The 70,735-nt window shown below is 45.7% G+C and overlaps 4 protein-coding genes across 9 annotated transcripts; 3 read left to right on the forward strand and 1 right to left on the reverse strand.

Annotated features, from left to right (window-relative positions):
* Nucleotides 1-31,970: 31,970 nt before the first annotated feature.
* Nucleotides 31,971-36,616, forward strand: LOC136457002 (BTB/POZ and TAZ domain-containing protein 1-like). 3 transcript variants are annotated; one of them, XM_066457037.1, is made up of 5 exons: nt 31,971-32,257; nt 32,405-32,553; nt 34,715-35,036; nt 35,771-36,072; nt 36,173-36,616. In XM_066457037.1, exons 1-5 carry the CDS (start codon nt 32,150-32,152, stop codon nt 36,321-36,323), a joined length of 1,032 nt encoding a protein of 343 aa, XP_066313134.1. In that variant the 5' UTR covers nt 31,971-32,149; the 3' UTR covers nt 36,324-36,616. The 3 variants fall into 3 exon arrangements, with proteins under 3 accessions (XP_066313134.1, XP_066313136.1, XP_066313135.1); XM_066457039.1 differs by lacking the exons at nt 31,971-32,257; nt 32,405-32,553 and adding an exon at nt 34,100-34,587; XM_066457038.1 differs by lacking the exons at nt 31,971-32,257; nt 32,405-32,553 and adding an exon at nt 34,100-34,502.
* Nucleotides 36,617-40,432: 3,816 nt separating this feature from the next.
* On the reverse strand, nt 40,433-44,649 carry LOC136457003 (magnesium transporter MRS2-F). Its single transcript, XM_066457040.1, has 6 exons — nt 44,150-44,649; nt 42,969-43,217; nt 42,521-42,649; nt 42,109-42,251; nt 41,801-41,936; nt 40,433-41,187 (listed from the first exon to the last, which is right to left on the reverse strand). Exons 1-6 carry the CDS (start codon nt 44,516-44,518, stop codon nt 40,885-40,887), a joined length of 1,329 nt encoding a protein of 442 aa, XP_066313137.1. The 5' UTR covers nt 44,519-44,649; the 3' UTR covers nt 40,433-40,884.
* LOC136457004 (uncharacterized) lies at nt 44,568-53,587 on the forward strand. Of its 4 annotated transcripts, none has more exons than XM_066457042.1 (7): nt 44,568-44,695; nt 44,809-45,002; nt 47,096-47,396; nt 51,162-51,248; nt 51,343-51,401; nt 51,625-51,772; nt 51,910-53,587. In XM_066457042.1, exons 2-7 carry the CDS (start codon nt 44,845-44,847, stop codon nt 51,973-51,975), a joined length of 819 nt encoding a protein of 272 aa, XP_066313139.1. In that variant the 5' UTR covers nt 44,568-44,695; nt 44,809-44,844; the 3' UTR covers nt 51,976-53,587. The 4 variants fall into 4 exon arrangements, 2 of the variants coding, with proteins under 2 accessions (XP_066313139.1, XP_066313138.1); XR_010759625.1 differs by lacking the exon at nt 44,568-44,695 and having other exon boundaries at nt 44,727-45,002; nt 51,910-52,416; nt 52,447-53,587; XR_010759626.1 differs by lacking the exon at nt 44,568-44,695 and having other exon boundaries at nt 44,727-45,002; nt 51,910-52,046; nt 52,137-53,587.
* Nucleotides 53,588-54,336: 749 nt separating this feature from the next.
* On the forward strand, nt 54,337-57,193 carry LOC136459649 (proline transporter 1-like). The gene is made up of 8 exons (XM_066459491.1): nt 54,337-54,532; nt 54,622-54,846; nt 55,458-55,552; nt 55,670-55,856; nt 55,981-56,105; nt 56,245-56,460; nt 56,568-56,798; nt 56,896-57,193. Exons 1-8 carry the CDS (start codon nt 54,346-54,348, stop codon nt 57,043-57,045), a joined length of 1,416 nt encoding a protein of 471 aa, XP_066315588.1. The 5' UTR covers nt 54,337-54,345; the 3' UTR covers nt 57,046-57,193.
* Nucleotides 57,194-70,735: the final 13,542 nt, after the last annotated feature.

Consider the following 70,735-nt stretch of genomic DNA (forward strand, 5'->3'; position numbering starts at 1 on the left):
CCCCAGTTGGGATTTCTGTTGGAAGACAGGGCGGGGATTATTGCGATGACGTCCATTGTCACCAAAACCACGATTCCGGTCTCCAGTAACACCCGACCCCAGGCAGGTGCGGGGGTCGGACCTTACTCGGGGGCTATTAAGACTGTCTGCCAGGTTCTTCGCAAGGGGAGCGACCATCTTCTCCATTTCCTCCAGCTCTTCATCCTCGTAGGTGGACGGAAAGCCTTCGCTCATCACCCTCAGGTTTATTTCCTTCTCATAATGGGCGTGGGCGACGGTGAAGGCCTGGGTAATCCCGGCGTGAAAGGCACTCTCCTCAAGTTGGCCCACCCGAGCCGTGATACCTCCGACACGAGCCGCGAGCGGGCTGGTCTCCACCGGCTCCGTCACATTCAGGGCGTCAAGGACCACCCCGACCGCAGTTTGTAGAAGATCATGCTCATCGCTCTCCGCCTGAAGGGCCCTGCGCGTATAGGCAGCCTCTTTCTCCAGCTTGGTGGCGGCGTTCTCGGCACTCAACTTTCCTTTCACCGCGTCATCAAGCTCCGCCCGGAGAGAGCGGACCACCTCGACGTCCTCGTCCACCCTCTGCTGGAGGGCTGTGGCCCTACTCTCGGCCTTCTGCCGGAGGTCCCGCTCCATCTCCAGCTCCTTCAGGATTTCGCCGGCCTTCTCATTGGCCGCGGCGTTCCTCTACAGCAGCTCGTCTCGCTCTTTTGTGAGTTTGGCAATCTCCTCTCCATCCAGTTTAGACCTCGCCGACAGGTCCTCGAACATCCCGTGCGCCTCCTCCGCATCTTGACGCGCCTGAGCCTCCCGCTCCTGGACGATGGCAAGCTGGGCGGCCATGTTTGCTCGCAGCCGGGCCTCCTCGGAGAGGCGATCCCGCTCCGCCTTCTGCTCGTAGAGGAATTGGGATTTTTTCTGGCTACGAGCAACAAGAATCTGAAGAAGAAGACTGATATCAGAAATGCGAGAACCCACAAACATACGAAGAAAGAAAAAAGAAAAAGTCCAGAAAATACCTGAGAGGTAGGGATAACGATCTCACGGAGGGCTCCTCTGGCCTGGTCCAGGGCGTTCAGCATGGTCGAGATCCCGATGTCAAGACCTTCTCGCTCCATACTCTCGGAATGATCATCGAGCGAGAAAAGAGCCGACGTCGGGTCCTGAGCAGCCATCCACTGGAGCGGCGGCTCTCCCCGCGCAGGGGAGCGGCTTCCTCCCGACAAAGGGGCCGGTGGTGGCTCCCTCCTGACCCTGTGCGGCACCACCGCCGTACTCAAGGACCCTCCGGCCGGACCCTCCTCCGTCTGGACCACTTCGGGCGCCACGGGCGGATCCACATGGGCACCTTGCGGCGCGGATTGCACCACGCCCTCGGGTGCCACCCCGACCGCGCTCGGCTGATCCTGGCTCGGCGCAGTCACGATCACCGGCGGCACACGGTCCTCGGCCGGCTCTTCCACGCCCGCCACGAAAGAAGCCGCTCGCTCGATAGCCTCCGCGGGCGTGGGAGCCGCCATGGACGCCGTCGGTTCGGCCAACGCGGCCCCTACATCGGCACCACCCCTGCCCGAAACAGGGGTGACTCCAGGCGACGCCGTCTGTCCCGCTTGAAGGGCGAGACTCTTCTTGGGCGCCAGCCCCAGGGGGTGACCCGTCCGCAAGAACCTACACAAAGGTAATAACCGATTAAGTCAAAATAAAAATGGAAAAAAGATGAACACAGAGGAGTCAGGAGCTTACGTTGATGTCCTCGGCCGGCGGAAGCATTTTGGGGACGGATCCCCAGATCCCTGTCCTGACTCGTCCGGCCGGGACCGTTTCTTGCCTGCCCCCTGCTCTGGGGCAGGAGGGTTCATCTCGTCGGGCGCAGCGCCGGAGTCACTCCCCTCCATCGTCTCGTCGGGCACGGCACCGGAGCCGTCCCCCTCCCTCGCCTCGCGGGGCGCAGCACCGGAGCTGCTCCCCTCCATCACCTCGCAGGGCGCGGCATCAGAGCCGGGCGTGGCCCCGGTACTACCCTCTTCCACGATCGCCTCAGGGTCGGCGGCAGCAGGCCCAGCGTCCCCCGTCCACCGATCTTCGGCCGGCACGCCGTGCGAAGCGGCGGACTCGCCGGCCTCCACCGATCTCATTGATTCACTTCCCTCCGCGTGAAAAGCAAAGGGCCCCTGCACGGGTGGGTGGCCACTTGTCAGCGTTTCCTCATCCGCCAGGACGCCCCAATCCACATCGACGGCTACCTCGTCGTCGCCATCATCATCATCATCATCATCATCATCCTCACTGCTCACGTCCTCTCCCCGATCCCGTGCCTCCTGCTTCAGTCGTTTCGCCTTCTTCATCTCCTCCTTTGCCTTCTTATCCCGCTCGGCCGCGAGTCGATTCGCCGCCGCCACAGCCCTGTCCTTCGGTAGTGGAGCCGGACTATCCTTGAAGACTAGCCCCCTCGGCTAGCCCCAACATCACAAAAGCAAGTATTAAAAAGGGAGATTCAGGAGAAAGAAAAGAGTGCAGGGGAAGAGGGCTTACGAATTCGAAGAACCCAGGCTCCGGCCGCATTGGAGGATGCCCGGGCACCGGATACACGATGTCGAGGACCATGCCGGCAGAATCCTTCGTCGGCTCCGTCGCCTCCTTGACACGCTGCGCCACTTCCGAATAAGGGAGCGCCTCGTCAACGAGCACCATTCCCTCGAACGATATCCCTGGCATCATCCGATGCAGGGGAAGCACGCGCGCCATCAGTGGCGCCACCCTCCTCGCGTGGTAAGCACCGATAATCCCCGACCCCTTTACACCCCGACCCTTCAGAGCATGGAGGGCGGAGAGAAGGTCGGAGATGTGCTTCTTGTCTTTAGTCTGGACGCCCCAGCCCCATGACGCCGGAGCATCCACGATAAGACGTCCGGTGTACTTCGGCAGGGGGGCACTCGCATCATCCCTAACATAAAACCATTGCGAATGCCATCCCTTGTTGGATGTGGCCAGACGCATGTACGGGTAGCCCTTCGATCGGGTATGGCGCAGGTGAATGCTGGCACACCCCATCGGTGCGTCTACTTCTTTCCCCCCAATCTTCCTCTTCGACAGACTAACGCTAAAGAAATGCCGCCACAGATCAAAATGGGGATCGATCCCCAGGAAACCCTCGCACAGGGCAACAAACGCTGCCATATGCTGTATCCCATTGGGAGTTAGATGCTACAGCTCTACCTCATAGTAATCTAATAGCCCCCGAAGGAATCTATGCGCGGGTACCCCGAATCCCCGCTCATGGAAGAGGGCAAAAGAGACGACATACCCTTCAGGCGGCACCGGCTCGCCCTCATCGCCAGGAAGCAACCACTCCTGGACGGCGGATTGTGGGCGGAGAAGGCCACGGCGAACGAGGCCCTCCAGACGCCGGGAGGAGATGCTTGATCTGCCCCACAACTCCATTGAGGCAGTAGGGGGGAAGGGCAGGCGCGAGCTTAACGGCGGCTGGAACACGAACGCAGGCCGGTCGACGGTAGCGATGCGGGCGTGAGGAGCTGGGAAGATTGGCGGCGGATGTCTCAGAACGCAAAGGAAGGGGAGCGAAATACGGAACCCTGGGGGCGAACCCCGTGGTTTTATAGGGGGCGACGGACACGAGAAGGGCAACCGTCCGCCTCGATCTCCGGGCCTGCCACGCGCGCCCCCGCGTCGCGTCACGGGACACGCGCCCGCAGTCCCTATCTCCTTATCCCAAAAATCTCGGCGGACGGTTCGCCTTCCCCAAACAAATCCGGACTCTCTACCACCGGGGAAGCGCAGGCCACAAAGGCCAGTTCCTTTCTCTTTGGCCCACCTAGAGCCCAGAAACTCGCCGGCCGGCCCAACTAAGAAGGAATCCGCGAACAATCCGCCATCAAGGGCAGAAGCGCCAGTTGGGACAGCTCCGAATCAGTCCCTAGCGAACGGGACGCCATGACCCACTCGGAGAAACACCCAGTTGATGCAAAACTAAGTCCTTCAGCCTTACCCACGAAGGGGCCGATACAACCCCCCGGGCGACTCTACTCAAGTCACCCGGGGGCTCGGGGGCTACACCCATCGGGTGCGCTCGCGCACACCCTCCGGCAATTTAGCTTCGGCGAAATCAAAAAACACCCTCCAGGCGGTTCTGCCCGAATCACCTAGAGTCTCGGGGGCTACTGTCGGGGACCTAATACCGGGGTACCCGAGAAGGTGGAACCGATAGCCACCGAACGTAAAAAACTTCTGGACGCATAAGGGCGCCATGTCATCCTTTGTTCGAATAACAGAAGTTCGGTTCCGCCTCGCCCGACACCCTTGGGACGGGCTCGGTCTCGCCCGAGGACCGAGGGATAAGCTCCGTCTCGCCCGACGCCTTGAGGACGGGCTCGGTCTCGCCCGAGGGCTGAGGGATGAGTTCCGTCTCGCCCGATCCCGGAGGGGTGGGGTCAGCCTCACCCGACGCCTTTATGGGATAACCCTGCCTCGCCCCAAAGGTTCAAGGCTAATCTCCGTCTCGCCCAACGCCTATAGGGCGGGCTCGGTCTCGCCCGAGGGCTAAGGGATAGATTCCACCTCGCCCGATCCCGGAGGGATAGGGTTAGTCTCGCCCAAGAGATAGGGACTAGCCTCCGTCTCATCCGACGGCCCAGAACGAACCTCGCCCTGATCGATATCTGTCCCTCATAACGATGGGTACAGGACAAGACAAGACGTTCGGGTCAACCATGGCTCCAACGACCATACCCTGCACCCTGACAAGAAAAGAACTGCCAGGGAACAACAGGACTGACGCTTTAGACCCTTCCGGGCGCCGCAGAGCCCAAAAGGCATTACAGGCGCGTGCACCTCACTCTGTAGAGTTGTAGGCGCCGCCTTCAGCTCTGGGACGCGGAACCCAACGAAGATATACGACAACCGCTACACTCCAAGAACGGATTTGCTATCTCCACGAACGACGGATACTCCATCACCGCGCTGTGGACCCGAGGAAGCGGGGGGGGCCCTCTTCCCGACCCCTCAGGTCCTCCAAGTCAGAGAGCCTTGGCCACGGCGCTACACCGGACCCCGACCCCGAATTCTCCCAACAGGAATCATGGGAACCAGAAGGCGTGTGGAGCAAGGCTGGGGGAGGCCCCTAAGTCAAAACCACGGTACTACAGCCCATACCCTGGGGGCAGCATGCTGTGACTGATCTGACATCTTACAGAGATATTGACGACATCTTAAGCACTTATCTTCCTTCACACTCATCAGAAGGAAGGACCGGACCAGGTAGACATGAGCCACAAGGTAAGCAGAGTACGCATCCTAGAGCTCTCACCCTTGTAAAGCCAGCCCCTTCATCTATAAAAGGGGAGGCATATCCTCCATCAAACAGACGGCAAAAAATAGGACCAAACAATAGAACGCACTTACATACATTCAAGCAGCTACGAAGCTCTTGACCACCTCTCAGCCCTTCGATCAAGAGACTTGGGACCAGTCCCTCTCTCGGCAGTTTGTATCCCTTACTACAGACCGATCACGGTGCTAATAACACAAGCAGCAACAAACTGGACGTAGGGACGTTCCGCCCGAACCAGTATAAATTCTGTGTCCTTTAGCACACCATCCGAGCCTAACGCGCATTACTATAAATTTACTTGCCGGTGCTTGTACGAAACACCGACAAGTTCAATCTATGGCTTTAAGTCACTTCCACTAATGATTTGATCCTCAATACAATATGACTCCTCATAGTTCGATTAGTTCCTCGACTCAATGCAAGTACTCTCTTCTTCACCTTAGCCATGGTACCTCAGTCCTCAAGCCATCGCTTGCCTTTCACCTTCGCTTAGTCCTTCAAAGCCCTTTTCTTGCTATCTTCACCCTATCGAGCCATACTCAAATCACATCATATCAAGCATCCATTGAAAAACCATTTCTTTAATATTATGATCCTCGCTTGAATATCTTCTAGATATGAATGTTGAGATCAATCAAGCTTCAGTTGGATTCACATAGATTGAGATAGATGAATCAACATCAATATGGTCAAGCCAATTCATGATTTCTTATGTCCTCTTCATTTTGGCTTGACACTCCTAACACTCACTTCAATATCTATCTTCATACTTCTAGCTTGATCAAAGCAATGCAAACTGATTTTCCAAATCTTTATCCATACAAGCAAACTAACATAGAGACTGACTTATATCCAATATGAGTTGTGTCCTTTGTCATTTAAACATTTGCTTGGTATTTCTTCACTTATGCATTCTTGACTCATTCTTCAATCCTTGATCAAAGCTAATCCGCTATCAAACTATTCTTGTTCATGCAAAGCAAGCCATTATTGAGACCAATTCAAAATCATCAACTCATATCTCATTTACCATTTGCCAAATATGCTTGATTTCTCATAATACTATGATATCCCATAATATAGAAGCCATTTCATCAACTCTATTTGCATTGTTGTCTTTTTCTTGAACTATACTATTTCCATGATCTTCTAACCCAACAATACACAATTTTTGCCTTGATTTGAACATTATGTGAAATATCATCAAGTTTGCCTTCTTATTGAACCTATATACACTTCTCATTCCATAATCCACAAGGGTATGCAATAAACTCAATTTTCTATTCAACACTTAGCAAACTTGTTAAACCTTTAATGGTATTGTCATTCAATTCACCAAAACCCACTAAAGGGCTAGATGCACTTACACCTCTCCCATATACTTCTTGCTCTTTCTATGGTTGGACTTGTCCTCCTTCTTGTCCTTCTTATACTTGATGTCTTTGATCTTATATGGACACTTGGCAATGAAATGATCGGTGCTACCATAATTGTAGCATGTCCTCTTCTTCTTGTTTGGAATCTTTCTCTTCACTACCTTGTATCCTTGGTTCTTTAGCCCCTTTTGAAACCTCTTCATAAAGAGAGCAACATCATCAACCTTCTCATAATGTTTATCATCATTTTCATCTTCACTTGAGAATGATGTAGTCTCTACTTGCTCTTGGACTTGCTTGCTTGCTTTAGGCTTGCTTGTTGATCTTGGACTTGCTTGTAGAGCCTTGCTTGCTTGATTTGTTGGCCTTGAGAGCTACATCCTTGATCTTTATGCCTTCTAGCTTTGCTTGCAACTCACCAAGCTTCTTCCTCTTATTTGTTTCTTCTCTTTGCATGTCAAAGTTCAAGATCCTCCCAAGTACATCATTTGGTGTGAAGTACTCAAACTTCTTCTTGTCCCTAATTATAGTCACTACGGTCTCGTTTCTAGGTGAATAAGCTTCCAACATAATTTTGACTACCTTGTGATCATCTAGCTCATCACCACCATAGCCTCTAATATTCCCCACCATTGTCATCAACCTATCAAACATCTCTTGTGGTCCTTCTCCATCCAAGATTACAAACCAGTTGAGCTTGGCCATCAACAAATCAATTCTTGCCTTTCTGACTTTGTCAACCCCTTCATGTGCAAGGTGCAATGTATCCCATATTTGCTTGGCAACATCAACACCAATCACTCTGTTGTACTCATCACCATCCAAAGCACAAAGCAACACACTTGTGGCTTGACCATTGACGTGAATAATTCTCATTTCTTCTAGTGTTGGATTCTTGGGATCAACTGGTGGCTCAAATTCATTGTAAACAACCTCCCAAATACCAGGGTGAAGACCTATAAGATAGGCTCTAATCAAGTGCTTCCACTTGGCAAAGTTAGTCCCATCAAAATAAGATGGCTTGCCCATGGGCACATTGATAAAAGACCTCCTATCATGGTTAGTCATAGGCATAGAAGAATAGGTAAAGGATACAGTGGCATATTTATTGTTATCGGCTTTGCCCTTTCCTTTCTTCTCCTTCTTGCCCCCCTTTGACACTTAGTAGGACTCATCATCATCTCCATCTTCAAAACTACTTGATATGTCACTTGATGTATTTGTTGCCTTCTCTTCTTCTTTCTAGCTTCTCTTCTTTTTCTTCTTGCTTCTCTCTTGAGCTTTCTTTCTTCTTTTCTTTGCTTGTTGTCTTCAAGCCTTTGTTGCTCCTTCTTATTCTTTTCTCTTGCTTCTCTCTTTGTCTTTCTAGCTGCCTTCCTTTTCTTCTTTCTTCATCATTTAGAGTTTCTCGACATCGGTAGCCTCAAGTTGTGGGAGCGTGGTGTTGCTCGCTGTAGAGGCACTGAGCTTGCTGCTATTAGTCTCGACAAGCCTAGGTCCTCTAGATCGACATCTATGGGCTTCACACCACTGGTACCACCTCTGGGCTCCATACCTCACACAGTAAAGTGCTCATAAGGTAACCTGCTCTGATACAACTTGTTGGATCTCTAATTTGCCTAGAGGAGGTGGATAGGCCTATCTAAACAAAACTTGAACTTTTGTCAAATTCAACCCGTGGCACTGCCGCTCTGCGGCACTGCCAGCTCAGAACAGCAGCACTATCACACCTATAGGCAACTTCAAGGAACAATTCAAAATATGTTAATGGAAACTTAGATCGAGGAAATTACTGAGCTTCCTGCAAGTATATGGAACATAGATCAATAGCAAGAAGTGATAGGAACACCACACATAAGTAGATCAGCCTCAAACCCTAGAAACCACCCCAAAAACAATATGAAATGCAAGTAAAGTAAATTGAGCACAAGGTGAGACAAGAATTTATCCTGTGGTTCAGCTTGCCACCAAGGCTTGCCTAAGTCCATGTTGTTGAGGTTAGCCACTAAGGCTTTGGGCTTTGCAACCCTTCCTCATTCTCAAGTCAAGAGGGTTAACTCTTGAGATGAGGGGTAAGTTTACTAGCTTCAAGAGATGGTTACAAACCTCCCAGGGCTGCCACACGAGTTGGCAAGCTCTACGGGCGACGCTCTAGCCGGCTAGGAGTCAAGCTCCAAGAGTTACAAACGCAACTGCCAACAAAAACATGAACCATGTGCTCTTTAGAGTTGGGGAATCAAAGGGTCTGCTCTCTAATTGAGTTTGGGAACTTTTTCTCTCAAGGATTGATGGGGAAATCAATGGAGAAGCTTGGGAGCTCAAGGTCACCAATGGAGAAGAGAGAAGATCACTTTTCTATTCTTCCATGAACTAAACAGTCGGGGAGAAGGAGAGAGCCGTTGGAGGGGAAAGAGAAAGGTATAAATACCCCCAACCCCCAATGGTCACTTAAGTCGTGGCAATGCTATGGCTTAAGTGCAGTAGTGCCGCTCAGTGGTAGTGCCTCTCTCTAGGTGTAGCACTGCCACACCAGGCAAGACAACAAGGGTAAGAGTGAAGTGCTGGCTGTCTTGGCTAAGTAACTATTGACGGTAGTTAACACTCATCACAAACCATCAATATACCTTGCATAACTGGCTAAAATAGATAACCAACATAAACCTAGTGTTTACACCAAAATTTAGAGAGAAAAACATGGAAGCTCAAAACTTCCAAGATCATGCCAATCAAGGAATCAATTGCATAAGGATCGATATCAGCCGATTCAGATACGACTCTATGAAAGGTCCTTGTGTGGTTTTGGTAATTGAGTGACAACCCTAGGTGGACTAATTGTTTTTATATGAGATACACAGGTGATTAGTCCATAAATACATGTGTGTGAGCAACATATGCCATGAAGGTGAAAATGGTTTGAAGATGTTGCAAAGCTCACACATGTGATGATGAAGGAGCTTATTGCACATAAGACATGATATTGAGTTTGTGATCAAAGTGAAGAAGATCAAGACAAGACTTGGCTTGATGGACCGGTTGCAAGCGTGAAGGGCAAGTCGGAGGCTTTGGAGCGATGGACCACATGGCGGTGAAGCTTGAGCAAAACTTGGTGCCGATGGATGAAGGAAACGGTGAAAAGCAAGTGAAGTCAAGATCGATGAACCAATATGATCACGTGATGATATGAAGTGGATCATATCATGGTTGATCATGTTGGTGCATATGTTGCATCGACATTGGAGGAGATGGAATGGAATGCGCATGATGGTGCACACTTGGTGGTGTTGGCACATTTGCAAAGGAGAAGAAGTTAGAGTTGTTGTGAATCAACTTAGAGAAGAGAAAAAGGCTTTTTGGTGTACTCCGAACTATAGGATGGTCCTTGGATTAGAATACTTCTTTGATCCATTATGATTTTGGATCAAGTATGCATATGGGATGTGTAGCCCTCTGAGTAAGCTTTCCAAAATGACCAAGATCATCGAAATCGGAGTTCAGAGCTAAGAGTTATAGCCGTTTTAGCGCTGAAAGGTCTATGACCAGGACTCTGTGACCTACGTGTCCGGTCAGCACCTGCGAGTCCGGTCACAGTGTCCAGGTCAGTGTTTTTAGCGTGTCCAGAAGTGACCAGGACGCACGGAGAGTCTAGTCAGTGATGACCTGAACGCGTCCTGATCGCTAAAAAATATCTCTGGAACCTCCCTATAAGTGACCGAACACTGGGAGAGTCGCGTCCGGTCGTTATGACTTGCGTGTCCGGTCAGTGCGCATTTCGCCCAGTGAAGGAGTCATGGCTATTTTAGCCCTTGGGGCTATAAAAGGAGTGTGTGGCTGGCCTTGGGCTGGTCACTGAGCACCCTCACACCTATGTGGCTTGTGTAGGAGTGCTTGGATGCCCTCTAACTCACTTGTGCTTGCAAGAGTGCGAATCAATTGTGAGTGGGTGTGATTCTAGTGCGTTGCATTGTGAGATTGTATTGAGTGGCACTAGGTGATCGAGTTGCAAGCCGGTGGTGCTTGTTACTCTTGGAGGTTGCCACCTCCTAGATGGCTTGGTGGTGGTCTCCGTCGAAGCCTATAAGAAGCTTATGTGGTGCTCCAGAGAAGAGCTTTGTGAGGGGCATTGTGCTCGCCCCATGAAAGCCGCGAAGAGCAACTCTAGTTGATCGTGTCATTGAGCTACCCTCACTTTCGGGGTAGTTCTTGCGGTGCCCGACATATGGGCTTGGTAGGTGATGCTAATTAGCCGTCGAACCACCAAGTGAGCGGTCGACACAATGGGGACGTAGCGTGTTGGCAAGCACATGAACCTCAGAAGAAAATTACCGTGTCAATTTTGTTCTTCCCGTTGGTTTGCAATCCCCTTACATAAGCTTATGATTACTTTTATATACATTGTGCTTGTGTAGTTGCTCTTGTAATTAGTTAGCGTGTGTAGCTCACTAGTTACCTTCTTGCTTGTGTAGCATAGACGTAGCTCTCTTACATGGCTAATTTGGTTTGTGTAACCTTGTTAGTCACTTTGCTTAGTTTGTGTAGCTAAGTATTTGTGCTCTCTAATTTGGCATTGGTTGCCTTGTTATTGAGTATTGCTAGTGAGCTTAGTTGGCTTTATGCTTTTGCTTACTAGCATGTGTAGGAGCTCCCTCATTGCTTAAATACTAGTGGCATAGGTTTGTGTGACCTTGCTCCTAGAATTGGTTAGGTGAGCTCTAGTTAGCCCGACACCATTGTTGCTTAATTAGGATCTTTGCAAGGTGCTAGAGAATATAGATAGAGGAGTGTAGTCTTGGCTAGACCGATAGTTTTAATTCCACACTTATTTCGGTTAGTCGACACGATTAAGTTTTAGAAACAACTATTCACCCCCCTCTAGTTCGCCATCTCGACCCTACAAGTGGTATCAGAGCTAGGTCTCTTATTTGTGGTCTTCACCTACCCGAAAGGATGGCGGCTTATGGGCTAGATGTTGATTGTCCACATATTTTTGATGGCACACACTTTACATGATGGAAAAGTTGGATGATATGCAATTTTAAGTTTATTTGCCCTCAAATGTGGTGGATGTTAGATGTAGGCTTTTCTCATGTGTTGAATGAAGATAATCTAACTCAAGTACAAGAGAAATGCCTAGATCTTGACATCCAAGCTACTAACATCATGTATAGATCCTTGCATGATAACATCTTTGGAGAGATCATTGACATGAAGACCGCCCATGAGATTTGGAGTTATCTCAATGAGAAGTATGGGACGGTCTCCGATGATGATGATGAGCCCAAGAAGGAGGCGCATGAGTGTGTCGAGCATGATCACAATGTGGTGATTGAGAAAGATTGCTCCACCTCATGGTCAAGTGAAGATGATAATGATCATATCACAAGATCACTTGACAAGATTGATGATGATGCCACAAGTGATGCCAATGATGATGCTACTCCATTACACTTGATGGTGATAATAATGGATCATGCTCAGGGGTATGAGAGTGATGTTTCTATAAGCTCTCCAACTACATCACATTGCTTCATGTCACAAGGTGACACTAAGGTATCTAATGCAAATGTGATTGATCTTGATTCATATGAGGAGCTTCTAGATAGATATGGTTGTATGATCAAAGCTTTAGAAAAAGAGATGGCTAAAACCAAGAAATTGAAAATTGAAAACTCTTTTCTAAAGAACACATGTGAACAACAAAAGCATCTACTTTATGTTACTACTTGTTCACATGAGGAGCTAAAATTGGCTCATGAGAAACTTAGTGTTGCTCATGATAACTTGGTACAAGACCATGCTTTTCTCACTAAGGAGATTTCTAATGGAGAAACTAAAACTAGTGAGAGCTCATCACATGGGTCAATTGATCAATCACATATTGTTGCTAACCCTTGTGATGTAGGCAAGAAGTATGTATCCACCTCTTGTGATGATTTATTAGAAATGTCATGTTCTTCATAAATAGATGCTTGTTCTACTTCTATGTCTTGTGAGACTAACCTTTTGAAGGAGAACAATGAGCTCAAAATAAAGTGAAGAAATTGAGCAACAAGTTAGAGAGGTGCTACAACACAAAAGTCACCTTTGAGCACTATGTTGAAGACTCAAAGAAACTATGGTGACAAGTGTGTCCTTGGCTTCAAGAAGAAGATGACAAAGGATAAAATAAAGAGAGAGAGAGAGATGAAGAAGCTACAACAAAGAAAGCTCTCTCATGCCATGTGCTACCGGTGTCATGAAGCTGGGACACCTTGCAAATGGTTGCCCTAACCTTGAGAAGCTTAAGAAGATAAAAGAAGAAGATAGGCTCAAGCATGTGAAGTGCTTCAAGTGCCGCACTTGGGGTCACCTTACCTCAATATGCCTAACCAAGCAATTGGTGAAGCAACTACAAGAGCCTCAACCTAAAGCCACAAGTTGAGCAAGAGAAGACACCCCAAGAGCAAATCAAGATCAACCATGAAGATGGTGGTGATTTGATGATAAAGAAGAAGAAAACTAGAAGGGATGGAAAAGCAAGAGAAAGAGCATTGCGTCCAAGGATGAATCAAGATGCAAAGCAAATGAGCAAGAACAAATAAGAGAAAATGGAGAAGATTGCTCACATGAGATGCTATAGTTGTGACACATTGGGCCACCTAGCTTTGGGTTATCCAAACAAGCTTGAGAAGAAGGCTCAAGCAAACAAAGAGAAGCAAGGCAATGAGAAGCACAACATGAGCAAGGAAGAAAAGGCTCAAGCAAAGAGAAAGTGCTACTCATGCCGAGAAAGGGAACACATGGCACATTCATGTCCCCTAGGTAACACTCATAAGCCTATTTCAATTGATGATGATTGTATGCTTAGGAAGGATGATAATGGTACATCTATGGTTGCTATTGCAAAATATCCCGCTACTCATACTAAGGCATTGCCTAAGTATGTTGATCTTAACTTGAGAGGACCCAAAATTATTTGGGTACCATCAAAAAGTGGATGAATGTGTGTAGGTACCATGGCATTAGAGGCTTGATTCAATTGTTTTCATATTAATCACCATATGTTGAATCAAGCATTGAAGCTTAATGCAATTCTATCCCAATGCCAAGCCAAGAATTAGTGAAGTCAAAATATGCTTCAACATACAAGTGTCATGATCAAGTTGTGGTGATTTATTGGATTATTTGATGGCTTGCAAAAATACTTGAGTTAAAGCCTGCAAATTGGATGATCATGAGCTAACCAAGGTATATATCTTGTTGATCATTTTATTTGGGTGCATATGAGTTGATTGAATTGGATAAATTTGCAATGTTGCTTGCTATAAGATGTTTGAATGGATAAATTGATTAGTAATCAAGTTTGGATTAATTTGTGATGGATAAGTTCATATAATGACATATAGTAAGTGTATTGAATGGATTTATGTCTTGTGAAAGTATTCAAACAAGTTGATTTCAAGTTTGATTCACATTTGAAGTATAGCTCAAGTGATTGAAATATGTCCTATATTGTAAATTCTGAGCTAGCTGTGATCTTAGCCATGTTTCAGTGATTAAAACTTATTAGATTGGCATAAAAATTGGTGTACATGCTCTAGACTTATGGTACAAGATGCTGTACAAATTTTATGAGAATTGGATAAGAGATGCTTCAGTTTTGGAGTGAATCTTGTCAGCTATAGTGCAGCAGTTTTTAGCATATAGCAGTGATGAAAGAATTGAAATCTGGTAGCAATCTAGAAGTCAAATGAAGCTCAAATTTTTACAGCTGCTAGATAACTTAGTTAAGAACATCTCCACCAAATTTCGTGGCATTTGGATTTGTACTTTGGGACATATGCATTTTTCTTTGAAGAGTACAAAATCTGCTAGAAAAGTGACAAATGTTGGATTAATCTAGAGTCACTTTGATTGAAAGGTCCTCGAGTTGGAAACATGTTTATAAGTAATTGAGGCACCTAAGTTTGGTATTAAGATGATCTTTAAGCATGACAATCAAAGAGTATAAGGCCATTTGATTGTGGAGTGTACTCTGCACACATTCGGTACTCAAATTGAAAGATCAAGATCAAACTTAAGATGAAGATGAAGTTTAAGTTCTAGTGACTATTGAAAATCATTTGGTAGAAAGAAAATGACTTAAACAGGAAGAAAGAAAAGGACTTAAATAAGGAATCAAGGTTACTCATCAAGTTAAGTCCATCACTTCATCACTTGGATCAATCAATCTAGTCATTTCAAGTGAGTATCAAGAATGGTTCTTGGTGAGAGGTCACTTCTCCCTAGTGTAGGGGCTTGCCACCTATGAGTAGATAAACCAAGTGTGATACTTGGAAGGCTAACATAGAAGTGGTGATCCAAGAAACATTTAAGATGCTCAGTTGAAGCAATCAAAAGGATTGATCAAGAAAAGCAAGCAACATCCAAAAGAGAGCTAATCATGATATTTCAAGTGGTATTCTCACGTTGATGCTCTCATGCAAGCATTAATCAAAAGATGAAGCAAGCCAACCACAACAAGAAAGTGCACTTAATCATAAGTGGTATTCATTTCATGTGGATGAAGAATGGAATTCAAAATGGTATCTATTGGTCTTCATCAAGCTTATAATTGGACTTCACATTGCTATTAGAGTAATGAATTGGAATCTATGTGACTATCCCCTACTCCAACATAGTAAAGGTATCATTATAATGTGCATGATCATTCCATCCCTTACTAGTATGCGGTTAGTGCATATAGTACATGTTTCATAGGATCATGCATAACAAATGAAATGTTTAAATTCATAGCCTACCACTATTGCTTGAATGATAAATTGATCTAGTGGTTAGTATATGAATTTGTTCATGAGCTAGTAAACCCAATTACTTGACTTAATTTGGATTGCTAACAAGTGACAAGTACAACATTGGCAAGATAATCCCTTGCAAGAGGTGTGAAGAAGCTTGTCATTGGTTCAAACCGGACTTGGAAGCTTAAGCAAATCAATTTAGTTCAAGTCAACCATAGAAGCTCATGATAGTGATAAGAGTACAAGCACAAGACAACAATATAAATGGATATCTAGTTTGTTTGTTACAAGTGGTATCTAGACTCAAGTATTTCATCAAGAATCTACAAGTGATGTTTAGATCAACTCACAAGTGATATCCTATAAGTAGGTACTCATGAAGATAGCAAATGTTCAAGAAATGATTTTTATTGATAAATTCAACAAGTGGTTCTATACTAGAAGATTCTTTCAAGTAGTATCACATCTATACATGGTATCAATCATGCAAGACGATGGTTCCATAAGTGATCCTCAGCTTTAAGTGATCATCAAATGAAGAGTGCATCCCTCACCTACAAGAGCTCAAGTGTATCAAATGGATGACCCATGCTATCACATAGGGGAAGGGTCACACAAATCGATATCAAGATCAAAGATCCTATGTGTGGTATCTCAAGAAGCCCTACACAAGATACAAGTGGTACAAGTTACAAGTGGTATCTACAAGTGGTGTCATTCCAACAATCAAGTGATGTCCATAAAAAAAGCAAGATTCAAGTCTCAACCATCTACCCCAAATACATACCTTTGCATCAATGATAAGCACATCCTTTTATGGAAATTGATGATAAAGGGGGAGAGATTGTACAAAGATATGAAAGCTTTAAGATTGAGATTGTACAAGGGGGAGAGATAAGATATGAAAGCTTTGGGAGAGATTGGTTGGACATGGACAAGGACAAAGAGGAAGCAACATTGAAGAAAAGAGATGGATCAAAATTCTTGGACAAGAGAAGCAACAAATAGGGGGAGCAAGCTCATGAACTTTGATTGATTGCATTTGATATGTGCATATTCATATGCTTGCTTGCATTGCATAAGTTCTTAAATTCAATATGCATGCTTGTGTGAGGTATGCTAGTTGTAGAATTTGATTGATGAAATGAAAACTAGCATGCATAGGATGATAGCTAGACACTTAGTATGTTTTTCAAGTAATGCTAGTAACTTGGTTTTAATGTTGATCTCACAAGGTTTCTAGTGATTTTATTTCCAAGTGATATCTAGCTAACCATGATGCTAAGGATGAACTTAAAGGTGCAACTCCGATTGGTATCATGCTTCAAAGGTTTACTCTATACACCTTAGCATCATTTAGTAGTAATTACTCTCCCACAATTTCAATCTATACATATGTGCGAGCTTCAAAACAAACACTCTAGCACATATGCAGGGGGAGCTAATACTACCATTTCGGGTTTGTGGTACTTGTCCAAAAATCATTTACACGTGATAAAATTGCTTGGGAAAGCAACATGAATTCAAAAGAGCTTAATTTCCATATCTTTGTAGAGTTGTCATCAATTACCAAAAATGGGGAGATTGAAAGGTCCTTGTGTAGTTTTGGTAATTGAGTGACAACCCTAGGTGGACTAATTGTGTTTATGTGAGATACATAGGTGATTAGTCCACAAGTACATGTGTGTGAGCAACACATGCCGTGGAGGTGAAAATGGTTTGGAGATATTGCAAAGCTCACACATGTGATGATGAAGGAGCTTATTGCATATGAGACATGACATTGAGTCATATGATCAAAGTGGAGAAGATCAAGACAAGACTTGGCTTGATGGACTAGTTGTAAGCGTGAAAGGCAAGTTGGAGGCTTTGGAGTGATGGACCGTGTGGCGGTGAAGCTTGAGCAAAACTTGGCGCCGATGGACGAAGGCAGCAGTGAAAATCAAGTGAAGTCAAGATCGATGAACTGATATGATCATGTGATGATATGAAGTGGATCATATCATGGTTGATCATGTTGGTGCATGTGTTGCATCGACATTGAAGGAGATGGAATGGAATGCGCAAGGCAAAGGTGTAACCTAGGGCATTTCATTTCACCGATCATAGGTGTGTAGAGAAGTTGATGAATGGGTTTAGAATAGATGGCCGTACTATCAAGAGGGGCAAACTTGTTTGCATATCAGTCATCAAGTGCCAGTCGAGTGATCTGACTTTGCATCATCGCTAGGATTGAGTGGCGTGGCAAGTTGAGTGACTAATCCTTTGGAAAATGTTTGTGAAAAGCTAACACATATACACATGGTGGTGCACACTTGGTGGTGTTGGCACATTTGCAAAGGAGAAGAAGTTAGAGTTGTTGTGAATCAACTTAGAGAAGAGAAAAAGGCTTTTCGGTGTACTCTGAACTATAGGATGGTCCTTGGATTGGAATACTGCTTTGATCCATTGTGATTTGGATCAAGTATACATGTGGGATGTGTAGCCCTCTGAGTAAGCTTTCCAAAATGTCCAAGATCATCGAAATCGGAGTTCAGAGCTAAGAGTTATAGCCATTTTAGCGCTAAAAGGTCTATGACCGAACTCTGCGACCTGCGCGTTCGGTCAGCACCTGCGAGTCCGGTCACAGCGTCCGATTAGTATTTTTAGCGTGTCCAGAAGTGACCGGACGCACAGAGAGTCTGGTCAGTGATGACCGGACACGTCCGGTCGCTGAAAAACATCCCTGGAACCTCCCTGTAAGTGACCGGGCGCTGGGAGAGTCGCGTTTGGTTGTTATGACCAGCGCGTCCGGTCAGTGCGCGTTTTGTCCAGTGAAGGGGTAACGGTTATTTTAGCCCTTGAGGCTATAAAAGGAGTGTGTGGCCAGCCTTGGGCTGGTCGCTGAGCACCCTCACGCCTATGTGGCTTGTGTCGGAGTGCTTGGATGCCCTCTAACTCACTTGTGCTTGCAAGAGTGTGAATCGATTGCGAGTGGGTGTGATTCTAGTGCGTTGCATTGTGAGATTATATCGAGTGGCACTAGGTGATCAAGTTGCAAGCTGGTGGTGCTTGTTACTCTTGGAGGTTGCCACCTCCTAGATGGCTTGGTGGTGGTCTCCGTCGAAGCCCGCAAGAAGCTTGTGTGGTGCTTCAGAGAAGAGCTTTGTGAGGGGCATTGTGCTCGCCCCACGGGAGCCGCGAAGAGCAACTCTAGTTGAGCGTGTCATTGAGCTTACCCTCACTTTCGGGATAGGTTCTTGTGGTGCCCGACGTACGGGCTTGGTGGGTGATGCCAATTAGCCACCGAACCACCAAGTGAGCAGTCGACATAACTAGGGACGTAGCATGTTGGCAAGCACATGAACCTCAGGAGAAAATCACCGTGTCAACCTTATTCTTCCCGTTGGTTTGCAATCCCCTTACACAAGCTTGTGATTACTTTTATATATATTGTGCTTGTGTAGTTGCTCTTATAATTAGTTAGCTTGTGTAGCTCACTAGTTACCTTCTTGCTTGTGTAGCATAGAGGTAGCTCCCTTGCTTGGCTAATTTGATTTGTGTAACCTTGTTAGTCACTTTGCTTAGTTTGTGTAGCTAAGTATTTGCGCTCTATAATTTGGCATTGGTTGCCTTGTTATTGAGCATTGCTAGTGAGCTTAGTTGGCTTTGTGCTTTTGCTTACTAGCATGTGTAGGAGCTCCCTCATTGCTTAAAATACTAGTGGCATAGGTTTGTGTGACCTTGCTCCTAGAATTGGTTAGGTGAGCTCTAGTTAGCTCGACACCTTTGTTGCTTAATTATGATCTTTGCAATGTGCTAGAGAATATAGATAGAGAAGTGTAGTCTTGGCTAGACCGATAGTTTTAATTCTGCACTTGTTTCGGTTAGCCGACGCGATTAAGTTTTAGAAACAGCTATTCACCCCCCCCCTCTAGTCGCCATCTTGACCCTACACTCTGGAATTGGATCTCTTTGGATGACGTCAGCAGATAGCGATGATGAGCTATGGTTGACGCCAGGAAACTACATATCGGACTCTATAAAAAGAGAAAGATTGGGGTCTAAGTTATCTTAAATTAGGAATGTTTTCTTCTATGTCGAAGATTGTAATAAGTCATGCTCGAGTAGGATTCATGTTTAGGCTTCGGGTATAAATATCAAACCCCGACTATTATAAAGGACACACAATCAATCAAATACAAGTTACTTTTTTTGGCTCCGGCCACCCCTTAGGAGTAGGAGTAGAGTAGATCTCGGCGAGTTCTTCAGCAAGTATGGCTACACCGATCCGGTCAACCTCCACTGTTTGTTTGTAAGTACCGTCATGGCTTATACTTCTATTCGTACGGCTGCATCGATCCAGTCGACCTCCACTGCGACTCAGGTATAAGCTAGTTATCGACTCTTGTTTAGTTTAAGTAAGGTTGCATCAATCCGGTCGACCTCCACTGCTCAAACTAGATTAAGGTCAAGTTATCGGCTCTATCTAAGGGTGGCGTTCCTTCGGATAGATTCATTAAGTTACAGATATTGCTTATTGCTTCCATTATTTATTTAATTACAGCAATATCACTTCGCCCGATTGGGATTGATCTAGATCGGCCTTATATCCTATCTAACTCATCGTTTGTTAATCTAAATTGATTTAATTTGTATCTTAAATGATGAGTTATGTTTTATTGGTCGTTTTATGTCAATCTTGATCATGCATAGTGTGTGGTTAAGGCATGTTTTATCTTGAATATATCTGTTGGCTAACGAAAACCGTTTCATGGCCCGTTATCATGGCCTGTATGATTCTACCTCACCCCACTGTTAGCACCGTAGAGTGGGGATCGTTACTTGGTAGATTTGCTCTTAATAGGGCATGACCTTAACTGTGTGCTATGCCTGAATCGACTGTTTTAGCCGATATCGAGTGCTTTCACATATGCAGTTCACGTTACAAGACCGTTGAAGTAAAGATAAGTTGAAAGATGTGTTAGCCCCATGATCTTATTATTGTATTATGGCCTGCATGATTCTGCCTTATGCCCCACTGATATTAGTAATGAGTTAGGGTCGTCAAATCTATTGTTGTTTCTACGGCCTGCATGATTCTGCCTCATACCTCACTGGTCATAGCGATAGACAAGATCTAATATGTTCATTAGATTTATCTTTATTAAATGGTTAAATGATGATGAGCCGCTTATTCTATATAAAAAGGGATTCAGTTACTTGCAGTCATTGGCTTAGCATAAATTAATTACTGTTGACATCCTTTTGTCATTAACTAATGTTTGTCTAAATAACAAGATCTATCCTGAGCAATAACCGATTTACCTTCCATAAATCCATGAGCTTTAATTGATTTATTCTTATGAGTATACTGGAATCGACTATTTAGTCAATTTCTTTCCATATCGGCTCTCAGAGCCGTACATTCGGGACTATCTAGCAACACCGGCATGTTCCGCCTTAAATTACTGATTAGCTTTCTCTCCTTGTCAATTACAGGGTCAAATTGACTGGCATGTCTCGGGAGGAGTGCGTAGGATCGACCATCCCTGCGCTGAAGCTAGGCGAATCTCCAGCTCCATCGAGCGGACCCTTTCGGCTTGCTCATGTGCCCTCGGCATGGGACGAAATTTCATGCCGACACCTAGTGGTTTAAACTGGCAAATTCCACGAGTATTGGTGAATCTATGTTTTCAGTAGGATTTAATCAGAAAACTATCAAGGGAGACCTATTCATCAAAGGAAATCATGGAATTCTGCCATGGGAACAACGTGGGAAGGTTCCAGAAGACTCTAGGAGGCTCTCCACCGAAGTAGGGCTCGACCCACTGACATGTGGGGTCGGCCGTCCCCACCTAGAGGCCGCCCGGCCCCTATGGGCCCCACCTATCATCCTTTTTGTTATGTCGGTTCTCCACCGCCTCCTAGAATGCATCTCCGTCGTTGCTTAAGTCAGTTTGATCCAAGGGCTCATGTTGGACCCTCAGGGCTATATAATATAGCCCTTGCCTCTCCCCCAGGCATAAGCCTCATTTGATCCTGAGAGCTGAGAAGCTAGAAACTCTAATTCATATGTCCACTAGGATCAGGGCTAGCAATCAAGAGAAGATTAGTCCTCGATAGGATCTAGTCTTGTATTAGAGATAGAGAGATAGAGTGAGAGAGAAGAGTTTTGGAGGAGTCCCGGCCTATCGATGCTCTCTCTACGGATTGTACCCTGGTGGAATCAACTTATTTTGGAGCTTGCTTCTCATATTTCTTTGGTAACCGACTTCTAATTCAAGTAAGCATCTTGTTCATATTATTCTTCAGGTTTACAACTCTCTTTTGAGTACTTTAATCCTTGTAGCTCCTAGGTTAAAGTAGTATTCATAGTGTAAGCATGGTGCTTAGACTCGGTTACTCGTAGATGTACCTATTTTATGGATCAGTGGGAGCTCACGAGGGTGACTCTTATAGCCTCATTGAATCCTCTATAGTCCACCTCCTATTAGTAGGCCTAATAGAACTTTGTTACTATAGGAAACATACTCTGCTTGTGTTTTCTCTAGTAATATCCCTAGAATTGAATAATAGAAGATAAAACTTACCGAAGTTAGAACTAGAAGACCTTAGCAGTCTCCTCTACACTCCTATTATCTAGCCTTGATTGTGAAGTTGGGTTAAGTTAGAATTAGTTACTCTCACCTCCATTCCTTTGGGTTCGATATAAAACTGGGTTACTCTCAGTGAAGTGCTACAATAGTATAATATTTGTGCGCTTGCAGATTATTCTATGTGCATTAATTTATACCAACAAGCATTTCTGGTGCCATTGCCGGGGAAATGGTTGCTGAGTTAACTTTGAGTCTAGCTTAACCTTGTATTATACTTTTATCCTTTTATCTTTTCTTTCCTTTTTACCATCGATCTAGAATCCACCCCTATCTACCAATATGGTGCACCCATGGGCACAAGCCTATAGCCACAAGAATCTTCAAAGCCTATCCTAACACCTAGCCATGAGCTGTGCCCGCGGTTAATCAACATGGTTCAGGATCAACCCTTTTCAGGCAAAGTTGATGAAAACCCATATTCTCACTTAAATGAGTTTGAGAAAACCTGTGCATGCCTATGCATTGAGGGCATGTCAGATGAAACCTTATGATGAAAGATCTTTCCCTTCTCTTTGATGGGAAAAGCTAAACGTAGGTACAATCTCATCATTGAGAGTAGACAAGGACATTAGGAAGCCCTGTGCTCTAGATTTTGCATGCAATTCTTTCCCATCTCCAGGGTAGTCAGACTTCGTTTAGAGGTTTAATATTTTAGACAAAAGAAAAAAGAATCTCTAGGCATGGCATGGGAATGTTTTAATACTCTCATTAAAACTAGCCCTAACCTTGCCATTCAAGACCATATTCTTCTTCAACACTTTTATATGGGTCTTAATAGGAAAACCTCGAGATGTCTTAACACGACCTCAGGAAGCTCGTTCTTGCATGTCTTCGCCAATACGGGGAGAAGCATTCTTACTAAAATCTTAGAGGATGACCCCAAAGAAGTAGAAGAGAAGCCATTAGAGGAAGAATCCTAGACAGCTGAATCTAAATCCATAGAAAACCCATCACCAACTTCAGCTATCTTAGATCCTGAACCACCGGAAAATGAAGAAAACTCCAATTTTAGATTTTATGCTTGAATTCAAGGATAAACTTTTTGATGAATATGGAAATACCTCAAATTATCATACTATGAGGAGACCCTAGAAGTCTAGGAAATCATCATCTCATGAAGAATCTTTAGACCCTTCTGAGAAAGCTTTCCTTAAAAAGACTACGAAAGAGCTAGTGTCTATTATAAGCAATGAATGGCTAGAAGAATCAGAGCTTTCCTCTGATGTGATTTGCTTAGATTCACCTTCTATATTCATTCATTGCTAAATTAATAGAGCTCCTTTCAATGCTCTTTACAATCCAGTTGTGGGTGTTAATATCATGTCTGCATCTTTTGCTCATGATTTATTGAAACACATGCCATTAATCCCAACAACAAAGTTATTGAAAGGTCTTTTAGGACACATTCTCCCAAGTTTGGGAATACTTTATGTCCTTCCTATCCAGGTAAAAGGAACTAAAGTTCAACTGAGCTTCTATATCTTTGATATTATAGAGTTCGGCCTGTTGATAGGACAACCAATTAAAAGACTTATCCAAGAAGGACAAACGGGGAAGTTGAATATAAGACTTGAGAAAAACTTCAAGCTCTCTATACCCATTACTCATTCTCTAAATGCGGAGAGTGAGCCAATTCTAGAGGAAGACCCCATGGAAGAGGTTAAGGCTATATCTCTTGATCACTTGATCGAACCCAACCTTAAAGATGATTTTCAGTTCTTCATCGAGGCGGAAGACGAAAATCCTATAGATCCTAAACCTCTAGATGAATTACTGGAACCACCTAAGCCTACCATTGAGCGTAAACCCCTACCTTATGGTCTTAGATATGCTTTTCTCAATAATAATTAGGATTCTCCTGTGATCATAAGTGATAAACTCTCTCAGGAAGAATTCCTACGCTTGCTAACTGTCTTAGAAAAGCATCGTTCTACCTTTGGCTACTCGCTCCAAGACCTTAAGGGTATCAGCACTATTCTTTGCACCCATCGCATCCCTACAGATCCTAACTCTATACCTTCTAGGGAGCCCCAACATAGGCTTAATAATGCAATGAGAGAGGTTGTTAAGAAAGAGGTTTTAAAACTCTTGCACGCCCAGATTATCTATCCTGTGCCGCATAGTGAGTGGGTAAGCCCTGTTCAAGTTATGCCTAAAAAGGAGGCATGACTGTTGTCAAAAATAAAAAGAATGAATTAATCCTCTAAAGAACCGTCACTAGATGGCGGATGTGCATAGATTACCGAAAACTTAATAAGGCAATAAAGAAGGATCACTTTCTGTTGCCTTTCATTGATGAAATGTTAGAGCGACTAGCGAACCACTCTTTTTTCTATTTCCTTGATGGGTATTCAGGTTATCACCAGATTCTGATACATCCAGATTACCAAAGCACAACCACCTTTACATGTCCATATGGAACTTATGCTTATCGTAGAATGGTTTTGGATTATGTAATGCTCTAGTTCTTTTCAAAGATGCATGATGTCTATATTTTCTGATATGATTGAAGAAATCATGAAAGTTTTCATGGATGACTTTTCTGTTTATGAAAAAACTTTTGATGATTGTCTTAAAATTTTAGACAAGGTTTTGCAAAGATGTGAAGAAAAGCACTTAGTCCTTAATTGGGAAAAATGTCATTTCATGGTTAGAGAAGGCATATAGTTCTTGGGCACTTGATGTCTGAACGAGGGATTGAGGTAGATAGAGCTAAAATTGAAGTAATTGAACAGTTACCTCCTCCCATAAATATCAAAGGGATTTGTAGTTTTCTTGGTCATGCTGGTTTTTACCAGTCGCTTTATAAAAGATTTTTCACATATTGCTAGACCACTAACAAATCTTTTGGCTAAGGATGTTCCCTTTGAATTTGATGATGCGTGCTTGAAATCTTTTAATATTATTAAGAAAGCACTTATCTCTATACCAATCATTCAACCCCCTGATTGGTCGCTACCTTTTAAAATTATGTGTGATGCTAGTGATTATGCTGTGGGGGCAATTTTGGGACAAACTAAAGATAAAAAGCATCATGCAATTGCTTATGCTAGCAAAACTTTGATAGGACCTCAACTTAATTATGCAACAACTGAAAAAGAACTTCTAGCTGTTGTTTTTGTTATTGATAAGTTTAGATCTTACTTAATAAGAGCTAAGGTGATTGTTTACACTGATCATGCTGCTTTAAAATACTTGCTTACTAAGAAAGATGCTAAACCCAGATTGATAAGATGGATTTTATTACTCCAAGAATTTGATTTAGAAATAAAAGATAAAAAGCGAGTAGAAAATTCTATTGCCAATCACTTGTCTAGAATGCAGTTTCAGAATTCGTAGGAACTGTCCATCAATGATTCGCTGTGAGACGACATGCTCTTCAAAGTCATGAAATCTGACCCTTGGTACACAAATATTGTAAATTTTATGGTTGCAGGTTATGTACCACCAGGGGAGAGCAAAAGGAAGCTCATTTATGAAAGTCATCTCCACATATGGGATGAACCATACCTCTTCGGAGTCTGCTCTGATGGTCTACTCCGAATATGTGTATCGTCAAAGGAAGGCATCAAGATTATCGAAAGATATCACTCATCACCATATGGAGGACATTATGGGGCATTCCGCACTCATTCAAAGATTTGGTAGAGTGGATTCTTTTGGTCAACCTATGTATTAAGACATGAAGAACTTCATCAGGAGATGTGGAGCATGTCAGAGGCATGGGAATATCAATTTAAGAGATGCCATGTCACTCACCAACAACCTCTAGATCGAGCTCTTCGATGTCTAGGGAATTGACTACATGGGACCGTTCCCAAAGTTAAAAGGCTATGAGTATATCTTGGTGGCAGCTGACTATGTCTCCAAATGGGTCGAAGCCATGCCTATAGAGCTACTAATGCAAAGAAGTCCAAGAAGATGTTTGAAGAAACAATATTTCCAAGATTCAGGAGTTCCTAAGGATGGTGATTAGTGATGGAGGCACTCACTTCACTGACAAGAACTTTCATAACTACTTGTAGAGACATGGGATCCATCACAATGTTGCTACTCTGTATCACCCTAAGATAAGTGGCCAAGCAAAGACATCAAATAAACAAATCAAGAATATTCTATAAAAGACAGTCAACGAGATGGGGACTGCATGGAAGGATAGACTACCTGATGCACTATGGGCCTACAGAACGGCCTATAAAACACCATTGGGGATGTCACCATATCAATTGGTTTATGGAAAGACCTACCATCTACCTGTGGAGCTAGAATTCAAAGCTCACTGGGCCATCAAGTGATGGAACATAGACTTTGAAGCCGTAGGAACCAAGAGGAAGATGCAACTCTCTGAGTTGGATGAATGGCGTGAAAAAGCATACCATAACGCCAAGATTTACAAGGAGAGAACAAAAAGATGGCATGACAAGAGGATCAAGAAGGAGTTCACCTTAGGAGATAAGGTATTACTTTTAAATTCCAAGGTTAAATTATGGGCATGGAAAACTTTGGAGCAAATGGAAGGACCATTCAAGGTGATAAGCACTTTGTCTCATGGAGCCGTAACACTTCAAAATGATGAAGGTATGTTATTTAAGGTAAATGGCCATCTCTCAAGATCTTTCTAGAACCTAAAAACTACCTGAGGATTTGGATGAGGTAGATTTCTAGATTTTACCATAAATTACATCACTGCCATCCTTCGTAACAAATTGTAATATGAAAATATACTTTTTGGGATTAGATAAGAGTTAGAAACCACCATGAGAAAAATCACCTTGAGACCCCAACATGTGGGGCTGGTCGGCCCCACCTAGAGGCCACCTGGCCCACTGTCAGTGCCTCTCGTGTTCCGTCAACTCTCTCGTGTCTTCTAGATCCTTCCTCTTCGTAATACTATAGTTTTTCGATGCATTCTGTTTTCCCTGGTTATGACACCTCATATGGATAGATCTTGAGCCCCACTGCAAGTTGAACCCCCCTATATAAATGAGCCCCTGCCTAGTCTCCATAGCCATCCCATCAAAGCTTTCTCCTCCAACAGCAACGAAGCTCCCCTCCTCTCCTAGTTCCCATGGCCGACAAGCAGATCATCCCCTTCGGGACCAACCCAAGGAAGCCACTTCCTATAGATGAGTCTTTAGCCATTATACCTATAGGAGAACCTCTCCCCCTAGCCATTGTTCCTCCCAAGCATGTAGCTCCGGTTCCTCTAAGAAGAAGCTATGAGCAGTCCTACTATGCCCAAGTTCATCAACCGGCACTCCCTTCATCACATGAGCGTCTGCTCCTGAAGGACAAGTCGTAGCAGATGAAGGGCCCGACTATTCAAGTGTAGAAGGACATCAAGCTCCATCCCTCAAGGCCTAATGAGACACTGATGAGTGTGAAGACCAACAAGTTCGAGGATGTCACATGTGCCAAGTATACTACGGCCACACCCCGAGTTGCTTTTGATGGAGTCCGAGCTGCACCAGGGCAAATCAAGATCATTCCACCGAATGAGACACCGAAGAGGTCTGCCCCAGCTCCACTAGAGAGTCCCCGCGCACCTGCTTCCCGCGCCCGCCTACATACGGCTTGGCCACTCGACTGCACGTGAGGAGTCCCCACTCGTGCCCCCACCGCTTCTCGCGCGCATGCACGCGGCCAGCATCTACAGCAGGTGGCTACGCTAGCATCCAAAAGAGGGGGAGGAGGAGACACCGAGGCGAAGGTGAGGCAGCAGAAAAGTGAGGATAGAGATGCAACATCCGATCTACTTTTGAAACATCCGGATGCAACACTTGCAACATACGTCTTGAGGCAGATGAAACACATGAAACATGCATATGAAACACTAGTTCCAACACCAGATCTACTTTTCAAACATCCAAATAAAACACTTGCAACATACGTATGAAATAGTTGAAACACTCGAAACATGCGTATGAAACACTTGCAAAAAAACACCTAAAAACACTTCATATGTGTGAAAACATATGCAATATCCAGATGAAACACTTGCAAACATACGTCTGGAAAACGAGATGAAACATGTGTAACATAAACTTAAAACATACGTGTATAGCCACTGTAATATTCTGATCTACTTTTGCAACATCAAGATGAAACACTTGCAACATCGAGATGACACATCTAAAATACTTGAAACATACTCTTGCAACTTTGCTGGGATGAATGTAGGCACGCCGGTGTGGAGGTCGACGGCGGCGCATGGACCTCGTTGTGCGGCAGCGGCACGGGCAACTCGCCGGCGGGTACATCGTCACATGAATCTCATCCCCCTCGCCTCCTTGCTGGAGCATGCATCGTAGAGGCTCGCCGGCTCAGTGGAGGCTGCCGCGGTTTGCCAGCTCGGTGGAGACGGTCGCGGACGAGCGGGCCGGCCTGCGGCGAGGAGGCAGCGCGGTGGAGCGGGCGAGGCAGACTAGGCCTGGTGGGGAATGCGGCGCAGAGGAGGCAGCGCGGGGGAGGCTGTAGGGGATGGGGTGGGCGGATGGGCACGACGATGCTGGGAGGAAACAACGCAGCGAGCATCGGAGCGCGCGGACAGGATGAGCGGATAGGGTCGTTAGGCGAGCGACGCATGCGTGAGTGAGTGAAGGGAGGCATTCGTCCGTCCGGCGTCTTAATTATATTATTATCGTATCAATTATGGACACATATTCATTCAAAAAACTTTTAAATTTGCGTGTTTTCACTCTGCGTCGCAATTTATTTATTATATATAAAAACGTAAATCCGATTGGATTTTAGTTGGTTGGTACCGGAGGCTGAAGGCAAGCATATTACCCGGTGGTATCCAGGTCAGGTCAGGTCATATCTGCATCTTCTAGCTAGTACGGACATTTTCTAATCCCATGTGGGGATTATATTACAAAAGTGTTTTTGGTTCTGACGAAAGATTACAAGTGTTAGGTGCCCATCAACTTGCCACCTGCCTGTGAGATCGAAACTGTGGCAAGATGAGTCTCATGCATGAGGCATGAGCACGGAGCGCCCCATTGTCTCAGACACTAGCGCAGTCGCTGTTGCTGGTACGTCCTGTAGCGCACTGTGTGGACGACGGAAGAGGCGGAGTGGTGCAGGCAGAGGCAGGGGCCGGAATGCCTCCTCCAAGGGGCAAACACACGTGACACGGCGTGTGATACTGTGATGCGAAACGGCAAGTGACAGGGAAACCCATGCCGCCATGCCCTGCCCGGTCGGTAAACGCAGTGATCAGATATCTGGAGAGAGATCGATCGATTTCAGGTGATAGTGATGCCACCGATCCAGTGATGCGTGCAATTAGTCCCCAAACAAGACACGTAGATGGAAAGCGTCAGAACGCAGGAAAGAGTTCTTCATCTGAACCTCGTCGACGTTGCATTGACTTTCAGGCTTTGGTTTGCAAATTAAGCCTGCGCAATTCAGACAGATTCTTGGAGACAGGCCAGGTCGCAAGGGGACGATAGCTCCTAGCTGCCGACTTGGCGTATTTAGGGCTACAGAATGAATGGTGCTTGCTTCGCCAAAATGAAAGCAGTATATTCCACGGCGCTTTTTCCACGATCGACATGCTCGCTCGATCTCCGTTCTTTTGACTCCTGGCACATCTGAAGAACCAAAAGGCAAAAAGCGGCCTGTTCGCCTTGCTCGTAAACGATCGTAAATTTTTAGCCGGGAACAGTGTTTTTCTCTCACACCAAACCAGCCAGCAGTAAATAATTCACGATCGTTTACGGCCTCCCGAACAGACTGATAATCGGCAGTGCTCGTAAATCCGGCCCCTTTCGAGCTATTGTTTTCAACTCTGCGTCCATTGATATTTGCAAGTGACGCAAACAGACAACGCTCCAAGGTCAGTGGGGTAGCAGTAAAGAGATAAGAGCCTCGCAGATCCGAGACCAGGCGCCACGTCCGACATACATGCATGTGGCTCAGCCAAACTCCGGCGGCAGGTAAACTAATCGCCGCCACGTCGGACGGTTTAATCCAACTGCTAGAGTGCTAGGCCCGCCGCTCGTAGTGGCTGAGGCTGAGCTGTTACCTGGCTGTGTTTTTTGGGCCCGGGCTGGCCCCAGCGGCGGATCCAGGAAATATTTAGGGGGCTGAACAACACGACTGCTCCATCTTAAGTCTCAACCCCTCCACTATAGAACTTTGCCTAAAAAATCATGGGGTTCCACAGGGGTTCCACTGCTCCGACATGGATAGGGGGCTCGAGCCCCCCCCCCCCCCCCCCTCCCCCCCGCCGCACCGTTGGATCCGCCCCTGGCTGACCCATACCGTCATACGGATGAGGCCCTGCATGGGGGCCACGGGCGCACCACGTTGGCCCGCAGGAAGCAACATGTGGCGCTTCCTCATTCCAGGATCCGTTTTGGCCTCTGCCTCCTCGTGCTCGCGCCCCCTCGACCTCACTTGTTCCATCATATGGTCGTCTTGCCTTGCGCGATCCACCCTCCATTACTTGAAAATTTCGATTTGGGGCATAGGGAAACTTGGTTCCTGTGTGAATATACTTTTTTTGCTAACAAAAAGGCTGCAGCTTTGCCACTTAATTTGATTTTTTTACTATTTATCTATTGACAGATTTACGTGCGTTGGATTACGCTTTAAGATACATGTTTTTATTGTAGCTTTAATGTGTCGAACTGTACCATGAACATGTTATAACTCTGCATTGGCCTTTTGCTCCCTTGCTTGACTGCTTCCACTTCGTCTCCCTAATTTCTCTTTCTGCTATAGCCTATGGCTCTTCATTTCTATTTAGAAATCTCCATCTCTTCCTATCCCTCGCATTGGCGCAGGGACAGCAGCTGCGCTCGTGTTCATCGGCTGTGTGTTCTCCTAGTCGATTGAGGTTGATTGTTCATTTTCTCATGCCTTCTCGCTCACACGTGCATTCTTCCTATCCCCTAAATTTGCTTGGTCAAAGAACTAACAGATTTTTACAACACAAATGTGTCGACAGATGGATAAACAATCCTTTGAGAGAAAAAGGAAGTTTTGGTACGAAGACAAAATACCTTCCAGCGACACAACTACGCGGATGATAGTTCAGGGCAGCCCCAACGCGGACATATGTTCGTCAGCCTATTCGGCTGGGCTAAAACGATCGTATACGATCGTAGATTATTACTGCTGGCTGATTTGGTGTGAGAGAAAAATATTATTCTGGCTGGAAATTTATGATCGTTTATGACCAGCGAACATGCCGCATGTTAGGCTGGGTAAAAAACTATTCTCTACATAGTCAGGATACTAGACTCTCATCGCTAAAAAAACGCTGCCTCTTTTTCTCTGCAACATGCACGTCGCTTTCAACTCCTCTCTCCGCCCTTCTCGGAGTGTATCTCTCTTACAGAAACCGTATGCGTGAGACTAAGCCAACGACGCCTCTGCAGGCTGCTCTGTGCATTTGCAAAGCCACTACCACACATGACATGGAGGCAGTGTGGTTATGTGGACGTTGTGGCATATATCCACCGTGGTGCGTTGAGGAAGGCCTCGTAGGCGAAACACGTTCCTTTGTGATCCTTTATGCATACATACTTTTTTGGAAAATATTTCATGCATACATACTGCTGGTCATTTTTAACAGCGGGAAAGGAAGGAAGTGACGAGCAGCAGGAAAAGCATGTGCAAAGACCAACCCGCGAAGCCTGAGGAGGTGGCAACTGGCGGAGGCCATTTGTGACAATCGCATTTCCCCCGCGGGGCCTATATGCTGCTGGAAGTCTGGAAACGTGGGACGGTCCACGGTCTGGGCCAGCGCCCAGCGCGGAGCTCTCCCCTCTGCCGCCCAGGACCCCAGCCGTCTCTCTCTATAAAAGCGTTCAAACGCCCGCGGCAATTGGCCTGGCCACCCAGACCCAGAGCACGCAAGCAGCTGCGACGTCTCCCTCCCCCGCACCGGGCCCGTGTCCACAGATATTTTACTCGGAAAATCAAATCCCCCCGCAGCTTTCTTTCCCTTCCGTCGCGCGCGATTCATTCGTTCGCCTGTCCACGCCGGACGAGGAGATGTGCGTGGCACCGCGACTCGGCTACCGCGCCGGCGCCGGCGCCGCTGACGTCGACGTGGTCACCACCGGCGGCCGCCGGAGGATCCCCGCGCATTCCTCTGTTCTGGTAAGCGTCCGAAACGATCCACATCGTCCGTTCCCTCCGACGACCGGTTCTTCTATCTTGGCGCATTGCCCTGTTCGCCCGCAAACGATCTTGGGTCGTCGCTCGTCTGATGAGAGTTGTGTTCGTCTTGGTTTCCGCGCGCGCTAGGCCTCGGCGTCGCCGGTGCTCGGCAGCATCCTGGAGCGGCGCCTCCAGAAGGACAGGGAGAGCGGCAAGCCCGGCAGGTCCGTCGTCCGGATCCGCGGCGTCACCGACGACGCCGCGGCCGCCTTCGTCCGCCTCCTCTACGCCGGCAGGTAACGTCCGTACACACACACACCGTGTCTTCTCCCTTCAATTCCTTCCTGCTTCCCCATGGGATTGCATGACCTGCTATGCTGTTCCTAGTCTTATTTTTCGCACACGTCCTTTACTTGCGAGGCTGGGCAAACTAGCGAAAACACGATTATTAGCAAGGACTAATTTTGAGTTATTATAGACGCACGAGGAGGGAAACATGGCGCATGCGTACTCCACGTTAGCAACCCAGAATGATCATCAACCTTTATTCTTAGACATCAACAAGAAGCGTTTTTGTATATTATATTAATCTATATTGGAGTACTTTTTATTCTTTATTTATTTCGAGGTGATTTGTTTCCAACGTTCTAGGAATAGTAAGTCCATGTGCTAGCTTGAACAATCAATTTGAAAACTAGCTAGCTAGCAAATTCTACCAAACCGATCGAGCTCTCCCTAGAAAAACCTTGCACCCAAATTAAACATTTCCCAGATACTATATATCTATATATAAAATACGAATCAAAACGCATTTGAACAGTTGAGCACTTGTCGGTTCAACGAATCAGTCCGTGAATCTACTTGTCGTTAATGGCAGATCCCGGCCTTGATATTTTTTGCTGCACCATCCAATCACTGAGCCGGGTCCGCTCGCAAATGGGACTGATTAGATTGGGTTGGGTTGCTTCATCACCATTTGTCAGTGTCACGTCCCAGGTCGGCGGCAGCCACGTCGCCCGCCGAACCCCTCTGGTAAACCAGAGCCACACAGATACCCCGCGCCGATCTGCCAAACGCCCAAACCCCGCGGCGAGCGCCGGAAATCGCCGAAAAAAATCTCGTGGCTTTCCCGGCGGCGAATAGGACGGCCAGTGGGGGTAAAAAAGCCAAAAGGATAAACTAAGGCTATCTCCAAAATAACACCTAAAATATATGACTCGTTTATTCTTTGGATAAACGTTACAGGCAAAAAGTTCAATACATATTCGACATCTTCTCCAACAATAAGGCTATCCGCACTCGTCCACCTCTATTTCCATCTCTAAAAATGAATATTTTATCCTAGTCATCGAGATTCCTCTACTCCATACCCTTTCTTTCCCCCATACCCATTCTCCCGCATCCATATTATCTCTATCGCATACTCTATACCAACTACTCTATATTTTTTCCCCTCCCTCCCCTTTCTCTCTCCCTAACTCTCTCTCTCTCTCAGCGCACTACAGTGCTTTAGCGCGCCCGCGCGCAGCCGCTGGAAATAGCGGCGGCCTGTGCAGCCGGTACGCTACTGGCTGCTTTGCAGACGCGCGCTGCGGCGCGCGGCACGCTATCGCGCACGTGCAGGTCCTTTACAGCTTGCGTGCGGATAGCCTAAGACCCAAAAGAAAATCTTTTCTGTCAAATGAGTTTCCATGAGAAGGATGTCCCATATTTGAGTTATGCCTATTAGACAACCAAAATAGGTCTCCCGTATAGATACTCTGTTGGAGACTAATTTTGAAGGTTTTTAGCTGATATATTTAGATTTGGTGTCTATGTAGGTTTGAAGGACGGTGCTAAAGCGAGGGGAAAAGTGCTGCCTTTTTTATGTATTTGCCTGGTTGGTATGGGCACTGTGGGTTGTAGACTTGTGGGTGGGTAACGCCTGCCGGGTTGCACCTGGACGACGGCTGGAGCTGGACCCTCCCCGGGCCGACGTGCGCGTCATCGCGTAGCGCAGCGACTGGCTCGGGGCGACCGGACGAGCCGTTGCTGTCGCTGTCGCGGGCACGGCCGGCACGGGCACACACCGGCGGACCACCGCCCGCGGTTGCTATCATCGTGGCGTTGCTTGCCGGAAATTCTTATTTGGCCTACGTGGCCACATGTGGATTCCGAGAAAGGGACCGCCCGAGCGATCGCAGCCTCGCCTTGGGCGAATGTTCTTGTGGAGCCTGCCGAAGATTCTTCTACCACACTACTACAAGTACTATATGATTCGTTAGCTAGAAGTACTATATGATTCTTGGACCACACTACTACGTGTTCTTGTGGCTCACAGGAATTGTCAGGTTCTAAACAAAAACAGTGTCTGGACTGCTATGCTTATTTTAAATTTTGTTAATGACGAACGAAGTGCGAACGATCATGTGCGAGCGCGGTGCTTAACTAACACGGCAACAAAAACCATCTCGGCAGGTGCGGCGACGGCGGCGAGGAGGAGGATGGTGACATGGAGAAGCACGCGGTGCAGGTGCTGGTGCTGGCGCACGCGTACCAGGTGCCGTGGCTGAAGCGGGCGTGCGAGGGCGCCATCGGCGCGCGGCTCACCGCAGATTCGGTGGTGGACGTGCTGCAGCTGGCCGACCTCTGCGACGCGCCGCGCCTGCACCTGCGCTGCGCCAGGCTGCTGGCCAAGGAGTTCGCCGCCGTGGAGCGCACCGAGGCCTGGCGCTTCCTGCAGGAGAACGACCCCTGGCAGGAGCTCCACGTCCTGCAGCGCCTGCACGAGGCCGACATGGTACGTTTTTTTCCTCGTCCTTCTCCTTCTCCTGCACGAGGCCCCGTTCGCGGGCCACGATCGATGTAAATCTGACACATGTTTGCAGCCTTGCACGCACGCACCAAATGGAAGTCCGAGCGCACTGCAAGGAAATTAACACATGTATGCATGATGACGCACGCCCGCCTGTCACGCCGTGCGCCGTGCGCCGTGCGCCAGTGGGGTGGGGAGCATGCTTTCTTTAGCGTCAAGCTTTGTTCCAGGAAATAGTGGACATGGTCGGACCTCCGTGTCGCGTTCGTGCGCGTAGGACATGACGCGAGTGTTTTTTTCTATGTGGTTGGTGCGTCTGCGTAGGGCGGTTCAGGCCGGCCTGTCCACGCCGAATGGTCGGCGAATGTTCACATCTCTCCGACCTATTACCTTTCCGCCTCTGTTTTATTTTTAAACGTTTTCATCTGGGTGGACAAATCGTGACCTGGAACACAGTTTCCAGGGCAGGTCATGTTTAGGACTCCAGACCAAGTAACCTTTATGCCTTGGTTTGACAAAAGATAGCGGAATCTTGGCGGCTACTCGATCAGTTCCATCTTCCAACAGCCTTCAACCGTAGGATTTCAAAAGTCGCACGGAGAATCTTTCATTCATCATGTTTACGTTTGTTGGACAGTTCCACGATGCACGATTTTTTTGTACCGACCAACCTCGTGAGCTAAGCACTGACCGATGTGCGCTGGGTTCTGGACTTGCAGCGGCGGCGCAAGTGGCGGCGGAAGCGCGCGGAGCAGCGCGTGTACGTGGAGCTGAGCGAGGCCATGGACTGCCTGGACCACATCTGCACGGAGGGCTGCACGGAGGTCGCCCCGGCGGGGCGGGCGCCGGCGCCGGCGCCGTGCGCGCGCTACGCCACGTGCCGGGGCCTGCAGCTGCTCATCCGCCACTTCTCCCAGTGCCACCGCAAGAGCTGCGTGCGGTGCCAGCGCATGTGGCAGCTGCTCCACCTCCACTCCGCGCTCTGCGACCGCCCCGACCGCTGCAACACCCCGCTCTGCATGTAAGCGCCGCGATCGACACGGCTCTCACCAGTGTTGCTTCGTTGCAAGCCATCCATTACGTGAGCTCGCGCCTGACAATGTTGTGGTTGTGCCGTGCAGGAGGTTTAAGCAGAAGGAGCAGGAGAAGGCGGCAGCCAAGGCCGGCGATGATGGCGACAAGTGGGGGCTTCTAGTGAAGAAGGTGAAGGCTGCCAGGGTCTTCTCTTCTCTAGCCAACAGGAAGCAGACGAGCACCTCCACCCAGTGCTGAGCAAACGCAGCAGCAGCCTGGGATGGTTAAGGTTAGTTAGATTAGGAGCGTGAGAGGTTGGAGTGAGCAGTTTTTTTTTTTGTCCGTTTTCAGATGTCAGATCTCTTTTGAGCTATGTACATGCCTACTATGTCACCCTGTGATCTACTCGTACGTTGGTAGAATTCTTTTAGCGCGGTCGGAGTCAGTGAGCCGAAAGTCGATGTAAAAACTGCATGTACCATATATAGTAGTGAAATATGAGATAAATAAATATATGCCCTGTTCGATTGGCTGATAAGCCATGACTGAAATTACTATTGGCTGATTTATTGTGAGAGAAAAATATTACTATTGCTGATTTATTGTGAGAGAAAAATATTGTTCGTTGACTGAAAAAACACGGTATATAAGCCAAGCGAACGGGCCACCCTGACAAACCGATCAATACAAAATGACTTGAACGCAGAATGAACGCCAGCATCCTCTTTTTTTTTGGTTCCAATCACGGTTTCATGATCCAACTTGCTCTTGATAAAGATTTGATCTACTAAGCTTTCGTTAAGCATAGAAAAGTTCAGGTGGAGTTTATTTAGTGGCACAAGTTGGAGACATCATAATAAAAAGGGCCGTCAGCAAACGAACAAGCAAATTGGCTATGGCGCTATGATTATGAAAGCTGCTTGAATCACCGGAAAGCCCAAAAAAGAGTGCGAAACAAAGAAAGATAGCTTTTTTTTTTTCAAAAAAGGAAGAGAAAGAAAGATACTGCTGCGCAAGGCAAGGATCAAGACTACAGGGAGCAGAAAATAGCACTACATTATTAACTTAGAACGGCACAACAGAGAAAGCAGCCAACATGCTGGATATGTATGCCTGGAACATGAATAAATATAACACGAGGTCACTTAAACAGCACCAAACATTCTGCTTTCCAATCAAGGGTTTCTTCAAGTGAACAATGAAATCACAGTAGAAAACAACACCTTATAACCAGATCAAAAAAATCTGAGAGTTGAGTTGTGCTGTTCTGAAATAACAAAATGAATGGCAGCAAACCCTTTTGTCCCAAGCTGGAGCAGGTTCTTGCAGTTCTGCTAAGTTACAACAATTCAACTTGAGCATACCCACTTGCATTCAACAATGTTATAGCATCTCTCAATTTATTGGAGGTGTTGAGCATACATCAGTCAAGATATCACTTGGAAAATACAGCAGAGGAAATATGATAAAGGAACTGCCTGAAACCATTGGCCAAATGATAATCATGATTCATTCTCTTTAGCTTGGGCCAGTAACTCTGCCTGCATTCTCTTTATCTCCAGCTCCCTTTCCATCCTCTCTTTCTGAAAGAATAAAACCACTATCAGCTGCTTCCATAAAAAAAAAACCCTGAGTATAATAAACTATAGACGCTGATAGTACATGTATTTGCACAAATGGGCCATGGTGGTTTTGGTGGTCAGGTCTTTGAGTGATGAACTGATGATGGTGTTCTTGGTGGGAACAGAACATACAGCAAGTGATTCTGTCTGTGTTTGAGTCTAGCACCTACAAAGGTACATAATGCTGTCATGTCTTAACACCGTCTTTGAAGAACAGGGATCCAAAAAGGACTAAACATGCCTACAGAAAGAAAAGCTGTGCGCCAGAGAAACACAGCCACAACTTTCCATCTCTCAGAATGAACCTTTGGGTACAATGGAGACAAAAATTTAATCATAGTATCGAAGTGTCATCGTGTGAACACACACAATTATTATCACACATGATGTGTTTTCAAACAGCTCACAAGTTTCCCTGGCAATGTACCTCTCAATCTAAATGGCTTTCAAACTGCAATCCAGACACTCAGGATTCAGAACAAACCATAATTATACAACCTTACAGCATGAATAATGATGCCACTGGATATCCAGTGCCTATACCCACACCCACACCCATACCCATGTTGCTTGGGGAGGGTATGGATTATCTAGTAAAGTATGGATATCGGGAGGGTATACCCGTTACGCCCGCTGCTCCAACTCGTCTGCGCCGCCCCCGCAAAAATCCCAATCTCAGAAGATGTTCAGGAGGTGCTGGAGGCGGAGTCTCGAGCAACTGAGAGGCTATGCTTGATCACGGCCATCAACGGGCACTGCCGCAGTTCCATCGTCGTCTCCTCCCATGTGCCTTCGAAGCTGTTCTTCGCTGGAGGGAGCAGCGTCTGTAGAGAGGAGGCGTTCTTGTCGCCGCCAGGAGCTAGCGGGGGTCATCGTGATGGTGAGCAGTCCCACATCTCCGGTGACTACGACCATCCCGTTCTCCCGTCGCGGGGCAAGTTCATCATCAGCCAGGGATTGTCGTTGGTGCAAGAGCAGGAGCTGGAGACAGCACCCCTAGCTGTCACTCTGAACAACGGCCCCTTCCCAGTTTCCCACCGGTGGCGATGGTAATGACAGGACAGAGGATCCGGTGCCATCGCAGCAGCCGGGGTCTCTTCCGTGCAGAGATCGGTCGGTGAACAACAGGTAGAAACAGGCATACCCATACCCATTTGGCTATCCATGGGGATGGATAAAATAATCGAACAGGTACGGGTAAATTCTGGATTCGGGTACAGTTAATCCACAGTTGTGGCCAACGGTATCACTAAGCATGAGACAGCTAATGCAATTAAGATTAACTTTCAATCCACATTTTATTGGAGCCATGGAACACTAGAACTATTTGGTAGGTGTAGACCTGACTTGATAATGGAAGCAACACTACAGCTGCAAAAATTGGGTGCCATAGTTGCAAATTCATTAAAAGTCAAAACCCTCAAAGGTGACATATGCTGTTTCTTTCCTACAGTACATCCATTCTATTGCTTGAAATGGGCTGCTTCCAGATGTCTTCCATTTGCATATTCTTCTATCACACTCTAATAGTCTAATGTTCTGGTGCTAAATTTTCCACTAGTGGTGTCTGTGAGAAAATGTAACGTCTGAGTTCGTTTCATTCCATGTCTGTGCACAACTTTATATGATCTGTTCCTAGTCTAGCCGCCTAGGACACGAATTGGCGTCTCAAAAAAAAAAATGCAGAGACAGAGAGTGCCGGTAGGGAGGGCAGCACAGCAACTGAAGAGAGCCTATGCTTCAAGACATCGCACACATAATTTCAGGATAAGCCAGAAACTCTTCCTAAACCCACAGTTCATCAGGCCATGTCGGATCTAGCATATGCATTCGAAGATTCATGTGGCTCGAGCAACTGCTAATCAAAGGGCATAGACAAACCGGATCTAACAAGCTAAGGCGATAATGGAATCTACAAGCTGCACCCGCAGACTCAACAAGGAATGGATTTGAATTCACAAGGATTGATAAGGGAAAGAGATTGCGCCAGAGAAGCGGCATCGCACAGTACCTTTTCGTCCTGGTGAAGGGCGATCCAGACGTGGACTCTGTCCATGGACTGCCAGAAGAGGAACGCCCCGAAGGTCATCGCGAAGTAGGTCGCCACCCGCACCATCTTCTTCCCCCTTCTCCGATCTGTCTGGTTGCGCCAGACTCTCCGTCTCCGCCGCGGATTTGGGGATTTTGCGATGGCTACGGCGTCTTCACACGAAGGTACCTCCAACTCCAATGGACGACGGGGGATTCTCTTTCGGCCTTAGAGGAGTGGTCTGGGCCGGGCCTTCATTCCCTTCTGGGTCTAAAATCTTCTGTGACTATGAGTGCTACAGAGCACTGACTAGTTGTGAGTCTCACCGAATCAATTTCAGAAGAATGAGTTCATGCATGTTTGACATACCACGTAGCTGAGTTCGTGAAGCTAAAGTAAAGAAAGAGCGGATCGACCTGGAGATCCGGCCAAAACAGAAACTTCGTTGCAAGAAGCTGATGCATAGACCCGGGCATCACCCTAAACCCTACTTTCAAGGAAGAAAGAATTCTTTAGTGAGGTTTTTTTTTTTTTTGACAGAGGGAGCAATAAACCGTTCTAAATTATAAGTTGACTCGACTTCTTTGGTACATCAAATTTGCTATGTATATCTAACAGCAAAGTCAAAGCCACTTGTAATTTGGAACCGATGGAGTATATCACAAGAACGGTACACCCAAAACTTTGAAACTTTTGATACCCCCATTCTGAATAAGTGAGTATGGCTGTTGCAGCTTTATGACAAGATCTTGCTGCAGACAAGATAGACTTGTTGCAGTTTTATGATATACTTCATTACAAGTTACAGTTACAACAGTTACAGAAATTATTACAATAGCAAGTGCAAAAACCGCACCTAGCGTGGTAAACAGGTGCAAAAGTACTGAGTTGCCATGACAGGAGAGGGGCAACATATTGTACAGTAGTTTTCTTTCACACATTACCTGCTACTAGTGGGGCAACATATTGTACAGTAGTTTTCTTTCACACACATTACCTGCTACTAGTGGTACACAAGATATTTCATCCCTTTCTATGTTAAGGCATAGTCCAATGAGACGTATTTTCTGGCAGCAGTATGATCGAGCTGCATGCCAATCTTCATTTTGGAGATTTTTGTCAACCCAGCATTGGGTGCAGTCGACTTTTATGCTTCCACAGTTCGACATCATTGCAGTAATCCACTTCTCTTCCCCCAACCCATGGCTATGATGTATAAAATCACGCAGCCAGCAACGGTCCCGAAAGTAGTTTCCCAAAATTTCCTGTTTGCTGCTCGAGTTTCCTCCTCAGTAGCTGGATTGTAAAGTGATATGCCAATATTCATACCAAAAAGACCAACTACAGCCACTCCAGCAGTAATGACAACAGTAGCAGTTGAGAGCATAACCCCCATCTGCAGCAGCTGATTCTGCTTGTCGTCCAGCATTATATTGATATAATCTTCTGTGTCATCAACGTACTCCCTCAACTTCAATCATAGAGAGGACATTAAAGTATCAGAGACATGCGAATAAGACATCTTATGAATGTGAAGCACCATACACTAGTGTCCTAGTGTCACTGATAGCACATGGAATGTCAAAAGAAAAGGCAACAAAAAGCCATGGGTAATTAGGTGCAGAATAAACTAAGCCATTGCCACAGCACAGGATTCCCTGGCTTAAGTTATCTAATTTTACAAGAAATTGCTAATTCTATGATGTCTTAGTTAGCTTGTTTAGATAAATGGATGTCATTACTAAACCAAACAGAAATAGCATGTTGTTTATTAAAGAAATGGTAAAATAAGTATATACAACAATAATTAATGACAGGGAATGCTCAACCAAACCAACCAGACACTTTGCCAACATTTAAAGGTGCAATATCTTTTCACAGTAGTGAGACAAAACTTACAACTCTTAACGTTTGTTTTACTTGTGGAAGCATCATCTCAACACAAATCAAATACTTCAACCATTAGGTTAGCAATTCTGGTTAAAGTGATATCGCACTTCAAGAAAACATCTGCTGTTACCAATAGTAGCCCCTAAACACAATGGTATTGGCAGCAATGTGAATAAGAGGGCAAGTGAAATTACATGTGATAGCTTGTTAAGTGTGCCATCAATTTGCACAAAGTAAGCCTCTAGAAGCATCTCCAGTTCTTCAATATTAGGCTTATAACCAATAAAGCTACCATTGCTTCCATCTGGCTCACTTCTATATTCTTCATCCCTACACACACACACACACAAAAGAGGATAAAATACATTAAAAAATTGGTATGTGCAAATTTGCAAGAAGATGCATATAAACCACTTTAGGTTATCAATGAATATAAGAAAAGGTGTATTGCTTGTTCTGTTCTTTCAAAGAAAAATAAAAAATATCTTACTATGATACTTGCCTATCCTCTTCTGTCTGAGATGGATCATCAACCTCCACTCTAGATGAAGCCTCACTGAGTTCTTGTTGAGTAAGCTTCTCTGTCAAGTACATTTCAGCCATATCCATTTCATCATCCAGTAAATGCTCAAGCTCATCCCTCACCTTGTAGAACATAATGTTTTCACAAGAGAAAACTGTATTAGTAAAGTAAGTTTCTTGCAAGGAAATTAAAATGGGCACCACCTTGTACATGACAGAACTAACACTAAACAACAGAATATGTTTGATGGTATGTACACACCAGAAACCCCTCATTTACCTCAGCATAAAAGAAACATATATAGGATAATACAATCAGCAACAAAGACCGACATTGACAAATCTGAAAGAAGGATTGACAAGAAGTAGATCAATGAATTTCAACCGACTACCTTCTGTACTCGACCAGATATCGCAACCAGACGGCTCTTGATTTGCCTAACCCGTTCAAGGTTTAATGTGCTGATCTTCGATGTCAGCTCATCCAATGCTGGATATGCCTCTTGCTCCAGAGTAGAAGTCTATAGAAGAGAATAAAAAAGAAGGGATGTTAGTCAACACTCAACACGAGAATCTGTAAGGAACCTATGTTTGGTTTATTTGCGAGAACAACTTAGCTATCTTAAACGCACTATAGAAAACATTATAAAATAAATAAAGGCCAGAAGCTATCCAAACAAGTCATCTTCTACAAAGTGACAATGATGTAGTTCCTGCATGGCCCGTATAATGAATGAAGCTAGCTAAAGCATGGAATGCAGCTTGTGAGAGATATGAGCTCAATTGTGGTCAGATAACCAGTATATAACCAGACAAAGAATTCCAGATGCAAGCACGTACTTCCTCTTCCAAAGATCTGCAGGCTGACTCAAGGCAAACTTCGAGAGCTCGAAATTCGAAAGGCAAAACCTTGGTATTTCCATCTTTTGCAATAGCTAAATTGGGCATACTGTTGCTGCTAGTCATTTCAGGCACAACAGCGGTAGTCTTCTTAGTCATCTCCACTTCATGTCCTTTGGATGAACTTGGTACAGGAAATGGTGAAGCAACCGCAGATGATTCACCTTCCATGTCAGTGAGCTCAGCTGCCTAATAGATAAAGGGGAAAACCGATTAGTGATATATCCTCAATCACCATTTGCTATAACATTTAGTGATCAAAATATAGCAATCCAATACGATTCTTTTATCCTTATGCCTAAATATCACCATTTTAGTCCACTTTGGAAATTGCATGAACTCTCTCTGCCATGATATATCCCCTGATTGCAGTATCTTACACATAACACTAAGTGATCAAAACATAGAAATATTAGATGTTATTTTTATCTTTCTTCCAAAGTATCACCATTCTGTCCACTTTGAAAAACTATATCTACCCACTGCGTAATCCACAACAGGCCCGGAGCATATGCGGTATTGTGAAACTTCAAAACAGACTCTCCAGTACAGTGCCCTGCACAAATACTAAGAAATTTCGCACCATAATTCCTCCTCCCACCTTACCAAATTTTAAGTCTGTTTTATCTTTATCCTAAGTCAAACTTCTCTACCTTTGACCAAGTATAGAAAAATGCACAAACACCTACAACATCTAACAAGTTTAATTGGATACACCATGAAATATATTTTGTCAGAGTTAGCAAAGTTCGACTTAGAACAAACTAAAACAACTTGAAACGGAGAGGGTACTCCCTCCGCCCAAAAAGAATGCAATTCTCCTTTTCGAGCTGATCAAATTTATACAAAAATATTAACATTTATAATACCAAATAAGTATCGTTAGATTAATCATTGAATAATTCGCAAAAAAAACATTGAATATATTTTCATATAGCAAATCTGTTTGGAGATATAAATGTTATATCATTTTCTATAAATTTAGTCAAACTTAAGAAATTTTGACTTAGTTCAAACTTAGAATTGGATTCTTCTGGGGACAGAGGACATAATTCCTAAGACTGAAAAGAAAAAAAAAATGCCTAACAGATATTTAATAACCAAGTAGTAAAAGACATTACCTGATCCGAGGAAGATGCGAGGACGCGGCTCTGGAGGTCGCGGACGAAGCGCGCGAAGGCGGGATCCTTGCTGTTTGGAAGCAGCACCTCCGCGGCAGTGATCAGGGCTTTGACGCGCTCCAGGTTGACGACGATGGCGCGCTCGCGGCCCAGGATCGTGGACGGGTACGAGAGTAACGGGTCGAGCACCCTGAGATCGCGCGCAGGAAGCCCCGTACGCGCCATCACCGCGTGCTTCCCGGCTTCCTCTACCCGCGCCGGGCCCGACGCCGGCACCACCATCCACTCCCGGCTCGCCGCAGCAGCGGCGGCCCCCGCCTTCCGCCTCCCCACGCCACCGCCGCCCGTCCCCGCCCCGTGCGGCCTCATCGTTTACCCCTTGCAATTAGGGCTCTGGTCGGGATCGCGGCGGCGGCGGGGAATCCGGAACGCTGCGGCGGTGCGCTCGTGGCGGGTTAGGTGCTTTCGGCTGGGAGGAGATGCTGGTGTTTGCGTGAAAAGAACTGACCCGAGGGGCTTTTCGGAAAATTCACCAAATCAAATGCAGTACGGACACTGGCGCGGCCCAATCTGACAAAACCCATGAGGCCTGACTAGTTGGGCCTGAATCGTTCTTCCTTAAAAAAAGGGACGACTCACTTCTTCCTCCTTTAAAACAGGATCTCCGCTCATGATGGAAAGAAGCGTCCAGAAAAATGAAGCGCGGCGCGCCGCCACCTGCTCCCTCGACGGCAATAAGAACCCACGAAGCAGCGAGAGATGAAGGGCAATCGAGGCCAAGGCTAAGAGAGTTGGACGGAGGTAGGCGAGAAAGGACGAGGGATTTGGAGATCGACGGATCTGAGATGCCAAGGTGTGTTTTGTTCTCCTTTTGTTTTTTCCTCATCTTTAGTCTTCTATTCTTCGTCACTCTCCTCTTTAGTTCTGGAAAGAGTAACAACATCTATGACTATAAAATAAGCACGCTATAAAAATATATTCTATGATATATCTAACAATACTAATTCGATATCATAAATCTTGATGGTTTTTTCTAGGAAATCCGATCTAACCAATTTCTTTGAAATTGTTGTATGATTCATGTGAAATTTCAATGTTCCAAATAGGCCGTAATCTCTCTAAAACTTTTAGGGTATAGGTGTAAATTTAATGGAAGGAGGCCCTCCTATGGTATGTTCTTAGATCTAGCGAGATTGGGCTTTCCATTGAGATTTTGAAAATTCTGGATTTGAGAAAAAGGGCAAGGATAGAGGGTTTGAGGACTTTAGGTCGAGATTGTTAGGCCACGTTTGAATTGGGCAAGGATTTTTGAGAATTAAGTACTCTTCCGTTCCAAATTATGCGTTTTGACTTTTCTACCTACATTGATCTTACCTATATCTAGTGTATATTTAAGTGCATAGCAAAATCTACGTAACTAGAAAAGGCAAAATGTCTTACAATTTGGAATGGAGGGACTATTTCCTATAATTTGAGTTCGATTTTGGGATTTTGAGAATATATGTGCATTGGAATCTGCGGCGAAGCTAGAGTAATTAGAATTAGAGGGGATGCACATACCTTGTGTCGGCATGGTGCATACATGGTGAAAAATTAATTATAACCACTAATTTTGGATTGTTGTGTGGGTTCATCTACACCCCCTTTCTACCGTATATAGCTTTCCCCCTTGATGGAATGCTCGAAGGGCGGGTCCTGGTGCAAGCGGTAGAGTCTTACTGCCTGAGACCGAAAGGTCTCGGGTTCGAGTCGCGGTCTCCTCGCATTGCACAGGCGAGGGTAAGGCTTGCCACTAACACTCTTCTCCAGACCCCGCACAAAGCGGGAGCTCTCTGCACTGGGTACGCCCCTTAATGGAATGCTCCAAAACCTAGGGGTTCTTTTTAATCTGATTCTTAGAATCTGCCAATATCCAAATCGGGCCTTAGGGATTTGTGGTTTTGGCTATTTGCATTTTAGGGCTTATTTGGATAAACCTTCTCAAGGGATCAGGAGGGAATTGGGAGGGGTGACGAAATAAATATCCATTCATTCCATTCCAGTCTCTATGGGCAAGGACAATTTGCTCTAAATAGGTTAGCTTAGTAGGCTAGCCTGAGGCCTGTAGCAGTTGGCTTGACATGAGGATGACCCACACATTGAGTCGTGCTTGGGCCAAGGGGACGACATGGCGTGCCAGCATGGGCACAACCCCATTAACTAATGGCCTCTTAAGGGCCAGATGTCACCCTCAGCCAGTCGACCCCTACATATATATGTGGCTATTACTGGCACCGTAACCCTAGTACCCCAGTCCCTGTTTCCCAACCTCGTAGCTACGCATGCCCGTCACAGAGGGGCGCACCATGCGACTGTCGTCATCTTCTTAGCCATTGACCGCCACCCTAGCTATTCTCCTTCAAACTCCCTGCTACGTCTCATCTTCAACAAAACCCTAACTTCTTCTCCCATTAGCCCAAGTAGCAAGCATGTTGGGGTGAAGGTCGGAGGGCCTATCATGGATGACAGTTCAAGGAGATGGAAGATGTATTTGATCTCGGTATGCATGGATTATAGATTTGTGATCTTTGCATGCATTTTTCGTTCATTTGTATTTGTAATTTTTTGAGCCAAGTTTTGTGATTTTATTCATTCTTGATATGTGGGTTCGGCTATTGGGTTGGCATAGCCCGTCGACTTGTTGGGCAAGTCAGGTCGGGACGACACGGTTGACAATGCCTAGTGTCGTGCCTGGGCTGAGCCCATGGGTTGGCACGACACAACATGATTGTTAATAGGGCCATATCTGCCTAAGTCGAGGTGGGTTGTGCCTAATTGGCTCGTGTTGTGTCCGGCTAGGCCGATCGTTTCGCCATTCATAGCTACAATACCATTCAAACTGTGGATGTTCTCATTGATGATGTGAAATCGCATCGTCTTGTTAACTTTTGGTCTTGGCTTGTGCAGTCTCTTACAATATAGGAAAATGTCAAGGAAATCTTTCGAGGGAAATGATTCTAATGTCAATCGTTTGGAGCACTACAAAAATGTTCTAGCTAAATTATTGCCAGAGAAGGGTGACTCTTTTTGTAAAGGAGTTAGTAACGAAGCTCAAGGCACTTATACTCAATCTAAAGAGGGCCATGTTTGCAATAGAGCCTTACCATTATTTGCGGAACAAATCAGTGGCCTATCAAAGAATGATAAGGAGGGAATAAAATACACACTTCATGAGATTATTACAATCCTCAACGATGATCTTGATGAGGTATAAACTTGTCATTGTTGGCTTATTATATCCATCATACTTTATGAATTTGGTTAGTTTTTCACAAAATCCTTGAGGTACCTTCTTGAAAAGTGTCCTTATTCTTTTCTCATATATGACAATAAATGGGCAAAAGTTGATCATCAGGAGTTGGGTCTCTTTCTCATAATCAATTGCTAAACATGCAAAACTAGAAATTTGGTGAATGGTATTTAAAGAAAGTTATCTTCCATAGAACTTAATTCTATGGGAACATCATCGGGTTCTAAGGTTCCTATTGGGGTTACGTTGACTTGGTCTCTACCGTGGCTTTGGTGCTTGGCCTCAATTCTGGCTTTGATGTTCTTTCATGCCTTGAGTACCTTCTATTCTACAATCCTTGTTTTCATATTCTCTGTTTTGGCATCATGGCTAGGGTTTTAAGTGATGTCAATGACAACAAAGCAGATGGATAGGGTATAGGTGATACAATGTTGAATTAAAAAGAAGTCTATTTGAGCCATGGTGGAGCACCCGTGCCAAATTAGTTGGATCGCAAACACGGGCCACGTCGAAAGGTCAATGCTATTGAAGTAGGCCTTAGTTTAGAGGGTTTTTCATTGTGGACTATTTTGATGACGATGTTATTGTTCCTAGGGTGTGAGTGTTCTCAAACGCTTTATTTAATTCACAACAACTTTTGTTCTTGCTACCATAGACCTGGTGGATAGCATTGAACACTTCATTTTTGTCTTAACAAAAAAATAGACTTGGGAGGTAAGACAGCCCCATGCATTGCATTAAGAAGAAAACCTCACGCGGGACAAAAAAAACCCCGAATCCCTGCCCACCCATATGCAGCGACATTGTAGCCCATGTGAGAACAACCGGAGCTAGGCCTTAAACTTGTGCTTGTCGTGTGACTGATGAGGGGATTTTTTTTAAATCCTAGCCTAAAAATTTGCTCCAATGGTGAGTCGAACCTAGGACTCGAAGAGTGCTACTCAAGTCACGTAACCAACTTAGCTAGAGGCCCTTTTGCTTTTTTGTCTTAATACATAATGTCGTGTAATGGAAATGTGAGAATGAACTCGTAGTGTATCCACTTTAGGTGGTTCTTATGCTATGCTATGTCTATAGCCAAGTGCATTTATAGAATTTTCATTGTTGTGTCATTTTGAGTGGTCTACATTCTCCAATCATATCACTAATTCAACATGCTCGGTACTTCGAGACGTGAAGATGTGGATCATCAAAGGTATGTTTACATTATGAATGTTTAATGTAGTGTGTTTAAATTTCCTCTTTGTCTTGGTAATTTTCGTTGGCATTAGCATTAGCATAACACAAATACATTTTCCATTAATCCCACACCCTCCCGACCCTACCAAACAGTAACTCTTGTTACGCCAACTAGTCCAATCCAGTTCAGGCCAAGTCTCATGTGCTTGGAAGTTGTAATGCCAAATTCATGAAGTTAGTCTTCAATTGATAGCTGCATTTAAGACAAATATGCAATGCATGGATGGCTCCGCCTGAACAAAAGAATGGTGACTTGAAAGGGACATGATAAATCATGGGAAGTTCATGTATTTTTGCATTGCTTGTATCACATCTCAAGCTTTGGTATCACCTAGATGATTGATAAGGTCATCAATGCTAGGTAGTAGAATTTGCTACCAATCCCTGTCAAGGTGACAAGTGTCCTTAGGTTTAGTTAAGTAGTCATGCTTACTTATTGATGTGATCCTTAGATCATTAGGGTAAGAATTGCTAGGAAGATAACCGAGTAATTTTTTAGGGGGACTACATTGGAGGGGGAGATTTTTTTTTCTTCTTTGCATGCTTTCCTCAATTGGTTGTCGTGCCTCCCAAAAACCTTATTTAATCATCTCTAGCTAACCCTATCTCTGTAACTACTCCTTCCATCCTAAAATATAGGGCCTGCACGTATTTCAAAATTCAAACTTTGTTATCTTTGACTAACAATTAGCCTAAGCATACCATGTGGGACTCCACCGCTTAGAGCAAGAGCAATGTGGTGTGGTATTGTATTGGAGCAAGTTTATTTTTTTGGTGAAGAGCTAGACCGTTGGTGCCACATTTCAGTTGTGGAGTATTGGGCCATGGTCCTAAGGTTGAAAACGGACAGGTTAAATCCGTCATGTCTCGTTTTGTTTTCAACATTTATCCTGCATGTTTTCTATTTGTGGAAAAATATAAAAATGTTATAGGAAGCGGGAGATGTGTCTCCTGTCTATTTTTGCCGGGTCTTGTGTTTAGGCATGATAGACCCATATTCATCATGTATTTACAAAATCTAGGATAAGTTTGAGGAATTCTTATTCTAGCAACCTTTCTAAAAAGAACATTTAGGTTTTCATGACAAATATTAGCTTAAGAATTTAGAAGTCCTCCTGAGGGGCCCTCAAGAATACTTGTAAGGTGCTTTATATGCCACATAGGCCCATTAAGCTTATCATGATCCTAGTTTAAGTTTCCGGTTCCTGTCCGAATTTGTTTGTTCCCACATATCCCATTTTCGTTCCCATTCTCGGCTATCCTGGTCCCGGTTTCGTTTTCGGTGATCAAATGTGGAAACAAAAATGGTTAAGGGGTTCCATCTGTTTTCGTCTGCTTTGATCCCTGCACACAAGATGACCATCATGTTCATGTGTGTGTTGGAAGGATGGACGTCCACGTCCAAAGCTGAGACTCCAAAACACGTACTTGGTAAGGAACCGCAGGGCTGAGTGGTGCATGAACTACATCATTTGCCACAAGGGCTGCAAGCGCAGCCCCATCATCAGTCCCCCCGCCAGTCAGAACGACGTGGGTGAGCAATGGTCCGACAATATAAAGCAGCGATGAAGCCAAATCCACTGGCAGGGGCAGGTATCTTCTCTTGGCCTCTCACCTCATGAGGAATCCATGTGCTGCTGCCCTAATACACTCTGCCGCCCGATGTTCCTGATCCATCTTCTCCTCAACAAGAACTTGGAAGCAGACAATCAACATAATCATGTGATCAATCCCCTTGGAGACGCAACATACTCAATGTGAGCGTTGGAATTATCGGCAGTAGAAGCCATGGAATCAGATTGAAACTAGAGCTACCTGATACTAGATGTTATGATTGTTAGATCATTAGGGTAACCATTGCCAGGAAGATGACCGGGCAAAGTCGGATTGGAAGGGTACTAATGAAGATGAGCTCATCACTTGAGGATGGGGCCGCGGGTGCTCTTGTAACCAAACATTCAAGTGTCTTTCAACAGGTGTAGTAGTCTATTCTGGAACCAACTGTTGTGCTTGGTAGACCATGCGCCACATTTTATTTTGGCCTATACAACAGAAAAAAAAACATAAAAAAGGGTAGACCCAGTGCTGAAGGCTCCCCACATGAGTGGGGTCTGGGGAAGGGAAAAACCGAGGCAAGCCTTCCCCCCGCAAATCTGCGGAGAGGCTGCTTCGAACCCACGACCTGGTGACTCAGTGAGACAGCTCTCACCATTGCACCAGGCCTGCCCTTCTATGAAAAAAAACATGACATAGCTTTTATGTTTTTTCTAGCACAGAATATCTTCATCTTAGCTATATTTTCAGAGACCAAATGTCTTTTGTGACAATGCATAGGATGCAGGAGAGTTTCTTACTTCTGTGATCTTCACATTTGATAATCCTGCAGTTAGGCAACCAGATTTATTTGGTACTCTGCTAGGTCAAATTATGTATCAAGTTAGCCGACCGTGGAAACTTGGTTCACTTTATCTTTTCTGCTTGCAGGTTGATCAAGATATTCATGGAATGCAAGAATGTGGTGAAACATGTCAAGAGGATATGAAGAAGTTATCTGCTGGTTTGTTGGGAAAGGTATGCATAGTTTGATGCTTGGATAGTCTTTCTAGCAATAATACGTCAAACTACATTGTAAGAGTTCTAAAGTGCGGTATTTCTCTCTTTTCAGCTTGGTAAAATGGCGCAAGGTGTTGATGACTTGCTAAATACAGCAGCATCCAAATGCAGGTTCCATACTCTTGTCATATGAAATGAACTATGTGCTTATTTATGTCACTTTTAAGAATTTGAGATCCTACGGTCTGAAGACTACAATAGCATAATTGAGTATTCACATAGTCACATTTCACTGAGCTGCATATCATTTTTCCTCCCCTGCAGAATTACAAATCAATTGTTTCTAGTATCTGACAATACATCATCCTTTTGTTGAATTGTTGCATATCGGAAGACCTATGAGTACTGAGGAGAAGATTGAACTCGGGAAGCGCATCCGAAAGCTCCCAGAGGAGGCACTTAATCGTGTCGCAGAGATAATCACGGCTAGGAAACTGGCGAATCATAAATCTGATCAAATAACCTTGAAGTTGGGAGAATTGGTATGTTCCTAATATTTATCATTTTAAATAAACGCTATTATGACTCGTGCGTTGAAAACATAATCAGTTTCCAAGTAATGCAAACTTTGTCGCCTCACCATATTGGCACTGACCATCACCTGTTTTTGTTTGGTTAGGATGATGCAACTTTATGGAGGCTGTATAACCATGTGGAGTATGTGCTAAAAGAAAACAGGATATGATTCTTCGTATATATGCTCCATGTCCATTGCATCCATATTCAACCGCATGGATTGCTAGTTGAATGTCCAGTGTAAGTAAGACCCACCCACAACTTGGAGAAACACCTGCAAGCTCGTTGTGAACTTGGGCTCAGTACATCGGAATCCCTATTGTTTTGCAGCATTCGTCTAGGTAACCATGAGTACACTCAGCTTATCGGCAGTAGCAACATCTGTATGTCTGCACGAGTATTGGTGCTGTCAGTGAGGGATTTAGTATTCACTACAGCATCTTGAATAGTGTGTACCGGGTAAAAAAAAACATCGCCGAGTTGGAGAAACTTGTGTGGCAACGCCCCCAGGGCAGTGGTGGCAATTTGGCCCCCATGCCAGGCTGTAAATTTTACAAGCTCCGCCAGGTGTTTCAGAAATGGGGATTGTTGCGTCATCCTCGCGTGAAAGGTGAATTTCTTCCATGATGGCCTGGTCAAGGTGAATTTCTTCCATGATGGCCTGGTCCATTGTCTGTTAAGCCTTGGCGTCTGAGAATATAGAAGTTTAAAAGCTTTCTTCTGTTACCATTACATACACCACACTAGCCAACTGTGATGGTGGATGGTCAATCAATCAAATCCACGTCCTCCTTTGTGACATAAAGTAAATTTATCAAAGTTATCACCATGTTTCCCCCCTTTGCCTTTTCAAAAGACGGTGTGTGTGCTTTGCACCAAGATAATGGGATGATCAGAATGAGAGTAACAGGATATCTAATGATGGCTTCCAAGCATATTTTAGTGCTGCAATGGTGTGCACCACATGAATGTTATGTTCATTGCCGTTATCATGAAATTAGGTCCATTATATTAGCTTTGCTTTTAGAGATCAGTCGAATTTCACGAATGACTAGCACTGCTGACATTCAGGAGCTAATGAGAAAATTAGGTCCACTTTCTTTTTCAATATAGTTCATTTTTTAGTCAATTTTAGCCAAAACGTTGGGTGTATACCTGAAACTAACTCGGTACTATAAATTTGAACCGGAGCCATGCGCCCGACTGTTGGACTGGTGTACTGAGAAAATAAGAATAGCTCAAATTCTTAGTGATAGAAATATAGAATCGTGTGGAAACACTTTGAGGCAGAAATCAAGGGTGTGTTTGGTTGTTCGAATGAGATCTCGTAGAGCTATGTCGTATATGCTGGATGAGTGGAGATGAGTGGATGAGTGGAGACAGGTGACCCTAAAAAGAAGCGTGTTTGGTTGGTTGTATTGTATCTGTGGATGCAATTACTCCGTGAAGATGTTTGGCTTGTATGAGTGGACACGTAGACTATTGATATGAGACTAATGTGTGGGCTAGCGTCCTGTACCCTGCATCTGCCTAGGCAGGCTCCGAGTGAAGGTCGAAATGACCTTCTCTGTGGAGCCAGGAACCGTATATTTGTATGAGTAGTCATTGTAAACAGTAAAAGCAAGTAACCAAACAAACAAACTTCTTTGTGAGTTAACATGCACAAGCGAAACCAAGACATGGAAGAAGGAAAGCAGTTTTTTGGTGTGTACATGTTAGGCAGGTACTATCTTCACCGTCCAACACCGCATCGAGATGTGTGCAATCCAAATCTCAGCATGTGTTATCTGCACCGTTCAAATGTGCTTTGTGATTCGTGCTGCTTGCACTCTCCCCACTGCTGAACACTCTCTGTCCATTGTTTCACACACTTATTTGGATTGCACACATCTCGATGCGGTGTTGGATGGTGAAGATAGTACCTACCTAACATGTACACACCAAAAAAAAAAAACTGCTTTCGTGGAAGAAGCCAACAACCAAACACGCCCCAACTGACGTGCCTGACCGCCTCCCCACCGGTTTCAGTTACTCCTCGCCCGTGCCCGAAAGCCGGCACCACATCACGCCGCTATCTCATGCAACCTTTTTTTCTGGCGCTCAGCTAACGGACACGGAAAAGGAGGAGACGGCCGACGCGCGGAGAGCGAGCAAGTTGGCACCGAGGACTACGACACTACTCTTACGTAACAGCAGCACGCACGACGACGTTCCAGCACTGATGAGGCGCCGGCGCGGCAGTGGAGGTGGATACCGACCGGAGGCGAGGACGAAATCGCAACCGATACACTAGCCCTTCTCTGCTATGTCGTCTATGGGAGCTCTAGTGCCTCAACTTTCGAAACCAAAGGCATTGGTGCTGAAATATCAGCTTTTTCTTTTCTTTTCTAGCTTGGATAGCTTATCAGTGGAAATAATCCTTTTTTAGGGGAAATAGGGCTTTATTTTATTTGTTGTATACCCGGGGACGAATCGGCATCGTGGCTTTCGCATCTTCGTTCGTTGCCTGCCCATATATGCATCGCCGTATCGGCTATAAATGCAGTGTGTTAGGCCATGTCCCTCCGGGGCCGTGCAAGCTGCTAGCTTAGCTCATTTGGAACAAGCAGGTGACAAGAGAAGAGGAGCAATGGCTGGTTCTTCAATGGACACCGAAGCTGCAGGCCACGAGCTCAAGCACGGCGGCGGCTACAGCATCCCGGCTACTGCTCATGCGGTGGACACAGGTATGAACCAAACGAAACATGCATGCTAGCTGTTCTGAATTTTCTGATCCGGTTCAGATCATTTGTATTTGTATGGTTGTCGCCTGCAGACTCGTGGCAGCAGGTGGGGCTGCTGATGGTGATCGGCTTCAACTGCGCCTACGTGCTCAGCTTCTCCAACCTCATGATGGTGCCCCTGGGCTGGGCATGGGGCATCGCCTGCCTGCTGCTCGTCGGCGCCGCCGCATGGTACGCCAACTGGCTCCTCGCCGGCCTCCATTTCGTCGACGGCCAGAGGTTCATCCGCTACAGGGACCTCATGGGCTTCGTATTCGGTACGCACATAACTAATTTGTACATCATAGACAGGGAGGGAATATTGCAAGTTACTCACTCTATTTCTGATTGTACGTCTGTGTTTTGTACTAAGTAAAACTTCTCCATTTCGAGCAGTTTGATTTAACGAAACTACTTTGATGTGCCACGTATAGGTATACTCGTCGAAGTTAGAGGCTGTTTGGTTTCTGCAGGAAAGTTTTAGTCCCTGTCCCATTGGATGTTTGACACATGCATGGAGTATTAAATATAGACGAAAAAAATAACTAATTGCACAGATTGTGACTAATTTGCGAGACGAATTTTTTAAACCTAATTAGTCCATGATTTGACAATGTGGTGCTACAGTAAATATATGCTAATGAATGGTTAATTAGGCTTAATAAATTCGTCTCGTAAATTAGCCTCCATCTGTGTAATTAGTTTTATAATTAACTCATATTTAGTTTTCCTAAATAGCATCCGAACGTTCGATGTGACATGGACTAAAATTTAGTCCGTGAAACAAACACCCCTTAGACTAGTTTGATGTAGGACAAAACTAAAACCACAAATTTTAGAAGAGCGGAAGTACCTCATGTGTTTGTTTTTTCTATGCTTTGTTCTGAAGGGAGGAACATGTACTACATCACTTGGTTCCTGCAGTTCACCACTCTGCTTCTGTGCAATATGGGCTTCATTTTACTAGGCGCAAGAGCACTCAAGGTACAAACCATAATATCTGTACCAGTGTATTCAGATATACACATACTCAGTATGTATAAATAAATACATATAGGCAGCCAGCTTAACCCCTCAGTACTACTCGTGGTTATTAACCAGGCAATCAACACGGAGTTTACCCACACCCCTGCCAGGCTGCAGTGGTTCATCACCGCGACGGGATTCATCTACTTCGCCTTCGCCTACTTCGTGCCGACGATTTCTGCCATGAGGAACTGGCTCGCCACGTCGGCCGTGCTGACATTAGCTTACGACGTCGCTCTGCTGGCTATCCTCATCAGAGATGGTGACCGCGCGCCGTTAATATCTTCCATCTATCCTATCTCTGTTGTTTCCATCTCGTTCTGCGCTTGAATCTATTTGAGTACTGGGAGAAGAAATTACCAGCTTTTGCTGTCGTTTCTCGTTAGGGAAATCGAACAAGCAGAAGGACTACAACGTCCATGGGACCCAAGCCGAGAAGGTGTTCAACGCGTTGGGCGCCGTCGCTGCCATCCTCGTCTGCAATACGTCCGGGCTGCTCCCGGAGATACAGGTCCCTGTTGATCTCTTCTATTGATGTCTACTCGCTCGAAGCTTGTTGCTGACGCGGCCGAGCTCGGCGGCAACGTGCTTGCCGGAGCAGCCGGACGACGACTCACGACGCTTTACATGTTTTGGTCTCGCGGTTTCAGTCGACGGTGCGGGAGCCGACGGTGCGCGGCATGAGGCGGGCGCTGCTGCTGCAGTACACCGCCGGCGCCGCGGGGTACTACGGCATCAGCGTGGCGGGGTACTGGGCATACGGGTCGGCGGTGTCGGAGTACCTCCCCAACGAGCTCGGCGGGCCAAGGTGGGCCGCAGTCCTCATCAACGCCACCGCCTTCCTGCAGAGCATTGTCTCCCAACACGTACGCACGCTGGCTTCTTCAATTTCACGTGCGCCGCCGGCCGCACGGGCCGGCAACATAGACGACGTACGATAGCGCTAACAAAGCCGGTGGACGTACGTGTGCAGCTGTTCACGGTGCCGATCCACGAGGCGATGGACACGCGGCTGCAGCGGCTGGACGAGGGCATGTTCTCCCGCTACAACCTCACGCGCCGCCTCTGCGCGCGGGGGCTCGTCTTCGGCTTCAACGTCTTCGTCACCGCGCTGTTCCCGTTCATGGGGGACTTCGTCAACCTCGTCGGCTCCTTCGCGCTCGTCCCGCTCACCTTCACGTTCCCCAGCATGGCCATCCTCAAGGTAATTAACAACCTGCTCTGCTGGCTCGTTGCTGCAAGATATGCATGCTGAACGGGATGCATGAGTGATTAGTTTGATGGCACCGCACGTGTTGCAGATCAAAGGCAAGAGCGGTGGGAGATGTAACAGACTTTGGCATTGGGGGATCATCGTTTTCTCCTCGGTTCTCTGCATCGCTACCACTGCCGCCGCTGTTCGTTTGATCTTCACCAATGCTAGGATCTACCACTTCTTCGCCGATATGTAGCGAGGAGTAGTACAAAAACACGATGAGAGGTGATTTGCCACTTCTCAAATTTGTGTTTGGTTGAGGAATGGAAGGGTACGGCCACCTCATGTTTGACAAGGACATGCATGATTAATACAGTAAGCATCATGGAGTCATCCTATCAAAATTCAGAAATGAGCTTCATGGACAGCCTCCTCAAACCAAACATCTCTATTCCCGTGAAAGCTAAAGGCAACTCATGAGGTGTTCTTTTAGACACCACATGTGATTCCACATGCTTATTTCTTGCAAGTACTAAGAACAATGTTAGAGTTGTAAACATGCATATAACATCTCTAGCCTTAAGGCCATGTGTCGACCGATTGTGTTATAGTGGTATGCTTGACCCTAGCTAGTCTTGGGCTCTCAGACTCATGCCTATATATATGTATGATAGACATATAGGATCATTAGGAGCATAGATCTAGCCGGTAGAATGGTTCTATTCGGGATAAAAGACGTAGCGCATCTTAATACATGTAGAACTAGAGAGACAGAGAGGGAAGGAAGAGAGGTGAGATGTCACTGGTCATCGGAGGGTTGGTCGGCGGTGGCGCAGCGTCGTAGTCAAATGCCGTGCAGTGGAGGCGTGGTCCAGTGGCGATGCAGAGGCGACGGTGAGGTCGGTGGCGGCTTCCCATCGCTGGCAGCACCGTCTCTTGATCGGTTAGCGTTTCTCTGTGGGTAGGTTACGGCGGCTCAGGTCAATCTCGTTCTTAGAGCCCTGGCCCCCACCTCCCTTTATGGTGCTGTGCGACGGGGGCCCACCAACCACTCTATGGTTGGACACCCCCGATCAGGGCGTTGATCCAAGGGCCTAATTGGGCCAATTAGTGGAGATCAAACTAACATTCTCTCCCCTTGATCTCACCTTATTCCTTAAACTTAACTACTTACTTTATCTTTGTTCCCATTTCATCACAGATCAGTGCATTGAGCGTGCCTCATCGTCATGGTCTGTTGCCATTAGATTAAACAGTTACAATGCACCTCTCTGTTTTGAAACAGATACTCAACTAGGCTCTTATTATCCAGAAATCATAGGCTTTCCCATAAACCCATGTCGACTGTGTGTTCTCTGAACGCACTGGGTAGTTAGTCTTTGGTAAGCGGATCCGCAAGTACTTACTCGGTACTTATGTGCTCAATACTTTCAAAATGATTCTGGATTTTCTCCTTTACAACATATATCTTAGTGTCAATGTGTTTGGCAGCACACTTGACTTGTTGTCTTAGGAGTTAACTTACTTTAAATGATTATTGTTGTTATCTACCATTATTAAATCCGGGTACAATTCCCTTAATCGTTTGTTGCCTATTCCTTAAGCCTCATGATAAGCTATACTATAGTATGCATCACTGATGACACCATAACTGTTTCTTTGGAGCTTTTCCACAATAATACTCTAACTGCGAGTGTTAGCAACTGCTGTGGATTTCACTACACATCTCGCCAATACTTAACTTTTATACCCTCAACAAATTGAGAGTTCTTATTCTTTCTTACTCAGCATGAGGCCTATAATACTTTGCAAAAATGCAAGACATTCTCAACTCAATTCCAGTGGTCTATATCTGAACTGGACTTCTGCCAAAATATCCCGGATACATAAACTACGTCAGGGTAAGTTCTTACTTGTACTTGTACACACATCAAGCTTCCAACAGCTGATAGCATATGGAACCATAGTCTTTTGATCGATCTCATATCGGTTCCTGAAACACTTAAAGTTCCTAAATCTATTACCCTTGACTATAGGAGCAGGCGTAGGTTTACTCGCATGCATACTTTATTTCTCTAGAATCTTTTCTAAGTATGCCTTTGCGATAGTCCTAATACCATATTTTCTTCTATCTCGATGAATTTTGATTCCTAGAACTAATGACGCTTCACCAAGATCATTCACATTAAAACTTGGAGACAAAACTACTTCTCCAATGACAGATTAACATCACTACTAGTGAGTAGAATGTCATCTATTCACATGATATGGAAAATAAATTTTCCATTCTTGAACTTCGTATGAACGCTATTGTCCTTCTCATTTTCTTTAAAACTCAAACTTTCTCATTGTTTCATCAACTTCAAATACTACTGTCTAGAGACTTACTTTTAACCCATAAATGGATTTCCACAGGCGGCATCCCATATGTTCTTTTCTTCCATGATAAAATCTTTTGGGTTGTGCCATGTAATCGTTTTCATATAAATCCCCGTTGAGGAATGCCGTCTTTACATCCATCTGATGTAATTCTAAATCATAATGTGCCATTAAACACCATTATGATTCTAAAAGAATCCTTACATAAGACTGGAGAGAAAACTCTCATTGTAATCTATTTATTCTCTTTACTTAAAGCATATTACTTACAAGTCGTGCTTTATATCTTTCTATATCCCTTTGGAGTCATATTTTGTCTTATAGATCTATTAACAACCTACTATTTTGGCTCCATTAGGAATTGCTTCTAAGTCCCAAACATCATTGGTACTCATCGAAGTCATTTCAACTTTCATAGATTCTTGCCATTTAAACGAGTAAACGCTTCTCATGGCTTCTTCAAATGAGGTGGGATCATCCTCTATTTGAATTTCTTTACTAACATAGACTTCATAGTTATTGGAAAAACTGGTTTACTAATTCTTTGAGACCTTCTGGGGCCTCAGCTACTGGACACTTTCATATGGGCTGTTGTTGCTCTTTATTGCTAAGAGACAATTGATTCTACAGGCTCCTGTATCACAAGATCCTTATTTACACTATTCATCTTCTTCAAAGAGCCAACAACAGGTGTTATATTAGTCATACAACATCAATAGGTATTAAGAAACTTGTTGCTCCTGAGTCACTAGGGTGGGCACTACAGTCCCTCTTCTCTTCAAGTCTTAGGTCTCTACATACCATGCTCTCCCCTGATCTTCTCATCTTTTCTAAAGATAGTATATCTTCAAATTTCTTGTTTTGGGTTTAATCCGTTAAAACCTCATATGGCGCTTTAAGCACTACCTTAACATCTTTGAACTGACTACGTTATTTTCCTGTCGGAACTTTTAAAAGATCCAGGAATTTAGCTATTTCTCTGCTTAGGGGTATCAACGTTGTGACAGTTGCACTCCTCCAACGGTCGCATTCATCTTAATTGATATTTATCTTACTCTTAATGAAGAGTATCTTTCTTAATTGATCTTTATATTTTTCTCTCCCTCGAAATATGACATGAACTTTACTGCCATAATTTCGATAACTATACAGAAAGCCTGTAAACGAGGAGACACTTATAACTTACTTCATTCACATGATTGTGTCATGTAAACAAAGTTATTTCTTGATTCGTTTACAAGTACACTTTCCTTAATTCACTTTAAGAACTCAACGAGGTCTTTCATTAGCGATACTTTTGTAAGTCACACTTGCATCTTTTCTTATCTTTTGGTTAGTATTGACCATGACTATGCATTTCTATTATGCCAAGGTCAATACTAGGACAGCATAAGAGCTAACCAAACTTCTCTCGCTATGCGGGATACAAAATATGTGAATCATCATAAAACTTCTCCCGCCATGCTGGATGGACTAGCATAATTACTATGCCAAAACTTCTCCCCATGTGGGATACTTCTATATAAAAACTTAGTCATGACGACTAAAACATTCACTTATACTTCATTTTCTAATTAAATCTTCCCGTTGGTTCCAATTTAATCAGAAAATTAGTAAACTAACAAAAACTGTCCTGAACTGGTTTGACTCAAGCCTTTTCATTGACATACTCCAGCATTGCAGCCCGTTGGCATGCAGCTGAGTGATATCGTTGAATTAAAACATACAAGGTGCTTCTGCATCAATTCTACATCACCGTTGGGCAGAAAATAGAATTAATGCATAAAACTCATAAATCAACTTGAAATTCATATAACTGCTCTTCAAAATTAAATTCTCCCTGTTAGTTCAAATTTAATTAGAAGATAATCAACTTCATTGCAGCGAAAACTAAATGAAATACATTCTTTTAGTTCAGGAGCATTTCTTAGTCCTTATCTACTCTCTAGAAAATTTACCACGTTGGTGTAAAATTTACTAGAGATTTAAACTTCAAACTTAAATTCGTTATAATATTGTCATCATCAACGTTGGTCAGAAAATGACAATACCATAATCTTACATAAACAAAAATGGACTACTCCTCTAATTAAATTTTCTCGTTGGTTCCAATTTAATTAGAGGATCAACATAATCATAATTTTCTAAATAGAACTGCTCTTTAAATTAAATTCTCCCGTTGGTTCGAATTTAATTGAAAGATAATAAACATCAAACTTTACAGCGAAAACATGAGAAATTCTTTATCTACTTTTCAGAAGCATTTTACTTTACTCATCTACTCTCTGAAAAAATTATCCCGTTGGTTCAAATTTTGACAGAGATTAAAAACTTGACAAAATTCATCAAAATTTGCTTCTAAAAATTGTCAAAACTGCTTCTGAAAATAAATAAAAACATAAAACATTAGCTACTGTTCATTTGCCCCGGCCTATGGAAAAAAGCACGCGGCCTAGCTTCATAGCGTAGCAGCGTGCGGCCCAGTCCAGTGAAATCGGCCTGGCCCTGGTCTGCTGACGCGCGCGCTGTGCCTCCCAGGCCGCAACCTGGGCCTAGGCTAGCAAAGCAGCCCACCCGCACGCTCCCACCTAGGCCATACCCCGGTCCGATCAGCGTTGGCCGTTCATCTAAGATTGCGCGTCTCGGTTGATCAAAAGCGCGCCACGGTCGGTGCCCCCGAAACCCTAATTCCATTTCACATTCTTCCTATCTCTCTCTTTGCCACGCTCCTTCTTCCTCAGCGCAGCAGCAGCGAGCAACGACCGAGCGAAGGGAGAGACCATGGCGCCGTTGCCGGCCCCCTCGCCGGCGCGCGTTCTCCCTACACGGGTGAGCGCGCCGTCATCGAGCGGACTAGCGACGGTGCCCTGATCCCCATGGTGAGGAGCTCCCAAAACCCCAAAACCCTAGATCTGACCAGCCTATTCTCCACCTTCTCTCTTTTAGCCCCGCGATGACACCGAGTGAGGCGAGGCGATGATGGCGCCGTCGCCGGCCCCCTCGCTGGCGCATGCGCTCCCCAGCGGGTGAGGACACCGCCGTCGAGCGGCCTAGCCAGTGGCGCCCTTGGCCAGAGCACACGCCTAGTGGCTCGACCCTTCTTCTCGCATGCCGACGAGGCGACAGCATGGTACAGTGGTGAAGTATGCCATTTCCCCTTCCCCGTTTCTCCTTTGATTGGATTTTCTTCCTTTTCTTCTTGGATCTATCCGATTTCTTTCTTTTCTTCTTGGATCTATCCAATTTAGGGTTGGGGATGGGATTAGGATTGAGATTAGGGTTAGGGTTTCCTTAACTGTTCATCTTCCCCTGAGCGGTTTCTTCACGGGTTAGGGCTCGGTTTGAGTTCTCTTGAAACCAGGACCCCGTTCTTACTGATTTCCTTCATCGGTTAGGGTTAAGGCTCGGTGACCCTCTTCTCTTCTCAGATCCGAACGGATCTAATCTATTTCTTACCGTGACATGATCTACATCTAGACAGAGGTCTTTGAGACCATTGATAGACATATAGGATCATTAGGAGCATAGATCTAGCCGATAGAATGGTTCTATTCGGGATAAAAGACATAGCGCATCCTAATACATGTAGAACTAGAGAGACAGAGAGGGAAGGGAGAGAGGTGAGATGTCACTGGTCGTCAGAGGGTTGGTCGACTGGTGGCACGGTGTCGTAGTCGAACATCGTGAAGTGGAGGCGCGGTCCAGTGGCGATGTAGAGGCGACGGTGAGGTCGGTGGCGGCTTTCTGTCGCTGGCAGCACCGTCTCTTGATCGGTTAGCAGTTTCTTTGTGGGATAGGTTACGGTGACTCAGGTCAATCTCGTTCTTAGAGCCCTGGCCCCCACCTCTCTTTATGGTGCTGTGCTATGGGGGCCCACCAACCATGGAGTGGTTGGACGCCCCCGATCAGGGCGTTGATCCAAGTTGTGGAGATCAAACTAACAATGTAATCGCCCCTAACTTTGATTAGTGAATTATTGTGTATTTAGTCCAATCTTGTATGCACCATGCTTCCATGATATCACTAGAAGGTTCACATCTATGACCTTATCACTTCTACTTAACGAGGACAAAAATGTTACAATCAATTTAGGTTTTATCCTTTCTATAAAATTTATTTAAAAGCTATAATTTATTTTATGATAAGTTACTGTTGACAATAATATAATAATGTCCATTTTTTAGGTGGATTTAGGAGTAGAGAACTGATAAGGGGATTTTTTTATCAAGTAACACATCATGCATTAAACTTCATTCCTAGGCCCTGTTTGCTGGGAGGAATTTGAAGGAATCTGGATGAATCTGGAGGAATCTGTGAAAGAGTGAACAATGTTTTTCAGCCAGGAACAGTGAATTCTGGCCGAACTTTATACCATCCGAACGGCCCCCTAGGCAAATCGCCCAATACAAGATTCTTTACGTGGAAAGGCGCTTGGCTCATTAACACATCTAAGCCACACTCCACCGCATAAGCTCCATGGTCAGCTAAAGAATATGCCACCTTATTACATGATCTATTACAATATAAGACATTACAAAAAGAAAACTCTGATTGCATAATGTCTCGTATCTGAACCACTAAAGCACCAATTATGCTTCGGTCTAAACTTGGCGACTTGAGGGCATTAGCAAGCACTATGGGATCCATCTCCAAGACTGATAAGGGGATTGGGGATGTAGGGAATTGCTATCAGTGGTTTCGCCAATCGTGGTTTCGCCAATTGGGAGGGTCACGAGTCACGGAACACTGACATTCCTGTTTAGTTGAGCTAGTGACTTTTGAAAAGGCTGATGTGAGCTGTGAGCTATGGAAAAGTAGTATGGGAAAAGCAGAAGACCGTTTGTGTCGGTGTTTCGGACCGGCGAGCCCTCAACCAACTAGTAAATTTGTACTGCTGTGTTTCCCAATCCTAGATGGTGATGCAAAGAGACACAAGGTTTATACTGGTTTGGGTAATAGGTACCCTACGTCCAGTTTGAGAGATCGATCTTGTATTCCTTGCACCGAAATGCTCGTAGTAGGGGGTTACAAGCAGGGTGAGAGAGAGCTAGTCCCTAGGTCTCTAGGTGGAGCTGCGTGGACTGCTTGAGATGTTGATCTCAAGCCATGGGGGAGCTCGTGTGTTCGTCCATGTGGGCGTAGGCCTAATTGTTAGTGTCCGATCCTAGAAATGGCCCTAGTCCCTCCCTTTTATAGTTGAAGGGGAGACAATAGGTGATACATGCGCTAGCTACACTGGCGTCATGCAACATGAGGCGGCATGTCCGAGCCCTATAGCCTGTTACGGTGGCAGCAGTGGGTGACGGAGTGGTCTCGTCCTTGAAGTACTAGGGCGACGCGCCGGTCACATCCGATCCTATGCATCGTGGGAGCTCTAGTGTTATCTCAAAGTGGGCATGGCGGTCAGCGTGCTGGTCACTGTGCATTGGCTACGTGAGAAGCCGAGACTCGGTTGGTGCCAAGGCCGAGCCATCGTGGGAGGCTCGGCAGACGTGAATCCCGAGGTTGCCAAGACCCTGAAGTAGATTGCTGAGGCTTAGAGGGAGCATTTGGTCTCATACGCTGATTCCGAGGCTATGGTGACCCGGACTTGACTCCCCATGCCATGTTGTCTCTAGGGCGGGGGTTAGGTGGCATAGTGTAGTGCAGGCGCTAATCGTGGGCACAGCACAGTGGCCGGTAATCTCCGCCGCGCCCTATCCTGGTCGGTATAGTGTTGATGCGACTTCTTGTCTTGTCGGCCACTCTGCAGTGTCGAGCCATCGTTCAGCTGAGATTGTGGGAGTGGTTGGCGCATTAATGGGACGTGACGCTCTGTTGGGGAGCCCGGTCGAGGCAGAAGCGACGGGTTATTGCCGAGCCGGCCTCGAGCGATACGGAGAATCGCTGTCTCGTTCGAAGCTTTACGCGTGGGGCCTCGGGCGAGACGGAGAATTGGTTTCTCATCGAGGCCTCCCGTGCGACACCTCGCGTGAGGCGGAGATTTGGTAGGTCATCGAGACCTCCCGTGCGAGGCCTTGTGCGAGGCGGAGAGTAGGTGGGCTCGGACAATGCTGGATGTCAACCGATGGTTCACCTTTTGGCTTTGTCTTTGATAGGGCTTAATTGATTCTTTCGGTAAACGTTCAGGGTACCCTGTTTTATGGTACCCGACAGTAGCCCCCGAGCCTCAGGGAGAGTGTGAGCGCTCTTCTTGAGGTTTTGACGAGGCTTGACTTGCGGTAGCTCCTGGTGGAATAGTTTTTCGTACTTCGAGGCCTCGGTGGGTGTGCGTGAGCGCACCCGCCGGGTGTAGCCCCCGAGGCCCTAGGGGAGTGGATTCATTCCTCTAGGGTCTTTTTTCTCACATTGACCGAGGGATGTCATCGTGTTTGCTGAGCCCACAAATGCGAGTTCAGGTCGCGGGGTCTCGGCAAGATCACAGGAAGAACCCCTGAGCCTCTGCACGGAGCGAGAGGGCGATCAGGAGTTCCCCTGACTTTTTGTGTGACCCTCGCGCTTCCTTTTTGCTCAGAAGGAGGGGTGGAATATGCCAGGCTACCCTCGGTGGGCACGAGCGGTGACACTTCCGGTGAGCTATTATCGGGTAAGTCCGAGTGGAGGCCCATGCCCCATTCGCTGGGGGTCGACTAGCAGTCCAGAGATGCACTCCAAGAGTACCAGAGGGTTTCTCTAGTGGGTGCCAGGGCTATTCGCTGGGCCCCGGTGGCTCGGTGCCTCCCTACGGTGGGATCCCATTCGGAGACCTCCCTGCCGGTCTTGGACACGACCTAGGGCGTCCCAAGCATTTTGCTTGCTTAGGCCTCGGCCCCGTATGGGCTCGCCCATAGTCATCCCTGACTCTGTTGCCCTAGGGCGGCTGTCGAAACCCTTAGGGGCCTAGCCTTCGAACCCCTGGACCGTAACAGGCTCGATGCCCTTTATCACATTTTTTCGAGTCTTTAGGTGTGGGCTTGGGTCGCTTGTCTTTATCTTGGGTGCAGGAGGAGCCCCCGAGCCTCTACACGGAGCGAGAGGGCGGTTAGGGGTCCCCCTGACTTTATTGTTCGACCCTCGCACATCCTTTTTGTTCGGACGGAGGGGTTGTTTGCCGAGCCCACTCGTGTGCGAGCCTAGGTCGCTGGGTCTCGGCAAAGTTGCAGGAAGAGCCCCCGAGCCTCTGCACAGAGTGAGAGGGCGATCAGGAGTTCCCCTGGCTTTTTGCACGCCCCTCACGCGTGAGGGTTTGTTTGCCGAGCCCCCCTCGGGTGCGAGCTTGGGTTGCGGGGTCTCAGCATATCTGCAGGAAGAGCCCCCTAGCCTCTGCACGGAGTGAGAAGGCCGTTAGGAGTTCCCCTGGCTTTTTGTATGACCCTCACGTGTCCTTTTCACTCGGAAGGAGGGGTTGTTTTGCCGAGCCCCCTCAAATGCGAGCCTGGGTCGCTGGGTCTCGGCAAGGTTGCAGGAAGAGCCCCTTAGCCTCTGCATGGAGCAAGAGGGCCGTTAGGGGTTCCCCTAGCTTTTTGTACGACCCTCGTGCTTCCTTTTCGCTCAGAAGGAGGGGTGGAAAATGCCAGGCTACCCTTGGTGGGCGCGAGCGGTGGCACTTCCGGTGAGCTGTTATCGGGTAAGTCCGAGTGGAGGCCCATGCCCCGTTCGCTGGGGGTCGGCTAGCGGTCTAGAGACGCACTCCAAGAGTACCAGAGGGTTTCTCTAGTGGGTACCGGGGCCGTTCGCTAGGCCCCGGTGGCTCAGTGCCTCCCTACGGTGGGATCTCATTCGGAGACCTCCCTGCTGGTCTCGGACACGACTTAGGGTGTCCCAAGCGTTTTGCTTACTTGGGCCTTGGCCCCATGTGGGCTCGCCCGCGGTCGTCCCTGACTCTGTTGTCCTAGGGCAGCTGTTGAAACCCTTCGGGGCTCAGCCTTTGAACCCCTAGACTGTAATGGGCTCGGCGCCTAGTTCCTTCGTCTGAAAGGAATAGGGTGGGGAGATATCTCTCCCATCGACTCGACAACGGCTGGCGTGCCTTTTGAGGCAATTTTCTCGGGGAGGCGGAATGACGCCTGTCGCTGCAGCGGTTGGAGGCGACGTGGTGTCAGCAGATGGGACATAACTGTTCCCATGATTAACGAGGAAAAGGTGGGCACGTGGGTGGTAAAATCGGATCAGGATTACCATGCCGGATCTGAGGGAAACTTCCCTGATTTCGTCGCCCGTCCATTTCACCTTCATCCTGCATAAATACACAATGAGCCTCACCCCTCCCCTCCTTACCTTGCCTGCATTAGCTTTGCCGCCTTTGAGCCGTCGCTAGAGTAGAGAGCCCCGGGAGGAAGAAGGGAGAGAGGCGAGGCGGAGAGAGAGACTCACCGCCGTAGTTGAACCCTCCATCGCACTCATGGCTGGCGACATTGTTGTCATCGAGGCGGACCCTTGGGGTCCATCCAACGTCACCATGGAGATGCTTCAGTCGCTCGTCGATGGCAGACTTCTTCATCCGGTTACCGACCCCAATAGGCCGGAGTGGATCGCTCCATTGGGCGAGCTGGAGCCAAGGCCCCATGACAGTTTGTTGACACAAAATGTGACACACTGTGCCTCACACACAGCAAGCTAGAAAGTGTGGCTTCCATCGGGTCCCCAGGTGCTTCGTGATCCAGAAACGTGCCAGTCAGTTTGACCTAAAAAAACTAACAAGGGATAAAACAGTTAAATGCCAAACCGGAACATGTCGGGTGAGACCAGACAGTTCCATATATACGGCCCTGAAGCCACTTACAATGACATACAGCTATAGGAAGCTGTCTGCTAACAAGTTTATAAGCCATTCAACTAATCGTAAGATGAACACACGTAAAGATCCGATTGCCGAATGCATGTGCATGGGAAGACATGTTTGAACAAGTGAAATTAATTATGAGTTAATGCATAACCAAGCTCAGCAGTCCAGCCGAGTTGGGGTCCATGAAGAAGGAACATGCAAATAAACACGACTAAACTAATCTAAAACCTGCATCTGCCGCATGACACCTAGTTTCGTTAAAGCTTAAACATAATTAACATGCATGAACCCACGACATGTGACAATCTAGATTAAAATAATTCAGCCATTATGAGCATGTTATCTATTTGCAAAGGTAATATGAAAAGCAATGATCATTGAAGCACGAATAAAACCATAAGAGAGGGCCGAACAATATCAATCTAGATTGGGCAGAAGTGTGTTACAAATATATAAAATATTTAAAACATGCAACACAGGATAACTTAATGAATCTATTTAGATTTTGCCGTATCTAATAGAGCCGATAACTGTCTTGCTTTCACTAAGCATATTGAGCAAACGCCTACAGCATGGTATCTACTCATAAACAAAGCATAAACAAAGACTTCTTGATTGTCAAGCAAAGATCCACCGCACGATCATTGAAAACAAACAAGACTACTTGCATCACGTCTAAATCCACCGCATGATACTAAACATGATAACAAGGTTGTCGGAACTTATGGAGGTCGACAGATCGATGACTCCTCTCGAAGAACTCGACGACATGACAAAAGGACTCAAAAGTTGGCACGGGGCCGGTTGTATTGATTTAGTTGTGAACCCCTATTACAATGGTCGAGGATCAATATTTATACCCTAGACAAAACACGAGTCCTAAAAGACTACGATTTATAAATGAACTCTTAAATAAACTTGGAAACTACGATTCCTTGCCCTAAACTCTTAGAGTCCTTTATTATTACAACTTTCATCTTTTCGATCGGCTTTGCCTGCCATCTTCTACTTTCCCGAATGGAGTCACCACCTTCTGAAGTAACCGACTGCACAAGCATTTAGCTGACCACTCGTTTTGTTTGCCGAATATCCTTCTTTCCGCATGCGGGTCCACCTGTCATCCTCCAGAGTCGACCAAAATCCAGTGTTAACACATGCCCCCTCAATTTTGGGATAAAAGTTGTTTTATTCTGAAATTGACCACAAGCTCCTTCTTCCTCCTAGGTCAGCACCGTTCAACACCGCAGCTGCTGTCCAAAAATTCAAGCTTTCAGCGCAACCTCGGACCCACTTCGAATCTTCAATGGCGACCCAGGATGAAATTCTAGAGGTAAACTTCACTTATATTCGGCAATTTCCACTTGATCTTCCCATTCTTCTTTTGGCTTATTCCTCTTTGATTTCAATCACCCTTTAAAGGAATACAAGAATCAGATTTTGATCCCCTATGCTGCCAACCCCGATTCCTATTTCCTCAGCCCAATGGGAAATCCTGACCCTTTTGAAATTATTGAGAAGGAAACCTAAAGAATCCCTTTCAAATCTGGGATCACCTTGCCAAACCGATGACCAAACACGTTCAAGAATTGGCTATTTCCCCCAATCGCTGGATGGCGGAATTGGTACAGGAGAATGCTAGAGAAAAGCAGTAGCCACTGGGAAAGTCAAGACATCAGTCATTGTCTAGAATTATCCTTAGCAGAAACACCCAGAAACGATTCCCTTTTGATAGCAGCTTCCCATTTTTGGTCTGACACCATTAATGCCTTCATTTTCGGCCATGGTATGATGACCATCACTCTAGCCGACGTGTTCATGATGACTGGCTTAAACGTGTCACTACCAGTATACCCTTATAAGTATAAGAGCAAAAGTAATCAAAGAGCCGTCAACTCTGGATGTGGATGGGTCAAATACATCTAGAACTACATGAATGCATCTGGCACCATCTCTGACAAAGAGTTGAAAGCCTTCATGAATATGTGGCTATGCAGATTCATCTTCTGTGGAAAATCCAATGAACCAACCTCAACACTGGGGTAATATTTCTTAAGAAATCTTCCATTGATAGCTCTGGTAAACTCCTCCCCAAATAAAGTCTTCAATATGTATGCATTGCCAGGTACACATTCTACTATTCGGAAAGGACCTTCCCAATTTGGAGACCATTTGTCGAACGCTCTATCCTTTGTTCCAACTGGCAATATAGTTTTCCAAACCAAGTCTCCTTCAGCGAATTGCTTCAACCTAACCCTTTTGTTATAATACTTGGCAACGCGTATTTTATTTTTCTCAATATTTTCCAATGCCTTGAGACGAATCAAATGTAAATCTTCCAATTCATCCATCATCAGATTCTTATAATCTTCTTCTACCAATTCTTTCTGTAACACAACTCGCCTTGAACCTGACTGTAATTCCCATGGTAATACAGCATGATGCCCATAAACCAGTTCATAGGGAGACATTTGAGTGGACCCATGACAAGCCATTCGGTAAGCCCACAATGCTTCATTAAGAACCAAGTGCCATCTCCTTGGTTTTTCATCAATCTTCTTCTGGATGATTTTAATCATAATTTTATTTGATGCTTCTGCCTAACCATTAGCTTGTGCATAGTAAGGAGAAGAATTATACAACTTAATCCCCATATCTTTGGCAAAATCATAGAATTCTAAAGAAGTAAACTGAGTTCCTTGATCAGTTGTTATAGTTTGAGGAATCCCGAATCTATGAATTATATGTTCCTTAACAAAACTGATCATATTTTCTGACGTTACCTTCTTCAAAGGGATAGCTTCAA

The sequence above is a fragment of the Miscanthus floridulus genome, chromosome 6 (assembly GCF_019320115.1).
Source record: "Miscanthus floridulus cultivar M001 chromosome 6, ASM1932011v1, whole genome shotgun sequence".
NCBI lineage: Eukaryota > Viridiplantae > Streptophyta > Magnoliopsida > Poales > Poaceae > Miscanthus > Miscanthus floridulus.

Coding starts and splice junctions, on each gene's coding strand:
- LOC136457002 (XM_066457037.1), top strand. CDS start 32,150: ATGTGCGTGGCACCGCGACTCGGCTACCGCGCCGGCGCCGGCGCCGCT. Junction 32,554..34,714: donor CGCCTCCTCTACGCCGGCAG/GTAACGTCCGTA, acceptor CCATCTCGGCAG/GTGCGGCGACGGCGGCGAGG. Junction 35,037..35,770: donor GCCTGCACGAGGCCGACATG/GTACGTTTTTTT, acceptor CTGGACTTGCAG/CGGCGGCGCAAGTGGCGGCG.
- LOC136457003 (XM_066457040.1), bottom strand. CDS start 44,518: ATGAGGCCGCACGGGGCGGGGACGGGCGGCGGTGGCGTGGGGAGGCGG. Junction 43,218..44,149: donor TCGCATCTTCCTCGGATCAG/GTAATGTCTTTT, acceptor TTTATCTATTAG/GCAGCTGAGCTCACTGACAT. Junction 42,252..42,520: donor TATCTGGTCGAGTACAGAAG/GTAGTCGGTTGA, acceptor ATGTTCTACAAG/GTGAGGGATGAGCTTGAGCA.
- LOC136457004 (XM_066457042.1), top strand. CDS start 44,845: ATGAAGCGCGGCGCGCCGCCACCTGCTCCCTCGACGGCAATAAGAACC. Junction 51,249..51,342: donor CTGCTGGTTTGTTGGGAAAG/GTATGCATAGTT, acceptor CTCTCTTTTCAG/CTTGGTAAAATGGCGCAAGG. Junction 51,773..51,909: donor CCTTGAAGTTGGGAGAATTG/GTATGTTCCTAA, acceptor TTGTTTGGTTAG/GATGATGCAACTTTATGGAG.
- LOC136459649 (XM_066459491.1), top strand. CDS start 54,346: ATGCAGTGTGTTAGGCCATGTCCCTCCGGGGCCGTGCAAGCTGCTAGC. Junction 54,533..54,621: donor TGCTCATGCGGTGGACACAG/GTATGAACCAAA, acceptor TGTCGCCTGCAG/ACTCGTGGCAGCAGGTGGGG. Junction 56,106..56,244: donor GGCTGCTCCCGGAGATACAG/GTCCCTGTTGAT, acceptor TCGCGGTTTCAG/TCGACGGTGCGGGAGCCGAC.